At 43.5% G+C, this 57,085-nt stretch overlaps 2 protein-coding genes across 2 annotated transcripts; both read right to left on the bottom strand.

Annotated features, from left to right (window-relative positions):
* Window positions 1-14,354: 14,354 nt before the first annotated feature.
* On the bottom strand, window positions 14,355-26,279 carry LOC106607519 (extracellular serine/threonine protein kinase FAM20C). Its single transcript, XM_014204550.2, has 11 exons — window positions 26,142-26,279; window positions 25,045-25,605; window positions 24,671-24,849; window positions 20,156-20,234; window positions 18,335-18,427; window positions 18,081-18,196; window positions 17,526-17,706; window positions 17,114-17,223; window positions 16,763-16,844; window positions 15,047-15,106; window positions 14,355-14,859 (listed from the first exon to the last, which is right to left on the bottom strand). Exons 2-11 carry the CDS (start codon window positions 25,602-25,604, stop codon window positions 14,607-14,609), a joined length of 1,713 nt encoding a protein of 570 aa, XP_014060025.2. The 5' UTR covers window position 25,605; window positions 26,142-26,279; the 3' UTR covers window positions 14,355-14,606.
* A 5,417-nt stretch (window positions 26,280-31,696) lies between these two features.
* On the bottom strand, window positions 31,697-34,925 carry LOC106607436 (dynein axonemal light chain 4-like). The gene is made up of 4 exons (XM_014204374.2): window positions 34,627-34,925; window positions 33,923-34,006; window positions 33,719-33,802; window positions 31,697-33,202 (listed from the first exon to the last, which is right to left on the bottom strand). Exons 2-4 carry the CDS (start codon window positions 33,992-33,994, stop codon window positions 33,038-33,040), a joined length of 321 nt encoding a protein of 106 aa, XP_014059849.1. The 5' UTR covers window positions 33,995-34,006; window positions 34,627-34,925; the 3' UTR covers window positions 31,697-33,037.
* Between the last annotated feature and the right edge of the window lie 22,160 nt (window positions 34,926-57,085).

Genomic DNA, 57,085 nt, shown 5'->3' with positions numbered 1-57,085 from the left:
GCTCTAGGAAAACTCTTGGTGGTTCCAAACTTCTACTTAAGAATGATGAAGGCCACTGTGTTCTTGGGGACCTTCAATGCTGCAAAAATGTTTGATACCCTTCCCCAGATCGGTGCCTCGACACAATCCTGTTTCGGAGCTATACGGAAAATTCCTTTGACCTCATGGCTTGGTTTTTGCTCTGACATGCACTGTCAACTGTGGGACATTACATGGACAGGTGTGTGCCTTTCCAAATCATGTCCAATCAATTGAATTTCCCACAGGTAAATTGGTCAAGTAGTAGAAGAATCTAAAAAATTATCAATGGAAACAGAATGCACCTGAGCTAAATTTAGAGTCTCATAGAAAAGGGTCTGAATTCTTATGCAAATGTGCTATATCTAAAAAAATGTTTTTTACTTTGTCATTATGGGGTACTGTCTGTAGATTGATGAGCAAAATGTTTTATTTAATACATTTTAGAATAAGGCTGTAACATAACAAAATGTGTAAAAAGTGAATGCTCTGAATTCTTTCCAAATGCACTGTATGTGGTCTAAAAAGGAAGGAAAATAAAATCACGAGTATCCACTTTTAAAGACAATATACCAACACACAGACAGCGCATTGCGCAAACAAAACAACCCTCACGATTTCACCTGGAATTAATTGGGTCTATTACTGAACTTTTTGTTGAAGAGACACTAGAAGAGACTGCCACTGGCAAACATGGTTACAGTCCCAACAACATTATATAGTAACCCCTCCTCATGAAGAAAAGCACATGAGCTAATTATAATACACAAATTAAGAAAAACAATGAAATCATTCCAACATAATAAAATTAGGAATAAGATACTAATGAGATAGACCTATATACTGTAAGCAATATAACAATTGAGATGTACAAACTATTACATAAGGGAATGATGAGCGGATAAGAGGCAAACCATAATTTTGTTTAAGACATTAATGAGCGAGTAGTCGATATACAGTAACTATTTGTTCAGCGCTTTTGAAATGTACAGTGACAGAATTCAGAACATGGTCCGTTCTTTCAATATTCTCCCTGTACACCAAGCCAGAACCATAGGATAAACAACGGACTTTAGTGCGTTCAAGACGACTGGGAACTTGGAAAAAGATTAGCTCGGACTGGGAAAATTGTTTTGAACGGTCATCCAACTGGGAATTCCAAGTCGGGAACTCGAGAGTTCCCAGTTGTCTTGAAAGCACCATAAATCCAGAGAATGCCGGACTTTGATGACAAAGTTTGATGGCAAGGTTTGCCCACAAGAAGGACCGCTGCGCCACTTTCAAGTGAGCACAGCACAACAACTGTGAGTCCAAAAATATGTATTGTATTCTGCTACATAAATTATGTAATATGCCAGGAACTGTAGCTAAGAAAGTAATACTAAGTGTATATTGTGTAGTAAGCTGTTAGCAGCCCATGTGTCTCACCCTAAGGATTTGGTCCCTCTCCCCCTCAGAACTTAGCTTATTGTTCTGACTAGTTGGTGCATATGTAGCCTATATTCTGTTTTGGATAAATTTCATCATTGAATATTGTAAGAGCTTCGTCCTTCATGACTGGGAAATGCCTTGATTCTAGGCCCTAGGAAATCCTATATCCATCTCATTAGATCAGAACAGGATGGATCAACAGTGATTCATATTACTGGTTTGCATCCTATAAAAAGGATAGTTGTGTTTTGTGTTTTGTTACACACTAACATTTACTTGTCTACCCATTTGATGTGGATCATTGTCAGGTTATTTGATATATAAGCTTCAGTGACAAAATAACACCATGGTTGTAATAACACTTTAAACAGGTAGTTTGTACATGTGTAAAATGTGTTTGTTTTGGGTCTACACTAGTAAGTTTAACTTATGTCATGTCTAGTCACAGAGGAATTTCTTCTGAATAACTGGTCAAAGCTCAGCAGCTCCAATTCAGATTCAGGCAATTTTGATGTAAGGCTTCATCACACCTATAGTGACTGCTTCTATCCGTCACACCCATTGTTGCTTATCCATTGTTCACTAGATATATCAATGTAATTACACCCAACACAATGCTGAAAAACAGAATGCTTCCCACCACTAGATCACATAACTAGACATGAGTTGGATGTGATCCCAACGCTGCCACCAATGTAGTGGAAGAAAGTGAAAGTGAAAGCTGCAACAGGGACTTTAAACAGGGCTCATACATGGCAAAGTGAGCACTAATGGCTGTTGCCATGAAATCCTAGTAGGCCTCTGGGCAGAGGCAGTAGGCCTATAATGCTGGCATATGCTTTGTTACAATAGCTTAAGTATATAACATGATTGACATGACCATAATAATCATCATGGAAGTGCTTCTAGTTTTAAAAATCACCTTTCCAGAAATAAGTCTGTCACAGTTGCCGCTTGCTATGGACCACCCTCTGCCCCCAGCTGTGCCCTGGACACCATATGTGAATTGATTGCCCCCCATCTATCTTCAGAGCTCGTGCTGCTAGGTGACCTAAACTGTGACATGCTTAACACCCCGGCCATCCTACAATCTAAGCTTGATGCCCTCAATCTCACACAAATTATCAATGAACCCACCAGGTACAACTCCAAATCCATAAACTCGGGCACCCTCATAGATATCATCCTAACCAACTTGCCCTCCAAATACACCTCTGCTGTTTTCAACCAAGATCTCAGCGATCACTGCCTCATTACCTGCATCCATAATGGGTCTGAGGTCAAACGACCACCCCTCATCACTGTCAAACGCTCCCTAAAACACTTCAGCGAGCAGGCCTTTCTAATCGACCTGGCCCGAGGATCCTGGAAGGATATTTACCTCAACCCGTCAGTAGAGGATGCCTGGTTATTCTTTAAAAGTGCCTTCCTCACCATCTTAAATAAACATGCCCCATTCCAAAAAGGTTGAACCAGGAACAGATATAGCCGTTGGTTCTCTCAAGACCTGACTGCCCTTGACCAGCACAAAAACATCCTGTGGCGTTCTGCATTAGCATCGAACAGCCCCCGTGATATGCAACTTTTCAGGGAAGTTAGGAACAAATATACACAGGCAGTTAGGAAAGCTAAGGCTTGCTTTTTCAAGCAGAAATTTCCATTCTGTAGCACAAACTCAAAAACGTTCTGGGACACTGTAAAGTCCATGGAGAATAAGAGCACCTCCTCCCAGCTGCCCACTGCACTGAGGCTAGGAAACACGGTCACCACCGATAAATCCACTATAATTGAGAATTTCAATAAGCATTTTTCTACGGCTGGCCATGCTTTCCACCTGGCTACCCCTATCCCGATCAACAGCCCTCCACCCCCCACCGCCCAAGCCTCCCCCACTTCTCCTTCACCCAAATCCAGATAGCTGATGTTCTGAAAGAGCTGAAAAATCTGGACCCCTACAAATCAGCCGAGCTAGACAATCTGGACCCTCTCTTTCTAAAATGATCTGCCGAAATTCTTGCAACCCCTATTACTAGCCTGTTCAACCTCTCTTTCGAATCGTCTGAGATTCCCAAAGATTGGAAAGCTGCCGCGGTCATCCCCTCTTCAAAGGGGGAGACACTCTAGACCCAAACTGCTACAGACCTATATCTATTCTACCCTGCCTTTCTAAGGTCTTCGAAAGTCAAGTTAACAAACAGATTACCGACCATTTCGATTCTTTGACCCACCGCTACGCAGATGACACCATTCTGCATACCTCTGGCCCTTCTTTGGACACTGTGTTAACTAACCTCCAGACGAGCTTCAATATCATACAACTCTCCTTCCGTGGCCTCCAACTGCTCTTAAATGCAAGTAAAACTAAATGCATGCTCTTCAACTGATCACTGCCCGCCCGTCCAGCATCACTACTCTGGACGGTTCTGACTTAGAATATGTGGACAACTACAAATACCTAGGTGTCTGGTTAGACTGTAAACTCTCCTTCCAGACTCACATTAAACATCTCCAATCCAAAATTAAATCTAGAATCGGCTTCCTATTTCGCAACAAAGCATCCTTCACTCATGCTGCCAAACATACCCTCGTAAAACTGACCATCCTACCGATCCTCGACTTTGGCGATGTCATTTACAAAATAGCCTCCAACACTCTACTCAACAAAATGGATACAGTCTATCACAGTGCCACCCGTTTTGTCACCAAAGCCCCTATACTACCCTTCACTGCGACCTGTACACTCTCATTGCCTGGCCCTCGCTTCATACTCGTCGCCAAACCCACTGGCTCCAGGTCATCTACAAGTCTCTGCTAGGTAAAGCCCCTCCTTATTAACATGATTTCAACAAGAAAAATAGCAATGTATTCACTGAGGCCCGTTTCTCAGGCAGTGTATTGAGGAGGCAGGTGGTTCTGTTGAAACCCTGCTCCCTCGGGACCCTTTGGGTAGTCCACAGTCTGTAGAGAATACAACACAGGACATCATAAGACATGTATCACCTTGACTATAGTTATGTCCCAAATTGCACCCTATCCTCTATATAGTGCACTACTTTTGACCAGAGCTGTACCCTATCCTCTATACTGCACTGGTCAGAAATAGTGCAGTATAGGGAATATGATGCCATTTGGGATGCATCAAATGATAGACACTCTGTAAGAGTGATATTAGCACTCAGTGGTGTAAAATAACCCCCAGTGTTGGAGTTAACAACCATAGTTATTGTTTTACACTGTGGAGAGTAGTGATGGGAAATCAAGGATTTCTGAAGGCTTCGGGGGCTTTTACCAAATTGTGCAGAAAAATAATTAATTACTCAGAACTTCATTATCGGTTCACAATACACATTAGTGACATCTGCTGGTCAACAATAAATAGCAGCGTTTCCCCCCTCCCCCCACTATTTCAATCAAAACTCTGTGGCGCAGCAGTAAATGGTTGGGTTTAGTAGCTTACAATCAATTGGAAACCAGATTCACATCATGCTTCTATTTTTTAGCCTTCAAGTTGTCTATTTTTCAAAAACTGTGAATCTATGGCATTATTTAGGATGGTTAAGACAGAAGCTTATACTATACTAAAAAATATATATTTTAAGTACAACGCGCAGAAAGTGTGGTTTCACATAAAACAATTTTCAAAACGGCGTGCCTTTACCGGAATTCGACCTCATACCTCATGTCAGATGAAACTACAAGTACAAAACCTGAACTATATTTGTAAGTCCAATGTCCAGCAATGCTCCCTCAAATCGGCAATGACAAATTTCAGGTCTGCTGAGCGCAAACTTCTGAAAGTTCTGTGCAACTTCCGGCTCACGTTTACTGTGAACACTGAGACTGTGTCTGCTTTAAGTTACAGTTTTAACAGTGGTTAAGTAGGCTACTGTGGCTATTTGATCATAATGTACAGTTTGAAAAAGGATGTGATCAAATGATGCTTCGGACATCATTGATGACATACTTCTTATAAAGTGATACAGGCACCGACACACTGCTTTGAAGTAAACTGCTTTTCGATGTCAACGCAAGCACTGGAGCTCCGGTACAAAAATGTAATATCACTAATAATTAAGGCCACTAATAATTAAGTGCATTTGGAAAGTATTCTGTCCTGTTGGAAGGTGTTCGCCCCACTCTGATGTCCCGAGCGGTTTTCATCAAGGATCTCGCTGTACTTTGCTCAGTTCAGCTTTCCCTTGATCCAGACTAGTCTCACACTCCCTGCCACTGAAAAACATCCCTACAACATGATGCTGCCACCACCTGGATTGGGCCAGGTTTCCTCTAGACGTGATGCTTGGCATTCAGGTGAAAGATTTCAATCTTGGTTTCATCAGACCAGAGAATCTTGTTTCTCATGGTCTGAGTCCTTTAGGTGCCTTTTGGCAAACTCCAAGTGGGCTGTCATGTGCCTTTTGCTGAGGAGTGGCTTCCGTCGGCACAGTAAAACATATACAGTATGTACCAGGTATGCGCCGGGTGGCGTCTCTACGGGGGGGTACTGTCACGCACTGATCTGTTTCACCTGTCTTTGTGCTTGTCTCCAGCCCTCTCTAGGTGCCGCACATCTTCCCCGTATCCCCTGTGTTCTCTGTTTGTCTGTTGCCAGTTCGTTTTGTTCGTTCATACCTACCAGCGTTTTTCCCTTGCTCCTGTCTGTGCTTTAGTGCTTGTTTTCTAATTTCCCGGTTTTGACCATTCCTGCCTGACCTGACCCTGAGCCTGCCTGCCATCCTGTACCTTTGCCCCACTACTCTGGATTACCGACCTCTGCCTGACCTGACTCTGAGCCCGCCTGCTGTTCCGATGCCTTACACCCTCTTTCGATTATTGACCCCTGCCTTCCATGACCTGTCGTTTGCCTGCCCCTGTTTAAAGAATATACTTTTGTTTCTTCAACACTGTCTGCACCAGGGTCATACCTTAAAAAGTGATAACAATAAAGAGTTGTTAACAACAAAAGGTTATTTCATGTGGCAACCCTGCAATTCAACCGGCAAAGATGTCATGTCTCGTAGTTGTTCTGTGGAGGGAAAGGTGCGTTGCTTGGAGTCATTATGATACCATACCTGCCATGAGGTACCGGTATTTCATCCCCAATGATGGTCACTTGCTAAAAGACAAACATGTCCATTTTAAGTCCATTTCAAGTCTTCGCTTAAACAAAAATACAGTGTATTGATGTAAACATGATGATAACAGTTAGTTTCATTCAGCTTGATTGTTCTCCTTCTATTTGAGGTGCCATGCTCAGTACTCTTACAGTTGCCAGAACATACTTGACTTAGTTTTATATTTATGTTTACATTATGATAAGACTTATATGTAGATCTGTTTCAATGACTTATTCTGTGAGATTTTGTTCCGAAAGTCTCAACTTGAAGTAGCCAATCACAAATGTCTGTTGGAGACTAGGATAGCAGCAAATAGGGTGCACCCTTAACCTGTATAAAAGCGATACTCTCCCACTCACTGTCCATGTTCACTTCCTCATTGAAGAGCTCTACGCGACTGGTTCTCGATTTTCTCCACTTACCAAAGTGGTCAGAGAGCATTTCGTATTATTCTGTACGTAAATCCTAGACACTTCATTTAGTATGATATGTTACGTTTCATATTATATGTATTGATTTGTGGATGTCCATCATCCATTTCGTATGATATGAATTACAATTCACATGAGATAGAATGCAATTGCAATTCGTACATTATGTTACGAATTGTGGCTAACGTTAGCTAGGTGGCTAACACTAACGTTAGCTAGCACTATGGGTCAGGGTTAGGTGTTAAGGTTAAGGTTAAGCTTAAGGTTAGGAGTTAGGTTAAAGGGTTAGGGTTTGGTGAAGGGTTAACTAAAATGGTACATTTTAGGGTTGGAGGAAGGGTTAGCTAAAAGGGTTAGGGGAAAGGTTAGCTAACATGCTAAGTAGTTGCAAAGTAGCTAAAAAGTAATAAGTAGTTACAAAGTTGGTAATTAGCTAAAATTGCCCATGATGAGATTTGAGCACGCAACCTTTGGAACAATAGATATTCATGTTATATGCCCGCTCATCCACCCCAACCAACCAACCACCTTCCTTTTGTTTTTGCCTTCTATCTTATGTAACCATACCAAAGGTAACATATCATACTAATTTGAGTGTCCTGGATTTATGTTTACTATGTTACATATAGTCTATGAGACTAGTCTGACTCAATAGTTCACAGGCAACCTGCAAGGTCCTCACTGCTGGGGACTTCGGACACCCTTGTGAGGCTGAGTAGTACCTTATTTTCTGTAGAAATGCAAAAAATGTTTTACCTCTGCTAGCTATCTTCACCGCTAGCTATTGGGACTTGGTTAGGCCATCAGTGGCTGATGATAACTTGGCTAGCTCCCTGGGAATAGTTTAAATGCAGATTTTAGAATATTAACATGAAAATCTGTCGCCAATTGGATGGAAACCTAGCTATTGAGGCACAAACTTTAGAAAATCTCCAGCCCAGCAGATGCTACCATCCCCCGGTTTCACACCTCTGGCCCTGGCTACTGTGTTGCTAGGGGGTTGCTTAGGGCCCTTCCAGAACACTCTTCCCTGGCTAGGGTCATGTGACTTGGCCAACAAATCATAGGCTTTACCTGGTGGGGATCTCAAACCTCCAACACAGTCTGCGCTTCAGTTGGACACAGGGGTGCAGAGAGACAACAGGTCAGAAGAACTCTGCACCACCTCAACACTGGACCCTTCCTATAAGGACAATCCTCCACTCTGGACTTCCCAACCATGTGTTAGTGATTATATGGTTAGTGACGCACTATCAATAACTAGTCTCCTCTTCTTGTTTGCTGTGTGTGCCTGTCTGTTTCGGTTTGGCAATAAAGTATACGTTGTATCCCTATCTCCTGCTGGTCATTATCAGTCCTCTTTCTGGGACTCTGGGACAGTTGCACGTATAATCGAAACCAGCAGCTCTATTGGAGACCACCACATGGTGGTGCTCTTCTTCACAAGCTAACTTGGCTAACTCGCTGCAAAGCAAACTAGCTTCGCAATTCTACCTGCAAAACGGTGGTATTGCTTGTGTAGAAAGAAACCCTCTTTCTACCTCTCGGTCACCTCCGGCTAGCTACTGTAGCTAGCTAGTGGGACTCGAGTAGCCCACGCGGCGAGGCTCCAGGCTAACTGACCACACAATTCTACCTGCAACACGGTAGCTTTGCTAGCTCTCCCCCTCACCTAGTTAACCTGCATTCAGTCTCAGGCACTAACTAGACCGCAGACACAGTCACAAGGCTCTGCGGTCGCGGGAGTAAGCTAACCTAAGGGGTTAACACTATCCTATCCCAACCACTCTAGCTAAACACTGAGCTAGCTACAGCACACCTTTGGGTAGCTGTTAGCTAGCTAACGCATCTCAACCCCGTGGCTATAGCGTTCTCTACTGTGCTAACCACTACTATTATTCAAAGTTTTAACATTTTTACTGCATAAGGGCTATCCCTGATGCAGTAAAACAATTTAACATTGAATAATGAAGTAAGCTTTATACAACATAATTTTGAGCGTGAACCCATTACACCTCTTTATTTGTCTCAATTCACAGGTTTGGGGAGCGTGCTGCATTCTGTCTCAAGAGGGCTTCCTCACTGGGATGGGAGAGCCGGTTTGCCCATAGGTCTTCACCCATGGGACCTTGCACCTTTCTACTTTAATTCCATACCATCTCCGTGCCTCTGAAATTTAGGCTTGCACTTTGCCCCACAAGCCCGTCTTGATAAAAATGTATAAATATAAAAATAAGTCGTGACAGGGAGTAGGCATGCAGCTGGCTTAATGTTTAAAAAGAGCCTGACCTCTGACTGGCAGCTGTAGTGTCGCCGGTCGGGATGTGAATGGCAGGAGCATGGCTGCCTTTGACAAAGCGACATATTGCGAGCGCCTTGTGAATGAGGCGATGGCCAAAACATATCCAGAGTGCTCATTGTTAACTGGGCAGTCACACCTCTGTCAGCCGATTCTCTGGAACGCGTCCTATGGTCATGCGCCTTTGGGCAGCTCCTACCGACCCCATTGCTAGCTCGTTAGGGCATTGACCAGAGATGGGCAGTATCTCTGTTACAAGTATTTGAAATATTTATTTCCACTACTTCTGAGTATTTGTATTACACTGTGCTGATCTATACTCCAATGTATTTTGTAACAAGATACTTTTGATAGCTGTAATTTGTATTTTCTAAATATAAAATACTTTTCTATACCATTTTTTATAGCAGTAAAAAATGTTTTGCCCCCTTTCACCCTGCATTGGTAACAGAACTCTGATTGCACTATGGTGTGATAAGAGTGTCTGCTAAATGAACTAAATATAAATGTATATGTACATTTGTTTTATTTTATTTATTTTTATTTAACCTTTATTTAACTAGACAAGTCAATTAAGAACAAATCCTTATTTACAATGATGGCCTACCTAAAGGCAAAAGGCTTTCTGCAGGGACAGGGGGCTGGGATAATATATATATAAATAAATAAATATCGGACAAAACAAACACATCACGACAAGAGAGACAACACAACACTACATAAAGAGAGACCTACAGTAAAACAACATAGCAAGGCAGCAACACATGACAACACAGTATAGTAGCAACACAACATGATAATAACATGGTAGCAACACAACATGGTAGCAACACAACATGGTACAAACATTATTGGGCATAGACAACAGCACAAAGGGCAAGAAGGTAGAGACCACAATACATCACGCAAAGCAGCCACAACCGTCAGTAAGAGAGTAATAGGCTGACCACATCACATTGCAAAATATATTTAGAAATCTATGTTATTCAATAATTGCACCCACACTGCTTGCACGCGCCAACGAGCGTCTGCGTTGCCAAAGGATAAAATAGAAATCAGTTCTATTTCTGAAGCAGATCGCACTGCAAGTTCTGCCTCTCCCATCTCCACTTTGGTTTATAGAAGCAGGTACCCACGTGCCATCTCCTCATTGGTTATACCCACTTGGGTGACAGAAAGACGAATGAGGTCAGTGGTGGTAATGCACCTAATTTATGAAAGTTGCCAATCGCAATATAAAGTCAAGAGAAGAAAAAGCCTGGAAGGAAGAGAGATGACTAGAAACGATTCGGTTGACCATTTTATGTGTGGATTAATTGGCGGAGTAGAGGACCTTGTGCATTTCAGGTAAAAAAACTACTCAATGTTTATATCCCAGGACAAATTAGCTAGCAACAGCAAGCTAGCTAAATTGGAGAAATTAGCTAGCAAGTGCAAGCTAACTAGCTAAATTGCCATAAATGTTTAATGCTTTTTGACATGTCCCCAAATTAATATAATTGGTTCAGAGTTTGTTTTCATATTTTAACCTGCGTGTCCTGATCACATTTGGTTTTGGGGGACAAAATAAATGTATGCACGATGGCGCACGCGCGCAGCCGGTTTGGGTTCCGTGTTAGCCCTTGGCAACGCAGACACTCGTGGGCGCACGTGAGCAGTGTGGGTGCAATAATTCAATAACATAGATTTCTAAATTTATTTTGCAACGCTTGCATCGCAGTCAGCCTGTAAGAGTGTCCAATGAAAAATTGCAAAGCATGCTGAGTATTATTCTAATGAGCTACTGTCACGTCCTGACCAGTAGAAGGGGTTATTTGTTATTGTAGTTTGGTCAGGGCGTGGCAGGGGGTGTTTGTCTGTGTGTTTTGGGGTTTTTGGGTTATGTTCTATGTTCTTCTATTTCTATGTTTATTCAAGGGTATCTATTTCTATGTTGGAATTGTTTGGGGTTGGTCTCTAATTGGAGGCAGCTGATCTCGTTGCCTCTGATTAGAGACAATATTTAAGTAGTTTTTTTTTTTCATTGTGTTTATGGGTGGTTTATTTATGTTTAGTTGTCTAACCTGACAGAACTGTGGGCTGTCGTTTTTGTTTCTTTGTTTATAGCATTCTTAGTTTAATAAATACAAGATGAGCACTAACCACGCTGCGCCTTGGTCTACTCCCTTCAACAGCCATTACAGCTACGCCTCAAAACAAGGCCAATAATAATACCCAGTGTGCTTTATGGTTTATTTTGGATCATTTTCATATATACATGTACATTTTGGTAATTTAGCAAACACTCTTATCCAGAGGGACTTGCTCAAGTAAGGTAGATAAACAACATATCACAGCAAGTAAAACATTTCTGTAACCGTTATTGAGAATGTTGCTATTCAGTCAGCCTACCTGCTAACGTATTCCTGCACTTTAAAACACAAAGTAAATGTATTTTAAATTAAAAATAAATAAATACAAGCATATGTAGTCTTATTTTGATACGTTGATCTTTCTATGTATTTTGTAATTGTATTATGTAATTGTTGCCATTCCCTGGCATTGACATTAACATGGTCATCCTACAACCAACCCTCTGTTATTTCTCTTTTTAGGATGGCTATGTTTAAAGATTTCTCCTTGGCTGCTAGTCTGGCCATACTCTTTCTTTGAGCCCAGGGCAACCCCAAAAGCAAGCGTGTTGACTGTTCTCTTTCGACCCGCTGGTATATTTCTCCCCTCTCTGTGGTTTAGGATGACTGGTTATCTCTTAGTTGTACCATGGGAGTCTTTTTGACCTCTTGCCCGCCCAACGTTGGGGAGTAGTGAACTACATGTAGTTCAACTAGTAATTTAACTATATTTTGCAGTAGCTTGGTGGTAGTTTAACTAAATTAAAATCTAGGTAGTGTTTTCAGTAGTTAATACATGTTTTGGCATGAGTAGCTAAGTACTGAAATTCTATTAAATATGGGTGAAGTAGCCAATCATTTCCTTTCTTTTTTGGTATCAGACATGCCTAATTCTCACTTGAAACACAGTTTTTGTATTTAATAGGCTAAATTACATATTCTGTTAACATACAGTATGACCCCAAAGTGAGACTTTTGGAACGAAATTCCACTTGTGAAATATGTACTTAACTCATAATATCAGAGTACCTGGGTAATGTAAATAACCTTGAGATTTACAACATTTTGTAAAAAAAAATGGACAGAAATCTAAGTCTATAGACTCACCTCGGGTGGAACGGCAGCCCAGGCAGACAGCTCTGCAGGTGAAAGATAAGACACAGATAGACACTATAAACTCCAGCAGGGAGAAAACAGCCAAAGCACCTGAAATTCCCTGTGACCTACGCTTTAGACAGAGAGGAACAGGAAACAGCAATGAACTACACTACACCACCATTTTGGAGCAATTATGAACACTTTGTGAACTTTCACAGTTTCAATGTGGACTAAAATGAATTATAAACTAACTTTATAGCAGTTATCTACCTTACTATTGCTTGGCGATGTCACATATAGGCATAATTTAAATGAGCCTAATAAAAAATATTCAACACTACAATATAAAAGATTATAGATGATAAATACCCCTTTATCAATAGACAAATATCTTCTGACCAATGAAAGTTAAAAAGGAATATGCATTTGGTATATACCCAGTACTGTTGACAGACATAGTATGGATTATGGTATGGATAGTCACAGTACAACATGATTCCAGCACTGTCTAAAGAATGGAGGATGATGCCAGTAAGAGCAGTAACCGTGGTGACAACATTTATTCCCAGGGAGCCTTTCACCTAAGGGACAGAGAGAGAGAGCAGAAAGAAGACATGGGAATGGGTTGTGGAAGAACATTTCTGAAGAATAAAATGCAATACCGAATTCACTGTGTTATTATTCCTTATCATTGTTATTACAATTCTTTAAAGGGGCAATCCACAGTCAATGCCAGTGCCCACCCCACTGCTTGTGTTTTGGGAGGAAAACAAGCAGGATGAACAAAAACATGAGGGCCTATTGTACAGTAGGTTCTATGTCTTCAAATAGAGTGGAACTCTATTCACTTAAAAGCATAAACTTTATTGAGAATAAAAAAGCTGCTACTGAGCTGATATTTGTTCAGTTTGTTGTCAGCGGCAACAGTGAGAGAGGCTGGAACTACATACTGAGAAGGAACAAGGAAGATGTTATTCAAGGCTGTGTCCTAAATGGCTCCCTATTTCCTACATAGTGCACCGTATGAATACTGTATCCATATGCCCTACATAGTGCACCATATGAATACTGTATCCCTATTCCCTACATATATGCACTATATAGGGAATACTGTGCCATTTGGGACACATTGATTTCTATAGTATGACCAAAGTTCAAATTCAAGTTGAATTACTCCCACATAGAGTCAATACAAACTGAAATGCATGAGTGTATGAATGGCATAGGTCTATCCAAATACAGATACGTTGATAAAAGTAATTAGTTAAGACAAGTCATTATTTATAAAGCATTACGTGAAATGAAATATATATATTATTATGTCTGTGCGAGAAAAACAAAGTACAAAGCAGGAAATGCACTTTTTCTATTCTTCTATTACGTCAAACCAAAACATTTTTAAAACAGAAATTCTTACCTCCAGCGCTTTTGGATTGCCCTGCCCAGGAATCTTCTCAGCACTAAGGAGACCTTATGTCTCAGTGATGGGGAGACCATCAATTTGTCTGATCATCTGACTACTGTTTTTGTTTTCCTACCTTTTCAAGACATTCAGGTGAAATGTTAGGACATTGGGGTCCAGATAATGTAGGAAAACAAGCATACATAGACACACAAACACACTCACTCACACGTACACACACAGGAACCTGTATCAATGGTTTAATCTGTTGCTGTTGAAACAAAGAGGAGGTTGCTATGATTTTAATGTTCACCATAACTTCCTGATATACTGCATTCTCTTTCATGTGTGTGTGCATGTGTGTACGTGTGAGTGAGTGTGTTTGTGTGTCTATGTATGCTTGTTTTCCTACATTATCTGGACCCCAATGTCCTAACATTTCACCCTGAGTGCTGGCATTGTTGTGATCAAATGGCCTTGCTGTCTGAAAACTCTACTCCACCCTTGTAATGCTACAACACTTTAGCATTTTTTATTTCATAAGGCAACACACGCAGTTAAAATGTGCCATGCATGTATACAAATAATTAACTGATTGATTGATAAATACAATCATCTTATCATCAACCACAGCTGAATCCAATGATAGACATCTTGCAATGATGGTTTTGTAAATGGATGTTCAGTCTTAATTATTGTCTAGTGCCGGTATAAGTTAACATCATATCCCTGTAGGTCATCATGGATAACGTCATCATGGTGCTCCAGACAGGTGTGTACAGCCTGCAGGATGGTTTTCAGACGACGGTCCAGCACGGAGAGGTGTTGTTCAGAGAGGAGGGGGGCCACACTCTCCAGGGGATCCTGGGACAGAGACTCCCTCATGACATCACTCAGACGGAAGCCCGGGAGGGACAGGAGACGCAGACGCATGAGAGTGGAACGACGGATCCTGAGACAGAGAAAGAGATTTGGGCGAGAGAGAAGAAAAAGACAGAGAGGAGGACAAGGAGAGAAAGAGAGAGAGAAGGAAGACAAGGAGAAAGAGAAAGAGAACGAGAAGGAAGAGAGATGAGTCTCCTCTTGCACTTTTTTTCTGCTGCAGTTGTCCAGATCTTTATACAAGCTGATAGTTTTACCTGCAACACTGTCGTAAGGGCACCAATATGGAGGGTTCATCCACAGAATGACGCCCAAACCTAAAAATAACATAATTTCCACAATATTACATACCGATATAACAGTTATGTATAAACTACAACAACTTCAACATATGCACTGGTGACGCATCATTCAGGGCAAGTGAGGCACAGCCCAAGCACTGTCCGGCAGATGGCCCTGTTTTGCATGTAATTCTGGCATTAATTCATGACACAATATTATATCGTATCAGTTAGCAAACAATGTAAACAAAATAACTGCTCAAGTTAATATTTTATTTATTTATTTATTTCACCTTTATTTAACCAGGTAGGCAAGTTGAGAACAAGTTCTCATTTACAATTGCGACCTGGCCAAGATAAAGCAAAGCAGTTTGACACATACAACAACACAGAGTTACACATGGAGTAAAACAAACATACAGCCAATAATATAGTAGAAAAATAAGTCTATATACAAAGTGAGCAAATGAGGTGAGATAAGGGAGGTAAAGGCAAAAAAGGCCATGGTGGCGAGGTAAATACAATATAGCAAGTAAAACACTGGAATGGTAGATTTGCAGTGGAAGAAAGTACAAAGTAGAAATAGAAATAATGGGGTGCAAAGGAGCAAAATAAATAAATGAATAAATACAGTAGAGGAAGAGGTAGTTGTTTGGGCTAATTTATAGATGGGCTATGTACAGGTGCAGTAATCTGTGAGCTGCTCTGACAGCTGGTGCTTAAAGCTAGTGAGGGAGATAAGTGTTTCCAGTTTTAGAGATTTTTGTAGTTCGTTCCAGTCATTGGCAGCAGAGAACTGGAAGGAGAAGGCATACTCAACTCCTCCATGTCATATCATTGTTTTGGTAAATTTTCTTTGAGTAAGGCAGATCCAGAATGCAGCTGTTTCAGCCTCGCTCATGTGCCTTCTGTGGCGGAGGGGCAGCCAGAGAAAGCACAGAGTGTAGGCGTTGTTGATCTTCTCTGGTTGCGCGTGATTGGCTCAGGGTGATGTCACTTACAACACCGCAGCACCTACTGGGAGAGCTCACTGATGACCAGGCAGCTTCTGCCCCTTGGGTGCTGCCATAGAGTTAAATTGGCAGTGCCCGTCCAAGAAGGCTCAAGGTCTTTTGCCACAGATAAGTCTACATCTTTTCTCCAGTGATTGGACTGACATGTGTCAACTTCATTGTTTACCACATCTTCTTGCCAGCTGAAAAGTTATCATGAATCATGTTGACTATCTCCTAGCAAATCATTTTCAAGCTATGTAGAAAATGTACAGATAAAACATTTCGGTGCTCATCAGCCACTAAACATTGAAATAAGACCACCCGTTAAAAATACAGTAAGCTGGAAAAGAAGATTCAACTGTGGTTGGTGGTGAATAGAAGCAGTGGCTAACATCTGTTAACCACTGCTTTGTTGCTTTATTCTAAAACAGAGCGTCTTGGTAAAAGGCAGGCAGACACACTAAGAATGGTGTTTTGGCTGCGTTCCAATACTTTAATAATGTAGCAATATTGTAGACCCATGCTGAATTTGACTATGGGAAGTAAAGTGATCATAACTGAATGTTATAACGTTTGTGTCTGTAGTGGTTTCGATGCATATTAGCTTTTTTGATACATCCAATATTTGTATGTTAAAATCGCCACTGAACATACATTATAAGGTATTGATGGAAGGTATGGAAGGTATGGTACTCACGCCCTCCCGTTGTCTAGGTGCAGCAGGAAAGTGTCATTCCCAAACTTCTCAAAAGTCTCGTAGTGATGTCTGTCCATATTACCTTAGTAGGAATTAAAGCAAAACAATAGTTTATTGCTTTCTGTCTATTCAAAATCTGTTCCACATTATCAGTGGACTTAAGCCTTGGCACATTTCTAATATGGTCATGTGGGGAAATGTTCAGAACATTTTGTCATTCTTATGGGTATTGCCTCAGTGACTCAATAAAAAAATAAAGGTAGTGTGTTGAATTGTTACTGATTCAAGAATATTGGAATTACTGAAGTAGTAATAGTAGTAGAAGCTGTGTTGTTCAGTGTGCTTACTGACTCATGAGGAAGTCCAGAATGACCATGTCAATTAGATCCACCAGTCTGGTGCCTTGGCTGTATGGAGGAGTCTGTTTCACTGTGTCACAGTAATCTGGGTTCTTCTCCCATCTGAAACAGTAGCAGCTGCATGTGAGGTATGGACTCGAACACGTGTATGCTTTAGTCAAATGCACGGGTTATTCCCAGTGGGGGACAATATGATACTACTACACATTATTACATTGCACTGATTAGTTGAATTCTATCAATGCAATCCAAACTTTGAATTATACCTCCAACCCACCAGTTTGCCATCTACTGTACAGTATATAACCACTAATACAGATATATACTTCACATGGTTTCTTCACAACCCCTCCCATAGTTAGAGACCCCCAGGCAAGGGGCCCATTTCGGTACCCACTACCCACGGTGCCAGTTTGGTGCGGCTGTAGGAGCGCCTCCAAGGGGACCTCCAGGAGCGTCTTGGGGCCAGGGAGATGTCGGGCAGCATGGAGGCCAGGGACACCTCCAAGACGTGGGGTCGACCACACACTGGGTTCTCTGTGGAGCAGTAGTATTCACACTGGCCGTGGAAACACAAATTACCCACTGGGGGAGGCGGACAGAGAGAGAGAGACAAGGGGTTGGGTGAATAGTACAGTAAACTGACAAAATGCAAGTAGCAGGCCTACAGTGGACAGTTGTTGCCAAACATTTGGGGTCATAACCCATCTAAAAGCATTTAGAGCTTTTTCTTGTGACCAGTCATAAGCCCAGAACGAAACAGAAAGTAAACTGTAGCCCACCAGTGCAACCCAACCAACCATTTTGGAAACTCTGGACTAGCACATAGTGCAAGCCACTATACACACACAAGCTTAATAACAGAGAAGGAGGGACTTTTGGTTGCTATCTGTGCTGATTGGACACACCAGGAGAGTTAGATTTGATTATGAAAGCTGATTGGACCAACCGCCACACACCAGGAGAGGTGAAGAAGGTTCTGGATAGTTTGTGGTCTGTGGTGATAGCTCTGATCTCTGTGGTTACGTTGATGAGTCTACCTACCACTGGAGGGATTCTGCAGAAACCTAGTACCCTGAGAGAGGACACACACACACACACACACAGATAAAGAGAGAGAGAAATCAGTGGTAGCGATTTAGTAGTTATTTTCTTCTTTCTTTTGACACACAGATTCATCTCAGATAGGAGGTCCATATTTTATTGTTTTCACCTGTCTAGGTGGAAGGCAGCAATCTCTGCGTTGTGTCTCTCAAAGTCAGAGAAGTAGAACAGGTTGAAGTCTGTCTCTGCATCTCTCTCCTGCCTGCATAAAACACACACAGAACAATGTGATTTTTTCACCTCCAAAATAAGATTACTGTGACAGAGTAAGAGTGTTATGTGACTGATACAATAAAGTTGTATTGTTGTGTTGTATTGTATAGTATCATATCGCATTGTAAATCATATCGTATATCATACCATAGTATATCATATTGTATGCCATATTGTATTGTATATCATATTGTTCTTTGATGAACTGCAATGTGCCTTTACTATTGTCCAGGCTCAGCTCTGTCAGCTGAGGTTGCTCTTAAATGCTGATAAGACAAAGTTAATGGTTTTCATGAAATCTTAGATGAGACCATTAAAGCCAATTTATGCTTGATCTGAAAATGTGGTCGGAGGTGCCGTATGGAGGGTGTGACGCAATTGCAGACCCTCCGGAGGCATGCAGAGGTCAAATTGAGCTCTGTACTGCATTGCCGTGCGCTGCCCGAATTTTAACAATGCGGAAGGCTATATATTACTCTGCATTGACATGATTGGTTGACGGTAGGTGGGGCAGGAGGTCCAGTATAAACACAAACTTACTTCCTTGACAACAGCTCTGCTCTGCTTTACGAAGTGCAAGAAGTATAAATACCCTGACTTCTGCAGAGGCCGTGTCGCAGTAAATGCTGTATGGCCACTGCAGATGTCGGATTGACCACGCAGAGCCTTTTAGACTCTTCCATGTATAGTCACTATGCAGGACAAGCAAATAGAAAGGGTATCAACTTACAAGTACTTGAGTTTCTTGTTAGATCAGTGGTTCACATCTAAACCCCACATTGAGGGTCTTGTGAAAAAGCTCAGGCTCAAATTGGGGATTTATTTTCAAAATAAGTCGTGTTTTTCTTTAAAAGTGAGAAAAATACTTGTTTCCGCCACCTTCTTGCCTGTAATTAACTATGGTGACAACTTGTACATGTTTGCCCCTGTGGCATCATTACATATGCTGGACACCGCTGAGGTTTGTTACAAACTCCAAAGCCTTTCCTCATCCCTGCAAATGTTTCAGTCTTATCTTATCCTTATCCATCTTATCCAGAGCAACTTACAGTAGTGAGTGCATACATTTTCATACTAGTCCACCGTGGGAATCAAACCCACAATCCTGGCGTTGCAAGCGCCTTGCTCTACCAACTGATCTACACGGACTGTACCCTCTATATGAGAGTGTGCTGGCCTTCCTTAGCTCTTTGGAGACTAAGTCATTGGTAAGTTTTTATTTATAAGGCCATGCTAAGACTGCTCCCATTTTACCTGTGTACATACATTGTCCAGCAGATTAATGACAATTATCGCCTATGCTCACAGGACAGTATCTCTTTGATGGTGCCTATTGCCTGTGGAGAGCTAGGTAAAAAAGTGTTCCAGTACTCTGCCCTCTCTACTTGGAATGAGCTACAAAATGACTTGAAACTACAGGAGTTCGTCTCCTTAAATTATTTTAAAGCTAGGGTAAAAACTATGGTGGAAAATTATTTAAGGGGTGGTCAGTTGAAACACTCCAATGTGTCTGTTAAATGTATTAGCTGATGTTTTTAAACTGTAGTGCTTTGTGATTTATGTTGTAAATGTTGACAATTTGTGTGCTGCTTTTTCGGCCAGGTCTCTCTTGCTAAATAGATGTTTAATCTCAATGAGATTAACCTGGTCAAATAAAGGTAAAATAAATAAATATCATATATCGTATCATATATCATATTGTATTGTGCATTCTAACCTCATGGGTTTGAGGAGGGCCTGTCCGTAGTTGGGGAATGACATGATCAACTTGAGCTGGGTACCCCCACTCTTCTGCACTGAAACATACATAACAGACAACGCACCAACGTCACCATAATAATCTCACACCAGCATGCAGACCCTCAGAACACACAGACATATCACTTATAGTACATTAAAACACATGAAAGTCACAGGGTCTCCACAACATTCAAAGGAAATACACCATAGGTACTGGTCATTGACTGCACTGATGGTGTTATTTTGGTAATAGTACAGTATTTCTAGTGGATTTTACATAAATGCAGTTACCCCAGTTCTCCACAGGGTGTCCTCATTACATAAAGTACAGAATGTGGCTGAACATCAAAAACTGTCTGGTATCATTAGTGGTGATTCTAGAATCTAGGGACTTTAGAGAGGAGGAGGAGTAAGAAGAAGAGGAAGATGAGGAGGAGTATATGAAACGTGGCTATGGGCCAGCCCACACACAAGCTGATTATTGCGGAATCTTTTATGCTCAACACAATCTCCATACAGTATTCAAAGTGTATGTGTGTATGCGTGTGTTTGTGTGTGAGCATATGTTTGTGTGTGTTTATATGCGTGGATGTGTGAGTGGGATTTTTTATGATCAGTGCAGGATTATATTGACTGACCTCAGAACAAAAGATCAGAGGAGCTGGAGATTTTGATTATCTGGCTTTCAAGTTTCTACTCTGATTGTTTCTTTACTGTCATCCATTTGCTGATGTTCTAGTTCGGTGTAATCACTTTGTGTATTTTGCAGTTTAAAGACTTATAATTGCTTTCAGTGGTTTTAGATTTTATTCTCACAGTCTATGGTTGATTGGTTAGTGTTTAAGAATTGCTTTTGGCTTTTGTTTGTTTCTTTAGATTGTGTGTTTAATTATTATACTCACTCACTCACTCACTCACTCACTCACTCACTCACTCACTCACTCACTCACTCACTCACTCACTCACTCACTCACTCACTCACTCACTCACTCACTCACTCACTCACTCACTCACTCACTCACTCACTCACTCACTCACTCACTCACTCACTCACACACTCACTCACTCACTCACTCACACACACACACACACACAAAACTCCCACTCCCCCTTCCCCTTCCCCTTCCCCACATGCTCAAACCCATACACAGTAGCCCAGCACACACAAAAATGCTGGGTTAAAAACAACCCTATTTGGCTTATTTGGTAAACTAGTGCTGGGTAAATATTGGACAGAACACACACTGGGTTAGTTTGACCCAGCCAGTTGGATCACGTTAATATGGATTATACAAACATGGGTTTATTTTACCATCAGTTGTTTTTTTTTAACCATTAGTTGGGATGACATAGCAGCTCCATAGGTTATTTTCAGGAGGCGTGGCCCATTAGAGACATGGGTTTCAGACAATTATTTTTGGCCACCTGTAATAGCAAATGTATTTCCTGTTCATCATGTTTGTACACTGCAAATTATAATTTTTTTGCACATGACATATTATAACATAAAATTCATAACATTATTATCTACATATCCCAACATTGAAATATCCATAGGGTCTTGGGAAACATTGACTAAAGTGTCAGTGTTCAACCTTAACATGAAATAACAACAAAGCAGATGAACCGGAATGACATTTACTTTCACGGGCGGCCAAAAATAACTATCTAAAAGCCACGCCCCTGCTAAGCCAATCCTCTAGTCTTCTGAGCTCACCCACTGAGTCATATCTCGATAACCCAGCACCAATAACCCATCACCCAGCACCAATAATCCAGCAGTTTTTAAAGAAAACAACCCAACTAAGTGACCCAACATTTGCAACCCAGCATGGTCAACCAAACAACCTAGCATTTTTAGAGTACTGCTACTTCCCTGTTTACATGTGATAAATAAACAAATGGATCCCAACCAAGGCTTCTGAACAGTCTCACAACAGACAGGATTTGAGGGCCATCAGACAATGTTTTACAGCCTCCCAGGGTAATCTCTTCATTCACTGTAATGCCAACTCTTTTGTGTCTCGTGTGTATGTGTGGGTTGAATGGGCCTGTGGACACAAAGCTAGGGTTAGGATTGGGGTTATGGCAAGGCTAAGGGTTGAGCCGGGGTGTGGGCATGAAGCTATGGTTAGGGTTATGGCTAGTGGTCTGTATAATTCAGGAATGGCATATATTGAACAAAAATATAAACGCAACATGTAAAGTGTTGGTCCCATGTTTCATGAGCTGAAATAAAAGATCCCAGAAATGTTCCATATGCACAAAATGCTTATTCTCTCAAATGTTATGCACAAATTTGTTTACATCCCTGTTAGTGAGCATTTCTCCTTTTCCAAGATAATCCATCCACCTAAAAGGTGTGGCATATCAAGAAGCTGATTAAACAGCATGATCATTACACAGCTGCACCTTGTGCTGGGGACAATAAATGGCCACTCTAAAATGTGCAGTTTTGTCACACAACACAATGCCACAGATGTCTCAAGTTTTGAGGGAGCATGCAATTGGCATGCTGACTGCAGGAATGTCCAACAGAGCTGTTGCCAGAGAATTTTATGTTAATTTCTCTACCATAAGCCAACTCCAATGTCGTTTTAGAGAATTTGGCAGTACATTCAACTGGCCTCACAACCGCAGACCATGTGTAGCCACACCAGCCCAGGACCTCCACATCTGGCTTCTTCACCTGCAGAATCGTCTGGGACCAGCCACCCGGACATCTGATGAAACTGTGGGTTTGCACAACTGAAGAATTTCTGCACAAATTGTCAGAAACCGTCTCAGGGAAGCTCATCTGCATGCTCATCGTCCTCACCAGGGTCTTGACCTGACCGCAGTTCGGATTCGTAACCAACTTAATTGGGCAAATGCTGACCTTTGATGGCCACTGGAACGCTGGAGAAGTGTGTTCTTCAGAGATGAATCCTGGTTTCAACTGTACCGGGCAGATGGCAGCGTATATGGCGTCGTGTGGGTGAGCGGTTTGCTGATGTCAACGTTGTGAACAGAGTGCCCTGTGGTGACGGTTGGGTTATGTTATCAGCAGGCATAAACTATGGACAACAAAAACAATTGCATTTTACTGATGGCAATTCGAATGCACGAGATACCGTGACGAGATCCTGAGGCCCATTGTCGTGCCATTCATCCGCCGCCATCACCTCATGTTTCAGCATGATAATGTACGGCCCCATGTTGGAAGGATCTGTACACAATTCCTGGTAGCTGAAAATGTCACAGTTCTTCCATGGACTGTATTCTCACCATTAAGCATGTTTGGGATGCTTTGGATCGAAGTGTACGACAGTGTATTCCAGTTCCTGCCAATATCCAGCAATTTCGCACAGCCATTGAAGAGGAGTGGGACAACGTTTCACAAGCCACAATCAACATACTGATTAACTCTATCCGAAGGAGATGTGTCACGCTGCATGAGGCAAAGGGTGGTCACACCAGATACTAATCAAAGGGCTACCCAGACCCCTCTTTTACGCTGCTGCTACTCTCTGTTTATTGTCTATGCATAGTCACTTTAACTCTACCTACATGTACATATTACCTCAATTACCTCGACTAACCGGTTCACTGTAAGGTCTACACCTGTTGCAATCGGCGCATGTGACAAATTTGATTTGATTTGATACTGACTGGTTTTCTGATCCACGCCTCTACCTTTTTTTAACAGATGCTTATCTGTATTCTCAGTCATGTGAAATCCATAGATTAGGGCCAAATGTATTTATTTAAATTGACTGATTTCCTTATTAGAACTGTAACTCAGTAAAATCTTTGAAATTGTTGCATGTTGCGTTTATATTTTTGTTCAGTGTAGTTTACTCCATGTCCAGTTCATGCTGATTGATTCAGAGTTGATCTCAACTCTGCTTACTAACACAGTCATCATCTTGTTTGTGGATTTTGGGCATCCCCTTGGGGTTGAAAGATAAAAGAGTACCATCACCATTTTAAGGCTCATGCATTTAACCCAACTGACTTAATAACTACAGTACTTTAGTTTGTTTAAAAGCAAGCTACAGTGGTGCCACAGGCTGTTGTACTGCAGACAGTCGTGTTTGAATTACAATATTTGTGGCTTAGTTTACTCAAAAAAGCTGGATAAATTAAAGGGATACTTCGGGATTTTGGTAATGAATACATAATCCTTTATGTACTTCCCCAGAGTCAAGTGAACTCCTGTATACCATTTTTAAGTCTCTATGTCCAATATGAAGGAAGTTCTAGGTAATTTTGTGCGCTAACGCTAACTAGCCTGCTAGTATCCTTCCAGTCATTGCGCTAACGCTAGCCTCAACCACCACAACCCTAACCCTAGCTTCCTGTCCACACCCCAGCTCAACATTAACCCTAGTCATAACCCAAACCCTAACCTTAACCTTAGCTTCACTATGTCCACACCCCGGCTCAACCCTAACCTTAGTCTTAATCCTAATCTTAGCTACATGTCCACACCCCAGCTCAACCCTCTCACCTGCGCTGAGGATGCGTTGTGTGGCCATCTGTTGAGTCACCTCGGCAACGCTAGGGTCATTCCTGTCATACAGCTCCCAGCGAGAGATCCCAAGGTGGTACCTCAGCCAGGCAGGGTGGGTGTCCGCACTTCTCGTCCAATTAGCTCGGTCATAGCCATCCTCCTCGCTGTCACTCTGCCTACATGGAAAGAGCAGGGGAAGATGAATGGGGAAACGGGCCAATTAAGCAATGGGTATCACAAATGTATGAGAAAAGTAATATGCTATGACAGAATGATATACTTTGTTGTTATCTAGAAAGCATTTTCTTCCCTCTTTAATTTTTCTACTTTGTTGTTACCAGTGGTCTTCCACTCCTCTTTCTCTCACTCACCACTCACTATCTTCACTGCTTTTGTCACTGTCCTCCTCCTCATCTTCCTCCTCACTGTCCCCTCCCTTGTTCTTTGGCTTCAACTTCAGCAGCCAATCGTCTTCCAGCAGATGTTTGCGTGGCAGGTTGTACAGCGGGTGGCTGAAGAGGGCCTCAAGCTTGGAGCGACTGCTGACCCGTTGACCACTGACCACTTTGGTGGCCATTTTGGTTTGAATCAGCTTTTTGTCCTTCTCCTTTTCATTGACAATGTTGAATGAGGCCTCCACCTTGTGGTCTATGTGGGCGGCCATTTTGGTAAAGTCTCCATTCATGCGACTTACTGGTAATTTGTGTGAGCTGCTTTGTGAGGAAAGGGAGTGAGATCTCCCCTGTTTTCCAAGGGGAATAGTTCCAGGAAAAGACAAAGAGGAGGAGGAGGAGGAGGAGGGGGGGATAACGCAGGATGTTTGGAGGACGGAGAGACAGAAGAGGGCCAGGATGAGGTGGAGAGCCAGGGACAGACATGTCAATACCAAACAGACGGAATGAGAGAGACGACGCACGCCCTGCCTCGCCATGCTGGGAGAGAGTGAAAACATAAATTCACATTTCCTCCAAATATAATCTGCTTTATAATATTCAAAACTCTGAAGAAGGTAGTTGTTGAGTCAAGAGTCATAACAGATTAACAGGCATAAAGGAGACAAAGGGAAATGTGACAGTCATAGCTGGGCAAGCAGGCGGACAGACAGACAGAAAAGACAGCCAGCCAGCTATCCAGCCAGACAGCCAGTATTCCTGGTGCTTCAGAAAGAGACAGACAGCTATCCGGCCCACCAGCCAGCTATGCAGCCAGCCAGCCAGCCAGCCAGCCAGCCACCAGACAGCCAGCCAGCTATCCAGCCAGCCAGCCAGAAACAGCCAGCCAGTATTCCTGGTGCTCCAGAAACAAATCTAACAATCTCCTCTCCCCATCAAAGCACAGACACAATGTGATTCCAGTTAGCTACCCTGAGAATCAAGCACCGCTAAAGAGAATCAATATATTATTGAAGGCCCACTGCTCCAACATTCACAGTATGAAGCAGCAGCAGGATGGCTAATGTATTACTTACTTTGTTTTTTCACAATGTGCCAAGAAGTTGTGAGACTCTCTCTTCCTCTCTGGATCCTCAATAAATGTGACAGGGCAAAATTACACTTGTAGTACATTTTCATTTTGTCAATTTTTTCCCCTTTCTCTCCCTGACAGACAGCTGATAGTGATCCTGTTATCTGTGTGGTCACGCTAGTTCAAACAGAACAGAGGGAGTAGCCAGGTTAGAGTGACCGGGATGGACGTTACAGTGAGGAGGGGACATTCATACACATTACCCCTTTATTTTAGGATTTGTTTTTTAGAACACCAGATACTTTCAATAGAAATACATATCGTAATGTGTAATTGGATTGAATTGTAGATGGGATTTATTACACAAGACAAACACACACCGATACAGACACACACACACTCTGACGGGTCGTCACCCACTGGCTCTCATTCTCTACTGACTGGTTCTCATTCTCTATTTTCAGCCTCATTAGTCTACAGCCTCAGCCCTCCGTCTACTGAGCTTGCATGCCAAATGGCACCCTATTCCTTATATAGTGCACTACTTTTGACCACCAGTGCCCTCCCTCCAGAAACAGACACACACATGCACACCCACACAGATGCGCGCACACACACACACACTCAGATTCACATGTTTGTAGAGTGTTGTAGTAACATACTGTAGTAGTATTACTTCACAAAGCACCCATGAGCACAGACCAAATCAAATATTTGTACTCCTTCTATCCCCCTCCTCTCTTCTCTCAGCTTCATCCATCTCACCTCAATTCCCACGCTCCCCCTTTCCTTTTACCCTCCCTCCAGCTCTCTTACCTGCTGATAAATGCATTCCTTATCTACCTCTATCCCTTTAATTCCTTCCCGCCATCCCTGATTATTTCCGGATGGGGCCAGTTTATTCCTCAGCATGCAGTACAAAGTTGCTGTTAGTGAAACACCATAGCTATGAGAGAAATTACATGCATAATGCATATCATGGTACTTGTAGGCTGTTCCCTATAGATGTTCATAGATGAATTTTAACCTGAGGTATTTTGTACCGAAAGTGTTGAGAGAAAAAGAGCTAGCGTAAATATATTTATTGGTGTATGTATGCTTGTTAAATGCACTTATAATGATGATACATTAAAATAATGTTGTTGTATTCTCTCAGTGTCTCTCGATCTCTCTCCCTGGCACACACACACACACAGACACACACAGACACACACACACACACACACACACACACACACACACACACACACACACACACACACACACACACACACACACACACACACACACACACACACACACACACACACACACACACACAGAGAGACAGACATACAGATCAAAGCTTCAAAGACCGTCCTGTTTCCCTCAAAGCAGTTAATGTAGGTTGCTTGGAAACTACCCAGAATTCTCACCATAATTGTTTGTTACTTCAAACCAAAAAAAAGAAAGGCATGGTACAAGAACAACGTTGACCCAGTCGACTAATGTGTTGCACCTCACTGCCGTGGCAGACTTACTTATGCAGTGTTGAGACAGAGAGAGGAAGAGAGGGAGAGTGTTTCTTGTTACAGATGGTGGGTGAAGTGATGGCGTGGCCAGCAGAGAGATGAGGGTAGAGCTCTTTGATGGCAGAGTCACTGTGGGTTGCGCTGCTGGTTCAGTTACTCACTGGCTACCAATGAATATTTAATTTCAATCGAGATGAGAGAGAGAGCTGGATGGAGAGCGGGATGGAGAGCGGGAGAACTGGATGGAGAGCTGGAGAGCGGGATGGAGAGCTGGATGGAGAGCGGGATGGAGAGCGGGATGGAGAGCTGGATGGAGAGCGGGATGGAGAGCTGGATGGAGAGCTGGAGAGCGGGATGGAGAGCTGGAGAGCGGGATGGAGAGCGGGATGGAGAGCTGGAGAGCGGGATGGAGAGCTGGAGAGCGGGATGGAGAGCGGGATGGAGAGCTGGAGAGCGGAATGTGGAGAGAGGGATGGAGAGCTGGAGAGAGTGTGAGAGGAGAGGGAGAGCTGGAGAGAGTGAGAGGAGAGGGAGAAATTAAGAGAACGTAAGAAAAAAAGAGATGGAGTGAGGGGAAATATCATGCATGGGAAATGAACAGCAAGAGGGGACACGTGGAATACCAAAACATAGTGCTGCTAACGTGTTAATGTGTCATGATAAGACTGATCCAGAGATTCCACACACATAGCCACACACACGCACACAGTTAAATAATCCCTGTGTAATCCTGCATCCCGGCATTCCAAAAGGACTGTCATCCTTATCCTACCCTCATAATGCCTTTTTTCTTTAACTCCCTAACTCTTTTTCTCCATCAATCCATCCCCTCTCCCTCTTTCTGTTCCGAGGCAACAGCTTGTGGGATAGCACAGTGCTAATCCTCCCTGTCTCCCACTGGGACAATCTGTCACTGGCTATAGAGGAAGAGAGAGAGAGTGTGTGTAAGTCAGTGTGTCAGACTGTGTGTGTTGGTGAGAGAGAGACTGGAGGAAGTAGAGGGAAAATAGGAGGGGGAGGCCCCCACATTAAAAAACACCTACAGTTTTTTATAGAATACTACAGTACTTACTATAGAATTATATATACTGAACAAAAATATAAATGCAACATGCAACAAATTCAAATATTTTATTGAGTTACAGTTCATATAAGAAAATCAGTCAATTGAAATAAATTCATTAGGCCGTCAAATGACTGGGCAGGAGTGCACCCACTGGGGATCCAGGCCCAGCCAATCAGAGTGAGTTTTTCCTCACAAAAGGGCTTTATTACAGACAGAAATACTCCTCAGGTCCTGGATAGGTGTGGTTACACGTGGTAGGCCGGTTGGACGTACTGCCAAATTCTCTAAAACGGCGACAGCTCTGGTGGACATTCCTGAGTCAACATGCCAACTGTAAAACTTGAGACATCTGTGGCATTGTGTTGTGTGACAAAACTGCACATTTTATAGTGGCCTATTATTGTCCCCAGCACAAGGTGCACCTGTGTAATGAGCATGCTGTTTAATCAGCTTCTTGATATGCCACCTGTCAGATGGATGGATTATCTTGGCAAAGGAGACATTTGCACTAATAGGGATATAACCAAATTTGAGAGAAATTTGTGCATATAGAAAATGTCTGGGATTTTTTATTTCAGCTCGTGAAACATGGGACCAACACTTTACATGTTGCGTTAATATATTTTTGTTCAGTGTAGTAAACTGTAGTATACTTTAAAATAATATATTAAAAATAATAGTATCCCTCGATGTGTAGTACTTACTATAGACTTTTGTAGTATACTAGAGAATACTATAATAAATACAGCAGTATTATCCAAAGAAAAAAACACTGTAGTAAATACTACAGTAATGTCTGCAAAAACACTACAGTGAATACTGTAATATTTATACCATAGTATACTATAGTATTTTTTCATGTGGGGGGATAGAGATGGAGAAAGGCAAGGGAGCAAATTAGAGAAAGCAGAGGCAGAATGAAGACCTGAATGGGAAAGAGAGAAAGAAAAACAATATTATTTTGGTCCAGCTGAATAGACAGACAGAGGGAGAAATGAGACTAAGGCAGAGAGAGCAACAAATAAAAAGGAAGACATGAGGGAAACGGATGACTCAGGGAGAGAGAGCGAGAGAGACTAGAGGGTTCTGGGAATCTAGGATGATTTAGAAGAGGAAAAGAGAGCTAAGATTTAAAACCACTCTAACTGCTTGCACCCAATAACAGTTCTGAGACGGAATACGGAGCAGTATGTCATTCGTTCTCTAGTCTAGGTGATAGGACGCACGTAGGTTCACTCACATCCATAGAAACTAAAATTTCAGGGTCAGTGCTGTGCTCACACACAACCTGCACTTTATATTTACATTTCAGTCATTTAGCAGATGCTCTTATCCAGAGGGACTTACATGAGCAATTAGGGTTAAGTGCCTTGCTATATAGAACTATTATTATTTTTAAATTCACCTTTATTTAACCAGGTAGGCAAGTTGAGAACAAGTTCTCATTTACAATTGCGACCTGGCCAAGATAAAGCAAAGCAGTTTGACACATACAACAACACAGAGTTACACATGGAGTAAAACAAACATACAGTCAATAATACAGTAGAAAAATAAGTCTATATACACTGTGAGCAAATGAGGTGAAATAAGGGAAGTAAAGGCAAAAAAGGCCAAGGTGGCAAAGTAAATATAATATAGCAAGTAAAACACTGTAATGGTAGATTTGTAGTGGAAGAAAGTGCAAAGTAGAAATAGAAATAATGGGGTGCAAAGGAGAAAAATAAATAAATAAATACAGTAGGGGAAGCGGTAGTTGTATGGGCTAAATTATAGATGGGCTATGTAGAGGTGCAGTGATCTGTGAGCTGTTCTGACAGCTGGTGCTTAAAGCTAGTGAGGGAGATAAGTGTTTCCAATTTCAGAGATTTTTGTAGTTCGTTCCAGTCATTGGCAGCAGAGAACTGGAAGGAGAGACGGCCAAAGGAGGAATTGGCTTGGGAGTGACCAGAGAGATATACCTGCTGGAGCGCGTGCTACATGTGGGTGCTGCTATGGTGACCAGTGAGCGGAGATAAGGGGGGACTTTACCTAGCAGGGTCTTGTAGATGACCTGGAGCCAGTGGGTTTGGCGACGAGTATGAAGCAAGGGCCAGTCAACGAGAGCGTACAGGTCGCAGTGGTGGGTAGTATATGGGGCTTTGGTGACAAAACGGATGGCACTGTGATAGACTGCATCCAGTTGATTGAGTAGGGTATTGGAGGCTATTTTGTAAATGACATCGCCGAAGTCGAGGATCGGTAGGATGGTCAGTTTTACGAGGGTATGTTTGGCAGCATGAGTGAAGGATGCTTTGTTGCGAAATAGGAAGCCAATTCTAGATTTAACTTTGGATTGGAGATGTTTGATGTGAGTCTGGAAGGAGAGCTTACAGTCTAACCAGACACCTAGGTATTTGTAGTTGTCCACGTATTCTAAGTCAGAGCCGTCCAGGGTAGTGATGCTGGACGGGCGGGCAGGTGCAGGCAGCGATCGGTTGAAGAGCATGCATTTAGTTTTACTTGTATTTAAGAGCAATTGGAGGCCACGGAGGCCACTATATACTTCAGAACTTGGCCTATAGATAAGAAGGACCACCAAGGTCCTAGCAGTAAATTGCCTTCTCTAATATGAAACTATTACATCAAAGGGCAGATTGCTCTGTTAGTTGTCGCGTTTTAAAGGGCGGGTTGCCCTCGGTTATAGTGTTAGCATGGTGGCTAATTAAAAGGGAACTCTGTAGGGTTGTGGTTTTTCCTAGACCTCCAGCAGCCTCCCTTTTCCCCCTAGTCCACAACAGGGGTGTGTATTCAATAGCGCATAGCATAGCCAAATGTTTTGCAACGGAAAAACCAAAACAAGTGTTTCTTACTGGACAAATTCAGGTAGGTCCCTCCTCATTTCATCCCGTTTGCTTCATAGTGAATAGACACTAGGGACATCCTGTATAAATAAATCCCCGGTCCACGTACTTTCAACAAACAACACCCACAATCGGAAGATTTGAAAAAACTAAAACATTTTTATCACTTTCAGAAATAATTTCATGTGCAATGAATTTATGAATTTACGCAAACACACAGTGTTGAAGTGAAAACAACAATACAATGCATCCGTGTTATGGTACCTGGTTGCATCCACGGTTGACAACATAAAGGTTTCTATGTGGCATTGAGACTGTATGCCTAGTTGATATTCATTGAAATGCAATGCCTAGGGAGTCAGAATAGCTCATGTAATATCATCAGTTGTGATACAAATTCAGAACAACAACGACACCTATCCATGACTATCTTATAACATTGGCGTGACAGAAAATGACTATTATTTCAACAATAAGCTCTTTCATAAAAAGCCCATGATGATCATTTACAAAATCAGATTCCATCTTCACATTCAAATTCAAGTATTTAATGTACATTGAGGATATAAAAGTCCCTGTGATATCTTATCAGTTATAGGAGGAGTAGAGACACAGACAAGGGTGACGTATGGAACTCATGTCTGAAAGGTGAAGACTAAAGGTATACTACTATAGAAGGAGATAAAAAATTATCTATAGAGAGGATTGGAGAAACAGAGACAGTGTGAATTGAGAGCAATAAGAGAGACTGAGAGAGTGTGTGTTTCTGTGTGTAAGGATGTTTTTCAGCAGATGGCATGGCAGCCCACCGAGACGAGTGTGCCAACGTACAGGCGGAGTGGAGGAAAGACACAGAGCTGGATGCATTTTTTTCAAAGGTGAGCATGAGAAGATGTTGATGAGAACACACACACACCGCCTCGAGTTAAAGAAGTAGAGCAGAAAGTAATAGGGAAAGAGAGTGCAAGTGTTTCAGTCCCACTGAATTCCATCAGTAGGATAGTAGGAGACAGCAGACTCCTTCATGCAGTGAACTCACTGCTCTGTAGAAATGATCACATTCGTATACAGATAAAACTTGGTCATTTTCATACTGTTTGGGCACACACAAGGCAAGAGTGTGACATGCTGATATTGAATACAATATATCAAGAATGACTTAGCCTAATCAATCAATGATGTATGGGACATCACAGATGCGCGTGTGCGCGCGCGCACACACACACACACACACACACACACACACACACACACACACACACACACACACACACACACACACACACACACACACACACACACACACACACACACACACACACACACACACACACGATCAGTAAATAACAAAGACAAATAGTGCAAAGCTCAGAGATGGGTGAATCATCCAGGATGTGTATATAAATATATAAACACGCTCATTAGGTAGAGACAGACTGGATGGGAGGGGTGTGTGTGTTTGTGTGTTTGTGTGTGTGTGCTAAGCACACTTCCACACACACACAGCCAGGCTGCCTCCAAAGAACATGTAGAGCAAGTTCTTGACCTCGTGTGTCACCTCGAAGCCAAAGCCCTCACCAATCACCACGTGCCACGAGCTGCCAAACTTTTTATCCATCGACTCTTTGATCATCTTCGCCGCATTCTGAAACGGAAAGAGAGAGAGGTTAGAGAAGATACAGAAACCAAACCAAATCCCTGGCTCCTTTCCGTAAGCCCTTGTCAACACTGCCTTGTGGATTTGAGAGTAAAGGATAGAAGTCAGCAATATGGCTGAAACTGAACACTTATCCATAACAAGCATAGATAGGGATGAGGGATCCATTTGGAATTGGGCCTATGAGAGAGGAGAGGAAGTGATGGAGGGGGTAAAATACAGAGTGGAGGAGAGAGAGAAAGAAGGAGAGAGAGACAGAGGAAGAGAGAAACAACCAGTGTTCTAGTCCAGATGGACACACAGGTTTGCTGGAATGAGTGGTGAGGCAGGCTGACACAATGCCAGACTGGCTGAGTGGGTGGATTACATACAGGCCTGGTTTTAAAAAGTGACTGGGTCAGGTGAATGGGTGGATTAAAGCAATAGTGAGTGTGCTGTAATAATCAAGCTGCACTTCGCACAGTGTACAGACAGACAGACAGACAGACAGACAGACAGACAGACCTCATTATTGGTGGCAAACTTCTCACAGGCTGTGACACACAGTTCCATCGTTTCCACTCTCATCTCCTCTGGCATGTCTGTGTGCTGTGAAGAAATCAGAACAATTCATTACAACACTCACCATTTACTCCACGAAACCGACGGTCACATAGCCTCTACTTGTGAACCACATATGTGTCACAGCAGCGAAACGATCTGTCTCACCCTGATGAGTGGGAAGCTGTGGAGCCTCTTGTAATCGGCCTCCTCCTTCTTGCTCTCTGTTGTCTCTGCCATTCCCTTCTCCTTCTGGAGAGAAAACACACTCACATTTGTATGGAAGCATATTTATTTGGCACGTTAAAATGTTACCTATATGTTGCCACAATGTTTGTCAAGTGCTACAGTAGGTATGAGCAAAGGAGGCTGAACTAAAGAGACCCTCCTAGTCCTGCTCACTTCGTATTTGTTTACTTCTACCCATGACAACACAAGCAATGAATGTAGTGACTACAGGGTTGGTCACTATGGCCAGGAAAGTGACATGCATGAATGACATTGTCATGCATATTTAGGCAATTATCAAAAATGGGTGAAAGGTATCCAGAGATGACTAGCTAACGTTAGCTAGCTAGTAACGTTAGTCTTTATACGTGTAACGTTAGGTATGACTTTGACAGGTAGCTACCTAACTAGACATCTTACTAAAGAATCTGCCTACAGTAACGTTAGCTAGTTACTGTAGCTAGTTATCTTGTGGCTTGTGTAGGTTGTTATCTTGCCTTCTCACTAACGTTCTCTTAGTTGCAATGCAACCAACGCTGCAAGTTAATGAAAGAGTTGCAAACATTGCACGCCGTTATGAGACTTTCTTCTTTGAATTCTACTTGATTATGGATAGCAAGTTAACTAAATAGCTAGCTACTTACCTCTGGCTAGTTTATCACGACAAGCTAGGTCCATTTATTGTTGATATGGAAACATGTCGGCCATAGCAACCGCTTCTTTCGTACCAGACTCTCCTTCTTCTTCTTGTGCGTTTCTGGCAGACTAGACTCTGTCTTGCGTATTGCTACCTTTCTCAGGTCGGAGTGCGAATTACACATTTAAATATTGAATAGCCTCACACCCAGAGCAGGCCGATGGAATAGAGAAACGACAACAGCTTCCTTGATATTTCGCTCTGCCTCTCATTTAAACCCAACTCACATAAAAATAGTGATCCTAACCTCAGCATACCGCCTGCAACAGGACTTGCTTCACAGTCTCTACCTCCCCACAACTCACATTTCCCATCTGTGTGTTTACCCACTAACAATGGCCCAACCTCAGCCTTGTCAACAGAACCCCATCCTGTAATATTCATATGTGAATACATATGAATACATACATACTCCTTTCATTCCCCATGTATACCTACTGACCCTACTCACAGAATTCTGGATAGAGAAAATATGCCTTCCCTGCTGCTCTCTATCCCACTCACGTTGCCACTCCTGGGTCAACCCCTCTGCTATGGTGATCCTACATTCCACTCCCCCTAACAGGACCACCACATCTACATCCTCCTTCAGAGCTAGCTGCCTTTGCTACCTTATTTGCAGCAAGGCTCAGTGCAACATGGCAGTGTTGCCATTGTTTATTAAAGTTTTTCTTTGTAATGTAAAAAAAAAGACGTCTTCAACCCCCATATCACACACTCACAAACTGTAAATATATGTGTGTATGTTGTACTATCAATTGGTGAGAGAGAGCCTGAAATATTACATTCAATTGTACATATCCACTGTATACATGAATCACAGCAATGTTGGTTCCTGTTTCAATCACATCTTTGGTCATGTTCTCGTGGGTCAAACAAAAACACCCAGATGATTGGTTGACCCACAATGCAGGTGATAGCTGCAGGATGAAGTTGGTGAAGATCATCTGAAGAAATTTGCAGTCGATTGCAGTCATGTTCTTTGATCACATGCTTTTTGTAAATTTCATGCCGTTGTGGAGTAGGCTCAAGTCTGACAATTTCTTTGCACATAATGCAACACTCTTTGTAAGGCTTGACAAAAGGGATCTGCATGAACGTACGCACTCTTTTCACGACACTTCAAGACAGCTATGACTAAAAGTGATTTTCGTAGCAGGTCAGGAGAAGATTTTTGCTAACCCTAACCCTTTTCCTAACCTTAACCTAATTATCCTACTCTGTTAAATAAGTTATCCTAACCTGCTATGAAAAAGGCACTTCCGGTCGTAGCTGTATTGAAATGGCTTGGAAAGAGTGGTTGTGTTTGAGCAGACCACACTTGTCAAGTCGGTGACCATCGTTGCATTATGAGGTTATAATAGTTGTCCGACTTGCACCTACATGTCGATTGCATGAACTTTACAAAAATCACTTTGTCAACAGCAACTTCATCCTGCAGCCTTCACCTGCATTGTGGGAGGCTCTATTGTCAACCAATCATTAGGGTGTTTTGTTTGACCTACACGAACATGACCAAAGATGTGACTGAAACAGAAACCAACTTTGCCACAATTCATGTATGCAGTGGATTATGTACAAATGAATGTGATATTTGGGTCTCTGTCACCAATTGATTGTACAGTACAATGTATACATACACCCTGGGATGCTGGCATTCTAGGCAGAGTTGCAATACAAATAAAAGATTAAGATGGGCAAAATAACACAGACACTGGACAGAGGAACTGCCTAGAAGGCCAGCATCCCGGAGTCGCCTCCTCACTGTTGACATTGAGACTGGTGTTTTCCGGGTACTATTTAATGAAGCTGCCAGTTGAGGACTTGTGAGGCGTCTGTTTCTCAAACTAGACACTCTAATGTACTTGTCCTCTTGCTCAGTTGTTCACTGGGGCCTCCCACTCCTCTTTCTATCCTGGTTAGGGCCAGTTTGCGCTGTTCTGTGAAGGGAGTAGTACACAGCGTTGTACGAGATCTTCAGTTTCTTGGCAATTTCTCTCATGGAATATCCTTCATTTCTCAGAACAAGAATAGACTGACGAGTTTCAGAAGAAAGTAATTTGTTTCTGGCCATTTTGAGCCTGTAATCGAACCCACAAATACTGATGCTCCAGATACTAGTCTAAAGAAGGCCAGTTTTATTGCTTATTTAATCAGAACAACAGTTTTCAGCTGTGCTAACATAATTGCAAAAGGGTTTTCTAATGATCAATTAGCCTTTTAAAATTATAAACTTGGATTAGCTAACACAACGTGCCATTGGAACACAGGAGTGAGGGTTGCTGATAACGGGCAAAAGTAGATATTTCATAAAAAATCTGCCGTTTCCAGCTACAATACTCATTTACAAAATTAACAATGTCTACACTTCATTTCTGATCAATTTGACATTATTTTAATGGACCAAAAATGTACTTTTCTTTCAAAAACAAGGACATTTCTAAGTGACCCCAAACTTATGAACGGTAGTGTATATATTTTCAGTTTGTGATATGGGGGTTGGAGAAATGGTTATTATAAACAACGGCACATTAACTTGTTGCACTGAGCTTTGCTGTTGGAAAACCACATCAGTATCCGACTATCAGCTGTCGCAGATGAACCTCCCCCAAGTTCACTCCTCGACTTTCGTCTACAGTCGGTTGCTTTCACCTTACCAATCAAACTGGCCCAGTGTTTCTCTTTCATTCCATAGAGGAACGAGCACATGAGGGTATGTCTTCCGGAAATCAAAAGTGATTGAATCCATGAAATCCGTAACTAAATGTATTCGCTGTAGTCTCTAGCCAACATTGAAAACACTAGTTAATGTCCAAAATGTTTTATTGGTCTTGTACAGTCCTACTGTAACAGGGTGGATGTGCCTCTCTTCTATGGCAGCCAAATGTCTGAGGGGGCACGAGAATGTGAGTATGGCTGAGGGATGGTCCAGAGTTTTTCTTTCTTCCAACACCTGAAACAGCTTTTCCTGCAATCTAGAGCAATAATCATAATTTATTTTATTTATTAGGATCCCCATTAGGGAAAGGGAAAGGGGGATACCTAGTCAGTTGTACAGCTGAATGTGTTCAACTGAAATGTGTCTTCCGCATTTAATTAACCCAACTCCTCTGAATCAGAGAGCCTTAATCGACATCCACGTCATTAACCGACGCCAATGGCGACTGGTCACAGTGAGAAGCTTCCTCTTGAGCGGACAGCTTGATGAAAAACAGTCAATGTTCAGGTCTCCAAGAAAATAGACCTCTCTGTTTACATCACATACACTATCAGGCATTTCACACATATTATTTAGCACTTGTCAAGAGAAAAAAAAGCAAGAGAAAAAATATACATTCACTAATCCATTAATCAGTTGATGTGTGTAAGTGTGTGTGTGTGTGTGTGTGTTCTGCGGGGTTGAAGCTACGAACCCATAGGCTTGGCTTGCTCATCCCTTCCAGGCTTTTGGAGGGAGGGTTGACAATGAGGGCTATACTCAGCCTTGTCGCAGGGTACTAACTTGGTGGTCTGTTGATATCCCTCTAGTGGGGTGGGGTTATATCCTGCCTGGTTGGCCCTGTCCGGGGGTATCGTCAGACGGGGCCACAGTGTCCACCGAACCAACAACTGTCACAGTCTCCAGTATCTATGCTGCAATAGTCTACGTGCTGGGGGGCTAGGGTCAGTCTGTTATATCTAATGTGTTTATCCTGTCTTATTTGGTGTCCTATGTGAATTTAAGTATGCTCAAGCTTCAACTGTTTTGCCTGCGGCTAGGGACCCTGACATGTTCACCGGATGTGCTACCTTGTCCCGGACCTGCTGTTTTTGACTCTCTCTACCACACCTGCTGTCTGAATGCTCGGCTATGAAAAGCCAACTGACATTTACTCCTGAGGTACTGACCTGTTACACCCTCTACAACCACTGATTATTATTTGACCCTGCTGGTCATCTATGAACATTTGAACATCTTGAAGAATAATCTGGCCTTAAATGGCCATGTACTCCTATAATCTCTACCCGGCACAGCCAGAAGAGGACTGGCAACCCCTCAGAGCCTGGTTCCTCTAGGTTTCTTCCTAGGTTCCTGCCTTTTTAGGGAGCTTTTCCCAGGCACCGTGCTTCTACATCTGCATTGCTTGCTGTTTGGGATTTTAGGCTGGATTTCTGTATGACACTTTGTGACATCTGCTGATGTAAAAAGGTCTTTATAAATACATTTAATTGATTGATTGATAGCGGATGTAAGCAATGTCCCCACATGCTCTGGCAGCTTTCATGTCTGGGATCAGTTCATTCCTCTTCTGGCACACAGCTTCAGGATAGTCCTTATTGGTGAAGATGTATGTTCCTCTCAAGTTCTTGGCACTTACATAACAGATACCTTGTCCTTGAACCTCAGGAACTTGACCACTATTGGCATGGGCCTGTCACCTGGGCATGTGGTGGGTTTTCCAATCCTGTGGGCGCACTCCACCTCAACCTTCCTGTTCTCCATCTTCAGTTTTTCCGAGATCATTTTTCCTCACTTTATCCTCAGACTCCATCCAGGTTTCATGTGGAGATTCTGAAATTCCATCCACAACCATGTTGTTCCGCCTTGATTGTCCCCCGAGATAAGATTTCTCTGTCATTGTTATCATGGATTCACATACAGAACTGATGTCCTCTCTCAATGACTTTGCTGTCATCTTGCCGTTCTCCTGTTTAACTTAAGGATTTTTGTACCATCATCTTTGAAATGCAAGAGAAAGTATGTGTTTAGACTGATCAAATGAACCTTTGCATTTCTGTTCAAAGTTTTGCATCAACTGCCCAAATGTTCCTGATTGGTTTATTAATACATTTTCAAGTTCACAACTGTGCACTCTCCTCAAACAATAGCATGGTATTATTTCACTGTAATAGCTACTGTAAATTGGACAGAGCAGTTAGATTAACAAGAATTTAAGCTTTCTGGCAATATCCGACATGTACAGTTGAAGTCGTAAGTTTACATACACTTAGGTTGGAGTCCTTAAAACTTGTTTTTCAACCACTCCACAAATGTCTTGTTAACAAACTGTAGTTTCGGCAAGTCGGTTAGGACATCTACTTTGTGCATGACACAAGTCATTTTTCAAACAATTGTTTACAAACAGATTATTTCACTTATAATTCACTGTATCACAATTCCATTGGGTCAGAAGTTTACATACACTAAGTTGACTGTTCCTTTAAACAGCTTGTAAAATTCCAGATAATGATGTCATGGCTTTAGAAGCTTCTGATAGGCTAATTGACATCATTTGAGTCAATTGGAGGTGTACCTGTGGATGCATTTCAAGGCCTACCTTCAAACTCAGTGTCTCCTTGTGTAACGAGTGTTGTGTGTGGAGGACCAAGACGCAACAGGGAAGTGTATACTCATCTTCTCTTTTTAATATATAAGGAGAAACAAAATAAACACGTATACAATTAACAGAAACGACACTAACAGTTCTGTCAGGTGACAAACACAAAACAGAATACAACTACCCACAATATAAACACATACCTAATTATAGGACCTTCAATCAGAGGCAACGATTGACAGCTGCTTCCAACTGAAGGCCCCAACACCAATTAACTAAACATAGAAATACAAATGACTAGACAGAACATAGAAATAAACTAACATAGAACAATAACCAAAACCCTGGACTAATAAATCAAATACACCTCTCTACATGGACACACACACAACCACCCTGAACCACATAAAACAAATACCCCTACCACGTCCTGACCAAACTAAACACTTACAAATAACACCTTTACAGGTCAGAACGTGACAGTACCCCCCCAAAGGTGCAAACCCCAGATGCACCTAACAAAAAGAAAATACAAAAATAAACCCCCCCCCAAAAAATTCCCAGGTTATATGGGAGGGAAGGGAGGGTGGCCACCATCACCGATGATGCCTCTGCAACGCTCCCCCCTTCCCGCATACTAGTCCCTACGGAGGTGGCTCTGAAGCGGGACGTATCCCTCGCTCCGCCACTTGGACTAGGCCCACGTACCTCAGGGCTAGTGCTAGGGGCAAGAGTAGGATGAGTTGAGCTGGGCTGCCGCACTGGGAGCCTGGTGCTGGCTTCGGGGGAGTCAGACTAGGGACACACACCTGTAGGCTTGTGCGGGGAGCAGGGATAGGTCGAGCTGGACTAGGCTGCCGCTCGGGAAGCCTGGTGCGCGGTGCTGGCTTCGGAGGAGCCAGACTGGAGACACGCACCTGTGGGCTTCTACGAGGAGCAGGAGTAGGATACACCGGGCCTTGGGTAAGTACTGGAAGTCTCGAGCTCACCTCCTGCACAACCCGTCCTGGCTGGATGGCAGTAGTAGCCCTGTACGTTCGGGGTGCTGGTACAGGGCGGACTGGGCTATGCAGGGGCCTGATGGTCGCCGTGCGTAGAGGAGGTGTCCTGTAGCCTGGACTTCGGAGGCGTACCGGTGGCCAGACGTATTGGGCTGGCATCCTCCTTCCAGGCTGGATGCCCACTCTAGCACGGCCTTTGCTTGGGGCTGAGATCACACGCACCGGACTGTGCGTGCGCATGGGTGAGATCTTGCGTACCTCTTCGTACTTCGGCGCTCTCCACTCCATGTGCTCCCCATAATAAGCACGAGGTGTTGGCTTCAGGGGCATCCTTTGCCCAGCCACCCACCCCGTGTGCCACCCCCAAACAATGTCTTGGGGCTGCCTCTCAGGCTTCCTTGCTAGCCTCGTCCCAACGTACTTCTCCCGGTCCTCACCGTTCCTTCGCCATGGACCGTCTCCCGCCAGGATTTCCTCCCATGACCATGATTCCCTGTAGTCCTCCTGCTTCCTTGGCTGCTCCCTCTTCTGTTGCTTGGTCCAGTTGTGGTGGGTAGTTACATTTACATTTACATTTAAGTCATTTAGCAGACGCTCTTATCCAGAGCGACTTACAAATTGGTGCATTCACCTTATAATATCCAGTGGAACAACCACTTTACAATAGTGCATCTAAATCTTTTAAGGGGGGGTTAGAAGGATTACTTTATCCTATCCCAGGTATTCCTTAAAGAGGTGGGGTTTCAGGTGTCTCCGGAAGGTGGTGATTGACTCCGCTGTCCTGGCGTCGTGAGGGAGCTTGTTCCACCATTGGGGTGCCAGAGCAGTGAACAGTTTTGACTGGGCTGAGCGGGAACTGTGCTTCCTCAGAGGTAGGGAGGCGAGCAGGCCAGAGGTGGATGAACGCAGTGCCCTTGTTTGGATGTAGGGCCTGATCAGAGCCTGGAGGTACGGAGGTGCCGTTCCCCTCACAGCTCCGTAGGCAAGCACTATGGTCTTGTAGCGGATGCGAGCTTCGACTGGAAGCCAGTGGAGAGAGCGGAGGAGCGGGGTGACGTGAGAGAACTTGGGAAGGTTGAACACCAGACGGGCTGCGGCGTTCTGGATGAGTTGTAGGGGTTTAATGGCACAGGCAGGGAGCCCAGCCAACAACGAGTTGCAGTAATCCAGACGGGAGATGACAAGTGCCTGGATTAGGACCTGCGCCGCTTCCTGTGTGAGGCAGGGTCGTACTCTGCGAATGTTGTAGAGCATGAACCTACAGGATCGGGTCACCGCCTTGATGTTAGTGGAGAACGACAGGGTGTTGTCCAGGGTCACGCCGAGGCTCTTAGCACTCTGGGAGGAGGACACAAGGGAGTTGTCAACCGTGATGGCGAGATCATGGAACGGGCAGTCCTTCCCCGGGAGGAAGAGCAGCTCCGTCTTGCCGAGGTTCAGCTTGAGGTGGTGATCCGTCATCCACACTGATATGTCTGCCAGACATGCAGAGATGCGATTCGCCACCTGGTTGTCAGAAGGGGGGAAAGGAGAAGATTAATTGTGTGTCATCTGCATAGCAATGATATGAGAGACCATGTGAGGATATGACAGAGCCAAGTGACTTGGTGTATAGCGAGAATAGGAGTGGGCCTAGAACAGAGCCCTGGGGGACACCAGTGGTGAGAGCACGTGGTGCGGAGACAGATTCTCGCCACGCCACCTGGTAGGAGCGACCTGTCAGGTAGGACGCAATCCAAGCGTGGGCCGCGCCGGAGATGCCCAGCTCGGAGAGGGTGGAGAGGAGGATCTGATGGTTCACGGTATCAAAGGCAGCAGATAGGTCTAGAAGGATGAGAGCAGAGGAGAGAGAGTTAGCTTTAGCAGTGCGGAGAGCCTCCGTGACACAGAGAAGAGCAGTCTCAGTTGAATGCCCAGTCTTGAAACCTGACTGATTAGGATCAAGAAGGTCATTCTGAGAGAGATAGCAAGAGAGCTGGCCAAGGACGGCACGTTCAAGAGTTTTGGAGAGAAAGGAAAGAAGGGATACTGGTCTGTAGTTGTTGACATCGGAGGGATCGAGTGTAGGTTTTTTTCAGAAGGGGTGCAACTCTCGCTCTCTTGAAGACGGAAGGGACGTAGCCAGCGGTCAAGGATGAGTTGATGAGCGAGGTGAGGTAGGGGAGAAGGTCTCCGGAAATGGTCTGGAGAAGAGAGGAGGGGATAGGGTCAAGTGGGCAGGTTGTTGGGCGGCCGGCCGTCACAAGACGCGAGATTTCATCTGGAGAGAGAGGGGAGAAAGAGGTCAAAGCACAGGGTAGGGCAGTGTGAGCAGGACCAGCAGTGTCGTTTGACTTAGCAAACGAGGATCGGATGTCGTCAACCTTCTTTTCAAAATGGTTGATGAAGTCATCCGCAGAGAGGGAGGAGGGGGGGGAGGATAACGAGTGTCGTATGTGGAGGACCAAGACGCAACAGGGAAGTGTATACTCATCTTCTCTTTTTAATATATAAGAAGGAGAAACAAAATAAACACGTATACAATTAACAGAAATGACACTAACAGTTCTGTCAGGTGACAAACACAAAATAGAATTCAACTACCCACAATCCACAATATAAACACACCCCTAATTATAGGACCTTCAATCAGAGGCAACGATAGACAGCTGCCTCCAACTGAAGGCCCCAACACCAATTAACTAAACATAGAAATACAAATGACTAGACAGAACATAGAAATAAACTAACATAGAACAATAACCAAAACCCTGGACAAATGAATCAAATACCCCTCTCTACATGGACACATACACACAACCACCCTGAACCACATAAAACAAATACCCCCTGCCACGTCCTGACCAAACTAAACACTAACAAATAACACCTTTACAGGTCAGAACGTGACACCTTGCTTGACATCATGGGAAAATCTAAAGAAATCAGCCAAGACCTCAGAAAAGACTGGTTCAGTCAAGACCTCCACAATTTCCAAATGCCTGAAGGTACCACGTTCAGCTGTACAAGCAATAGTACGCAAGTTTAAACTCCATGGGACCACGCAGCCGTCATACCGCTCAGGAAGGAGACGCGTTCTGTCTCCTAGAGATGAACGTACTTTGGTGTGAAAAGTGTGAATCAATCCAAGAACAGCAAATAACCTTCTGAAGATGCTGGAGGAAACAGGTACAGAAGTATCTATATCCATAGTAAAATGAGTGCTATATCGACATAACCTGAAAGGCTGCTCAGCAAGGAAGAAGCCACTGCTCCAAAACAGCCATAAAAAAGCCAGACTACGGTTTGCAACTACCCATGGGGAAAAAGATCGTACTTTTTGGAGAAATGTCCTCTGGTCTGATGCAACAAAAATAGAACTGTTTGGCCATAATGACCATCCTTATGTTTGGAGGAAAATGGGGGAGGCTTGCAAGCCAAAGAACACAATCTCAACCGTGAAGCACAGGGGTGGTAGCATCATGTTGTGGGGGTGCTTTTCTGCAGGAGGGTCTGGTGCACTTCACAAAATAGATGGCTTCATGAGGCAGGAGAATTATGTGGATATATTGAAGAAACATCTCAAGACATCAGTCAGGAAGTTAAAGCTTGGTCGCAAATGGATCTTCCAAATGGACAATGAGCCCAAGCATACTTCCAAAGTTGTTGAAAAATGGCTTAAGGACAACAAAGTCAAGGTATTGGAGTGGCCATCACAAAGCCCTGACCTCAATCCTATAGAAAATTTGTGGGCAGAACTGAAAAAGCGTGTGCTAGCAAGGACGCCTACAAACCTGACTCAGTTACACCAGCTCTGTCAGGAGGAATGGGCCAAAATTCACCCAACTTATTGTGGGAAGCTTGTGGAAGGCTACCCAAAAAGTTTGACCCAAGTTAAACAATTTAAAAGCAATGGTACCAAATACTAATTGAGTGTATGTAAACTTCTGACCCCCTGGGAATGTGATGAATGAAGTAAAATCTGAAATAAATCATTCTCTCTACTATTATTCTGACATTTCAAATTCTTAAAATTAAGTGGTGATCCTAACTAACCTAAGACAGGGAATTTTACTAGGATTAAATGTCAGGAATTGTGAAAAACTGAGTTTAAATGTATTTGGCTAAGGTGTATGTAAACTTTCGACTTCAACTGTATATGTCCTGGCAAAATGTCTTGTTACTTACAACCTCATGCTAATCACATTAGCCTACGTTAGCTCAACCATCCCACGGGGGACCCACCGATCCTGTAAAGGTTAAACTCATCGAGCTGTCCCTAGGAGAACTGCAAACTGTTCTTCAGGTCCTGGACCTCTTTGGTCAGGTCGTCCATTCTTTTATTTGTTGACTCCACCAGTATTTGGACACAACACATGAAGCTATTTTTGTTTGTATAAAATAACCTTCTTTTAGGTTAAGCTGTTACTCCTCGCAGTTCCAGACAGGGCAGGTCGCAGGGAAGATTGGAAACAACAACAACAAAGAGCAGGGATCTAGACAGCCATAAGCCTGGGCTAAACCGCGCTCCTAGCCACAATGGCTAACTGCGTTGCGGGCTGCGTTCAAGCCCTCTAGAAAAGACAGTTAGCTTGATCGGCAACTAGCTAGCAACTAGGCCAGCTACTACACCAAGCAGCTCCTCAGACTTGGCCTTGGTCAGCAGGATAACTGGACAGATAGTAGCTGTCCCAGCAACTGATGCCAACCGCGTGGCGCGATCCAAACTCCAAAGGTAGCTAGCTAGTAACCAAACTTTTTCAATAGACTTAAAAAAATGTCCAAGACATCAAACTTTCCATTATGCTTAATTCTATGTAAAAAACTTATTTTTTGAGCATACCTTTTGAGGTGTCTGTATCCTCCTGACTGGTGGTTATTTATTTCAAGAAACTAAATATGCTTTCCCGCATCTCTGCCAAAATATTGGTAAAATATTGAAAGGAATGTAAGTCATATTCAGTAGATTTAGTGATTGCTTACTTTTCTAAAGTCTACTAACCTTGTTAGCAGGCATGCCAGCTAAGATAGTTAGACAAGCAAGCTACTCTAACTTGATTGATAGCCTAAAAATGTATTCTTGGTAGCTAGTTATGAGGTTGGGAGATTGGGAACCTATCTGGGCTAGCTAAAGCCATCTTCATAAAATTGCTAGGTGGCTGTCACGCCCTGACCTGAGAGAGACTTTTTATGTCTCTATTTAGGTTTGGTCAGGGTGTGATTTGGGTGGGCATTCTATGTCTGTATTTCTATGTTGGGGATTGCATTGTTTCGGCCGGGTATGGCTCCCAATCAGGAACAGCTGTACATCATTGTTGCTGATTGGGAGTCATACTTAAGCAGCATGTTTTTCCTTTAGGTTTTGTGGGTAGATCATTTCTGTTTAGTGTTTGCACCTGACAGAACTGTTTGGCTGTCGATTTCTTGTTTTTTTGTCTAACATGTTCTTTCTTGAATAAATTCATGATGAGCACTAACCACGCTGCGCCTTGGTCTACTCTCTCCAAAGACAGCCGTTACAGATCTACCCACCAAAAACGGACCAAGCAGCGTGGAGGGGAGCAGCACCAGGAGTGGAGGAAGCATCGTGGTCGGGAGGTGATGGCATCCTGGTCGCTGGAGGAATTGGAGGGAAGAATAGACTGGACTTAGGAACAGCTATTTGACCATTGCAACAACCTGCTGGGGAAGCAGGTGGAGGTGAAGAGGCAGCCCCAAAAAGTCTTTGGGGGGGCACACGGGGAGATTGGCGGAGTCAGGCGTTAGACCTGAGCCAACTCCCCGTGCTTACCGGAAGCGGCGTGGTACTGGTCAGGCACCGTGTTATGCGGTAGAGTGCACGGTGTCTCCAGTGCGTGCTCATAGCCCGGTGCGCTACATCCCAGCCCCCCGCAAGTGCCATGCTAGAGTGGGCATCAAGCCAGGACGGGTTGTGCAGGCCGTGCGCTCTAGACCTCCAGTGCGTCTTCAGGACCCGGTCTATCCTGTGCCTGCGCCCAGAACCAGGCCTCCTGCATGTCTTCCCAGCCTGGTGAGTCCTGCGCCCAGAGCCAGGCCTCCTGCATGTCTTCCCAGCCTGGTGAGTCCTGTGCCTGCGCCCAGAGCCAGGCCTCCTGCATGTCTCCCCAGCTGGAGGAATCCTGTGCCTACGCCCAGAGCCAGGCCTCCTGCATGTCTCCCCAGCTGGGGGAATCCTGTGCCTGCGCCCAGAACCAGGCCTCCTGCATGTCTTCCCAGACTGGTGAGTCCTGTGCCTGCGCCCAGAGCCAGGCCTCCTGCATGTCTCCCCAGCCTGGTGAGTCCTGCGCCTACGCCCAGAGCCAGGCCTCCTGCATGTCTCCCCAGCTGGGGGAATCCTGTGCCTGCGCCCAGAACCAGGCCTCCTGCATGTCTTCCCAGACTGGTGAGTCCTGTGCCTGCTCCCAGAACCAGGCCTCCTGCATGTCTTCCCAGCCTGGTGAGTCCTGTGCCTGCGTCCAGAGCCAGGCCTCCTGCATGTCTTTCCAGCCTGGTGAGTCCTGTGCCTGCGCCCAGAGCCAGGCCTCCTGCATGTCTTCCCAGCCTGGTGAGTCCTGTGCCTGCGCCCAGAGCCAGGCCTCCAGCATGTCTCCCAAGCCTGGTGAGTCCTGTGCCTGCGCCCAGAGCCAGGCCTCCTCCATGTCTCCCCAGCCTGGTGAATCCTGTGCCTGCGCCCAGAGCCAGTCCAGAGCCGCCAGAGCCGCCCGCCAGTCCGGAGCCGCCAGAGCCGCCCGCCTGTCCGGAGCCGCCAGAGTCGCCCGCCAGCCGGGCGCAGCCAGAGTCGCCCTCCAGTCCGGGGCCCGCTGCGAGGGTCCCCAGTCCGTGGTCGGTGGCAGGAGATCACGCTCTAGGGGAGCCAGTGAAGAGGGGTGAGCCAGTGGTGGAGCGGGGTCTGCGTCCCGCTGCAGAGCCTCCACCGCAGAGAAATGTCCACCCAGACCCTTCCCTTCAGGTTCAGGGGGGGTACCGTCACGCCCTGACCTGAGAGAGCCTTTTTATGTCTCTATTTAAGTTTGGTCAGGGTGTGATTTGGGTGGGCATTCTATGTCTGTATTTCTATGTTGGGGATTGCTTTGTTTCGGCCGGGTATTGGCTCCCAATCAGGAACAGCTGTACATCATTGTTGCTGATTGGGAGTCATACTTAGGCAGCATGTTTTTCCTTTGGGTTTTGTGGGTAGATAATTTCTGTTTAGTGTTTGCACCTGACAGAACTGTTTGGCTGTCGGTTTCTTGTTTTTTTTTGTCTTACGTGTTCTTTCTTGAATAAATTCATGATGAGCATTAACCACGCTGCGCCTTGGTCTACTCTCTCCAAAGACAGCCGTTACAGTGGCGAGTAGTATGACAGGTCTTCAGGATCTCTTGAGAACCTTGATGATCTCGAAATGGAGTCAGTCAGTGGTGAGCGCTCTGAGGTTGAGCCAGTTCAGGATGTATTGGGTCTACCTGCAGCAACAGGTGTGGTAGAGACTTCCAACGTTTGCCCTGAGAATCTTACCAGAGATTATTTTGGGCCGGTAGGAGTGAGACTTTTGGAATGAGTGGATTCCATTTCCTGCTTTTTGGCCAACCCATATGTTGTGTCATGCTGGGTAAAGGACAAACTGGAAATGGTTACATCTGTGAATGTTTCGAGAAGTAGAATTGTTTAGATTTTTTGTGTATCCGCCTCCCAGAGGAAGCGGCGCTTTGAGTCACACAGCTAGGGGTTCAACCTGTGGCCTGCTTTGGACTCCGGAGCAGGGTGCTGCTAAAAGAGGTGATCAGTGGGGTAGCCTTGAGTGTTGAGGTGGATCAAATGAAAAGGAATATTCGTAGTGTTTGTGACGCCTGCCATTTAGTGAGATTTAGACCCAGTGACAATGGTGAGACTAAGAATACCCTGTCTGTCTTGTTGAGCTATGACACAGAGTTTCTACCTGATAAGATTAGGTTATATTTGATATTCTGTGAGGGCCTATGTTCCGAACCCGTTATGGTGCTTTAGGTGCCAAGGATTCGGACATGTTGCAGCAGCGTGAAGATCCCACGATGTGAGAAATGGGCAGGAGAACATAGTCAGAGGGAGTATACAGTTGGGATAGAGAAAGCACTGCGTGTCAACTGTGGGGGTCCCCATGCAGATAGGGATCCGAAGTGCCCTGTGAGAGAGAAACAGACAGCGGCGAAAAATCTGATTTCAACTTTGGAGGGGACAATTACATGACATTTTCTCAAGAGCAATTCCTGAGGGGGACACCAATAGTAGTGCTGTAACACATAGCCTACATTGTAATATGGTAAACGTATATTGAGGAACCAAAGAAATAAGGTGTTTGCCGTACTCCTAACTACCGGTACCCAAAACTACACAACTAATCACAACAGCAATACCATTGCCTTTAACAAATCTTAGTTCAGTCACCAGTTTAAGTTGAGAGTGGGGGTATCCATGGCATTTTCCAATTATGTTCCTATTTTACAAGTAAAAAAAATTGAGAACCTTTCACAATGTTACCAAACAAAGACTCAACAAACTTACCTGAGACTCCCTGTCTCTGCCAGTATGTCCCTGCATATCTGTCCCCAACTCTGCTGTCTGTGTGCCATCTGTTGCCTGCTCTGCCTAATGACATCATTGTGAAACATTTCCTTTAGAATTTTTATCAACTAGTCTTTGAGATATTAGGCAAGTAGGGTTCTTACTTTGCGTTTTGGTGTACTGAAAAATACTCTGATGTCAGTCTTTTATTTTTCTGCCATTTTTCTACCTGGCTGGCTGGCTACACACACAGTGTGTAGGTTATTTACAGTAGGAGATGGGCTTCTATCATCTTATCTTGTATCATTCTATTTGGGCTTCGATCTAAAAGGTAGCTAGCAAATGTGAAACAGATTAAAATGACATGAGTTGAAAGCTGTATGAGTTCACCATTTACACAACATATGCTGCAACCTTTTGTAATTTTAATAGTTTATTTCATATTGGCTGGCTTCCAACAATAGCTGAATTTGCAAAGCTAGCGAGCACCAATTCCGTTTCAGTGGTGTTTGCTATAATCTTTGCTACCCGGGTTAAATAAAGGTGAAATAAAATAAATAAATACAAGTTCCCTTGCGACAATTTAGCTTTTGCAACGAGACCATTAAATATATTTAAGACAATGGTAGAAGAGAGTGTAGTTCTGTTCAGTTTGGACTTCAGTTTATCCTGTTATGGCTAGGTGGCAGTATTTTCACGGCCGGATAAAAAACGTACCCGATTTAATCTGATTATTACTCCTGCCCAGAAACTAGAATATGCATATAATTATTAGCTTTGGATAGAAAACACTCCAAAGTTTCTAAAACTGTTTGAATGGTGTCTGTGAGTATAACAGAACTCATTTGGCAGGCCAAAACCTGAGAAGATTCCATGCAGGAAGTGCCCTGTCTGACAATTTCTTGCCCTTCTTGATTATCTCTATCCAATACAGGGGATCTCTGCTGTTACGCGACACTTCCTACGGCTCCCATGGGCTCTCAGAAGGCGGCAAAAATCTGAATTGTGGCTTTGCAGGCTCTGGCTGAAAAACATTAGCGCGTTTGGATAGTGGCTGCTCACAGTACTGTGAGACTCAGGCTCGTGCACGAGTTGACTCCATGTTTTATCTTTGAACGAAAACCACCACTCCCGGTCGGAATATTATCGCTTTTTTACGAGAAAAATTGCATAAAAATTGATTTTAAACTTCGGTTGACATGCTTCGAAGTACGGTAATGGAATATTTAGAAATTATTTGTCACGAAATGCGCCGTGCGCGTGACCCTTCGTCACCCTTGGATAGTGTCTTGAACGCACGAACAAAACGCCGCTATTTGGATATAACAATGGATTATTTTGAACCAAACCAACATTTGTTATTGAAGTAGCAGTCCTGGGAGTGCATTCTGACGAAGAACACCAAAGGTAATCAGACTTTTCTAATAGTAAATCTGACTTTGGTGAGGGCTAAACTTGCTGGGTGTCTAAATAGCTAGCCCTGTGATGCCGGGCTATGTACTTAGAATATTGCAAAATGTGCTTTCACCGAAAAGCTATTTTAAAATCGGACACCTCGATTGCACAAAGGAGTTCTGTATCTATAATTCTTAAAATAATTGTTATGTTTTTTGTGAACGTTTATCGTGAGTAATTTAGTTAATTCACTGGAAGTGTTCGGTGGGAATGCTAGTTCTGAACGTCACATGCTAATGTAAAAAGCTGTTTTTTGATATAAATATGAACTTGATTGAACAAAACATGCATGTATTGTATAACATAATGTCCTAGGGTTGTCATCTGATGAAGATCATCAAAGGTTAGTGCTGCATTTAGCTGTGGTTTTGTTTTTTGTGACATTATATGCTAGCTTGAAAAATGGGTGTCTTACTATTTCTGGCTGGGTACTCTGCTGACATAATCTAATGTTTTGCTTTCGCTGTAAAGCCTTTTTGAAATCGGACAGTGTGGTTAGATAAAGGAGAGTCTTGTCTTTAAAATGCTGTAAAATAGTCATATGTTTGAAAAATGGAAGTTTTTGTATTTTTGAGGAATTTGTAATTCGCGCCACGCCTATCATTGAATATTGGAGCAGGTGTTCCGCTAGCGGAACGTCTAGATGTAAGAGGTTAACGCTAACCTTATCACAGGGACTTTGAAGCACTAACTTACATCATCTGCATGCTGATCTTGGAATAAATTGACGATAGCAAAGATTCCATCTTTGACGAGGCCACATAAATGGAATAGGTACTAGCTAGCTTAATAGTTAATATTTGCGCGCTAGCTCTGCTTATTCAGCTAATGTGTGTGCGCGATTGACTGGATTAACCTCACGTCAGTTACGTTCATTGAGTGCCTTTCAGACAGTGGATCAAACCATTGTGAGGCAAAGGGTGTGGGGGTCGCAATCTTTTGAAACTTAAAAGCGCGCTATTAAGTGTGTATAATCAGCACAATTGCTTTCATTGCGTATTATTAATATTATTTAAATTACATAGTTATGTTTCAGTGATATATTGGGGGGGACAAATCATATTTTTCCCAGGATAGGGGGGTCGTGTCCCCCTGTCCCCCCGGGATTTCCGCCCCTGGAAACAGGTTGAGATTGTTTGAGCTTGAGTGGGGCAGAAAGTTTCATATGCTGAGGCAGTGAAGAGAGTAGAGGATAGCCCAAGGGTGAGTGAGATGACTGGTAGCCCCTCAGTGAGTAGGCCTGAAGAGAGAGAGCCAGAGAGGATGAATTATAGTAGGGTTGGATTTCTTGCATTTATAGTCATGGTGATCAACTGCACTGCACTGATGAAGTGGAAATCACAGAAGATAGATGTCCTAGTTGCAGCAGCAGAGAAATATTTGGCTGTGAGAGATGAGTGCAGAAGATCTACAGGAAGTTTTGAGAGAGGGGTTCCATCCGACCTGGCCGACTGCCAAAGTAGTTGAATGGTGTGGTGGGTTTTTGGTATAGTGTATAGGTGCAGGGTTAGATGGTGGTGCAATTTAAGTTGTCCCATTCCCCTTGACCAAAATATGCAATCAGCATTGCGACCTGCGAAAGGCACGGATACGCAACACAGTGTCTAGTCTGCCTGGAAAACCACACAAAGAAGAATGGTGATGCATTTCTTTCTTTCTGCCTGCCAGAGCCCCCGAGCATCTAGTCTCAACCAACATTTCCAATGTCACAACGATAATAATCTTTCCAGTTTCTGTGTTTGTGAAATAGCAATTGTAAGTATTCTCAGTACAACTTTTGTCTTGTGGCTGTTTGGACTTGGAGACAGGTATGCTATTTATTGTTTACACAGTTGTGTATTGGTCCTGCCTGATATTTATTGCATTTACCAGACTACATCCATATTCATAAATGTATACATTGATTCTTTGTTGTAAAAGCTATATATTTTTTATAATCCTGTGTTGTGTTTTTCCATATCCAGTACGCAGGTCAGGTTTCCATTGACCCTGCCCTATTCAAGCACCTGTGGCTTGAAGAAAAGGCTTCACACTGATTGTGTGTGTGTGTGTGTGTGTGTGTGTGTGTGTGTGTGTGTGTGTGTGTGTGTGTGTGTGCAATTCAGTGTGTTTGGAGCAGTGGTGTTTTAAATTCAGCCTGTGGCGTGTGTCCTGGACAGCACAGGATGTGACTGGCAGCAGTGCGAGCGAGGGTTTGTGTGTCAGTGAGTAACACTAAGTAGCCTAACAGGGACAGTCCTTGTCCCACACACACTGTTAATCTGCACAGTATGTATAATCCCACTGTTTGTCCAAATAGCCATGAGCTTTCTCGCTCTCACTCACACACACTTAATCCTGCCAATTTATTTGCTCACAGGTGTGCAAAAGTATGCACGCCCAAGCCACTCTCACCATACAGTAAAAGTCTACTTACTAGATATGCTTAAACCACACTTATCTAGCCTGTATGTATGAGCTTTACTGCTACAGTAATACCTAAAGCACGAAGTCCAAATATATGCAATCACATGTAGAACATGCACAGTGAAAATCAATTAATATAATTTCCTATTCATGTGTTATAGCCACCATCTAAGGCTGATATTATAATCAATCATTTTGAAACTGAGATGTAGTAGGTTATTAATTGACACAAAGAGGAAAAGAAAGGAAATACACATAACTCACATTTGAAACAGACTTTACATTTGGCCATTTGAGCTTTTCGGGCTGTGCATTTCAAAACCAGTGAAGACAAGGACATGAACACACAGAGTATACCAACTCTGACAGGAAAGAAGAGGAAAAAGACAGAGATGCCAAATTTGCCTAAACATAGACCTACACATGAAGTAAAAACCTGTTAAAAAATACAGGTAATACAAAGAGTAATTTTCCAAACACAGGCTATAAGACATTGTTTGGTTAATAGAGAAAATATCTTGTTTATTCATTTTCTAAACTGTATCACAGAGACCATAGAAGTGCAGACATGAGCCGAACAGACCAGAGGCAGGCAAAACACTGATCACACTGCAGAATGATGTTGGAATAATAACTACAGTAGAGAAATGAATGGACATTTCTTTAATATGGGTAAAGATACCCAGACAGGCACTTGCCACTTAGTCATAACCAGGGAAAGCGACATTGACGTGCGGTTAGGGTAGGCAGGGTAGGCAGTGTGAAAATCTATGATAAAATAACTAATGAAAAATAAATAGATATACTTTTTATCAATATTCATTGTCAACTTCATTTTTTTCTGCATGATAAAATAGATGTCTGAACTAGTACTACTACTTCCCAAATTTGCAGTGATCTGGTACAAAATGCACAAGGAAGCGAGGGGAAAGGCATCCTCGCCATGTACCTTTCTCCCGCCCTTCAAATTCAAACTCAATGAAAGGAATTGACATGACTTGCGCATTCGTGTTTCTACCTTATACTGCCAGCTAACGGATGAAGGCAGGTAGAGCGCTTTGCAAGAGGATAGTCAGAGCTTGCCCCTGCCTATTGTCATGACTCTCTCTCCTTGGTGAGGCTCAAAGCTGCCAGATCAGCTCGGCACAGGGCTGACAGATAGCCAGACCCCTCTCCCACCAGAGAGGAAGGGGAGTTGGGCAGTTTTATGACTTAACGCCGGTCGTAAACGTTCTCTTTCTTGTCCTGCAGTACTGAACAAAGGAATGTGCTGTGGGTAGAGAGAGACACTTGGCTAAGAACTCTAACATCAAAAGATTGGACATTGGAACATTTGTTCTGAAATCGAAACGGTTGGAATTGTTTGTGGGGATCCGAACAGTAATCATGTCATATCATTTATTATTTTGTGATGTCATTAAGGATGGTATAACAAGATAACTGTAACTCTGAACGTGTACATGTCCTAGTTATCAGGTTTGCATCTAAATGTTGTATAAAATAAATTATTAAGTATAAGAATACTTTTTAAGTATAAAATACTTTTGTGAAGATAGAAATTTGATTTTACCCTTCTGAATGAGATATTGACTTTCATATAAACTTGAGCCCAGTCAGTAACCACGCCCACGTGAGCACATACAATGTGTCAACAGGACGGAACGCCCTCCAAGGCCAGACTGCTTAAAAGGACTCGCTGAGAATTTAAATACAGACCAGAGAAGTACGAGTGAGTACGTGGTCCACACGTTGAAATGGTTAAAACTACAAAATGAGAAAATGGTAAGACCCTCTGACACTCTCGACGAGTGAAGAAGGTGAAGACGAGACCAAACATTCACAGTCTGCAGCTGGTATGTGAAGTATTCTAGGACAATTGACCAAAGACGGGAGGGAGGAATAGCTCCCTCTCACCACCGTGTGGTACACCTGAAGGATCCATTCTAAGAAGACTCCAGAACAAAGAAGCATACAACTAAGGACATTGAGACCTATGGTGGACATCCAGAGACTTACAAACTACAGAGAGACGACGGAGAAAGACATCAACGCGTAAATATATGTTGCATTTCTAATCCGAATGAGCGGTTGTTAGGGTGCTAAATATTCAGACTACGGTGAGCGTAGTTTCCAAATGTATGTACGAGAAGTTGACTCTGTCTCTCCCTCTCCTTACATACCCCCCTTTCCATTGTTTATCAAGCCGTCATATCAGGTTAGTCCACTAGGGGATATATAATCACTGTAAATAGATTTTTCTATTGTGTTATTGACTGTGTTGTTTTTTGTCGTACTGCTTTGCTTTATCTTGGCCAGATCGCAGTTGTAAATGAGAACTTGTTCTCAACTGGCCTACCTGGTTAAATAAAGGTGAAATAAAAAAATAAAAAAAAATAGGGACTGTTGTCATTGCATTATGTCAGTAATCAATAACCTATACCGTGTGTGTGTGTTTATGTATTTCTGTGTGATTATTTCATTAGTAAATAAATAATTAAGCCAATTTGTGTATCGCTGATTCATCACTTAGGTTAGGGTTCGTGCAGATTTACGAAGTCAACAACGTTCAGAATGAGGCTGATGTGGTAATAATTAATAATTTACTGTTATTGATGTAAGAGATATTTAGATATGCTCTACAGATTAAGTCGGGAAATAGTAACTCAGGAAACAACTTTTCCCGTGGTGCCCCAAATTCCTAATGAGTTAATTGTTACATGATTAATTTAATAGAGTAATAATTATAAGTAGTAGGTCATTATTCGATAAATAGCAGTCATCACATTGGATTTTCTAGAGAAACAGTGTGAAGATGTAAGTGCTGTCTTCAGGAATGGACCAAAATGCAGCGGAGTTAGTATTCATCTTTCAATTTAATTAGAAAGAACACTATAACAAACAAAACAAGGAAACTGACAGCCAACAGTCCTGTCAGGTGCAAACACACTAAACAAGAAACAATTACCCACAAACCCCAGTGACAAACAACTCCTACATATGTGACTCCCAATCAGGAACAACGATTCCCAGCTGTTCCTGATCAGGAGTCACAAGACACACACCAGACTGCCACGTCCTGACCCCCAAACTACTACACCAGCTCCATCTGCTGGTCAGGACGTGACAGTACCCCCCCCCTCAAGGTGCAGACCCCGGAATGCACCTAACCACAACAACAAAAAACCACCAACAAACAAAATCCCCAACAAAACCCTAAAACAGTAACCCTAAACAATAAGGGAGGGAAGGGAGGGTGGCTGCCGTCAACGACGGCACTGTGCTACACCCTCCCTCACCAACCCACCTATCCTGGAGGCGGCTCAGGCTCTGGCAGCTCGGGGCAGTCTGGGCAGTCTGGCAGCTCGGGGCAGTCTGGGCAGTCTGGCAGCTGGGGGCAGTCTGGGCAGTCTGGCCACTCCGGCAGTTCAGCGCAGTCTGGCCACTCCGGCAGTTCAGCGCAGTCTGGCCACTCCGGCAGTTCAGCGCAGTCTGGCCACTCCGGCAGTTCAGCGCAGTCTGGCCACTCCGGCAGTTCAGCGCAGTCTGGCCACTCCGGCAGTTCAGCGCAGTCTGGCCACTCCGGCAGTTCAGCGCAGTCTGGCCTCTCTGGCGACTGTTGACTGGCGGGCAGCTCTGACGACTGTTGACTGGCGGGCAGCTCTGATGACGACTGTTGCCTGGCGGGCAGCTCTGATGACGACTGTTG

The sequence above is a fragment of the Salmo salar genome, chromosome ssa06 (genome assembly GCF_905237065.1).
Source record: "Salmo salar chromosome ssa06, Ssal_v3.1, whole genome shotgun sequence".
Taxonomy (NCBI): Eukaryota; Metazoa; Chordata; class Actinopteri; order Salmoniformes; family Salmonidae; genus Salmo; species Salmo salar.
Note: the sequence above shows the minus strand (reverse complement) of the source record. Positions and strands in the feature narration are given on the sequence as shown.

Bases quoted from the DNA above. Each gene is read 5' to 3' on its own strand.
- LOC106607436 (XM_014204374.2), bottom strand. From the start codon at position 33,994: ATGGCAGAGACAACAGAGAGCAAGAAGGAGGAGGCCGATTACAAGAGG. The intron at 33,803-33,922 runs GTGAGACAGATC...ATTTCTTCACAG, and splicing joins ACAGCTTCCCACTCATCAGG to CACACAGACATGCCAGAGGA. The intron at 33,203-33,718 runs GTCTGTCTGTCT...TTTCCGTTTCAG, and splicing joins AGTTTGCCACCAATAATGAG to AATGCGGCGAAGATGATCAA.
- LOC106607519 (XM_014204550.2), bottom strand. From the start codon at position 25,604: ATGGCGAGGCAGGGCGTGCGTCGTCTCTCTCATTCCGTCTGTTTGGTA. The intron at 17,224-17,525 runs GTGGGTAGTGGG...CTACTGTTTCAG, and splicing joins AGCCGCACCAAACTGGCACC to ATGGGAGAAGAACCCAGATT. The intron at 15,107-16,762 runs GTGAGTACCATA...TGTTATTTTTAG, and splicing joins CACCTAGACAACGGGAGGGC to GTTTGGGCGTCATTCTGTGG.